The sequence below is a fragment of the Hydra viridissima genome, unplaced genomic scaffold (genome assembly GCF_058129835.1).
Source record: "Hydra viridissima isolate aposymbiotic clone 2 unplaced genomic scaffold, HvirCarnegie_v1 scaffold_10, whole genome shotgun sequence".
In the NCBI taxonomy this organism is placed as follows: domain Eukaryota; kingdom Metazoa; phylum Cnidaria; class Hydrozoa; order Anthoathecata; family Hydridae; genus Hydra; species Hydra viridissima.
This window is the reverse complement of record NW_028324309.1, coordinates 13,473,079-13,544,028: the sequence shown is the minus strand read 5'-3', so window position 1 is coordinate 13,544,028 and position 70,950 is coordinate 13,473,079. Positions and strand designations below refer to the sequence as shown.

The following is a 70,950-nucleotide window of genomic DNA, read 5'->3' as shown; positions in this document are numbered from 1 at the left end:
TGCTAAAAAAGTTTTTTTTTAACAGTTACCAATCATCACTTTCATACAATATCCATAGAGATTTTAAAAGTATAATAACTTCCTTCAGGGTCACATTTCTTTTTGTTGATAAAAGTTTGTAATAAAGATCTCCTTATATATTTGTTGAAAATAATTAAAAGATTTTCTAGATCTTAAATTACAATTTATTTATTAATGAAAAAGAAAAAGACCTCCAAACATGTCTTAAGTTACAGATTATGAATAGGAGTAGTTTTTAAAGTTTTAATTATAATCTTGTGTTTATATGCAATAATTTTTTAGATATATTTATTTTGTGTTCTATGATTTAGTTCAACATTGGTTTGATGTAGAAATGGTTCCTATCATTGAACAGCAAATTGTTTTCTTAAAGGGTAGAAAAACTTATGATGTAAATATTATTCATCTAAAAAATTTTTTGCAAGTAAAGTTTATTAAAAATCATAAAGAACATGTATGCATTTGTTGTGTTGTTTTGCTTTATTTTTATTTTTTGTAGTATTGTGTTTATTTTTAAAGGATACCTCTAGATTGAACACAATGAAATTTAACACCCCTTAATTGTTAATTGATCAAAAACTACTTAGTAAATTTTTGTAATTTTTTTTACGCAATGAAGCTAACTAAATTATTTCTTTCAACTGTTTTTAACATTTTTAATTTGGACGCTTAATTAGAAACCAAAAGTTTTTGTTGGTACTTGACATCATCTTCTGGATCTTGCTTTAATTTACTTTTTTTGGAGCTGCTATCTACTTTTTCTTAAAATCCTCGCTAGTTTCTTGCATTTCAATAGGATTCTTTTTATAATTAACTATAACTTTCAATAACTCACTGCTCAAGACAATTTGCTACCTTAGGCACTAATTTTAGGCCATTTTGTTTATACCATTCTATTTGAAGTAGTGGATTGTAGCCAAATTAGGCCAAACTATTGTGGGTACATCATGCTTTTTAAGGAATGGCTAAAGATATTTCTTCTATATACAAATCCAAGCTCAAAGTCTTATGAGCAATATATGGTGCACTCTTCAAACTACAGTAGCAGATTGCTTAGCATACAAGGAACTTGGGAGCAAGTTGCAACTGATATGGATTTGCCTTTTTTGAGCAAATAATTAATTTTTCTTTATGGTTATCTTTAAATCCTTTCTTTTTTCCATTTCCTATTTTTCTTTCAATATATATAAAGAGACTCAATCTCTTTATACCCCTGCAGATTGAACTACACCGGTCAATCTTGAAATGTCACTTTGTGATAATGAAGGATTTCCAAAACTTCTTCATTCAATACTTGTTTTCTCATTTTAATCTGATATCACTGATAACCAATGCTTAACACCAATACAATTAAACAACAACACATTAGCTCCCTTCTAAAGAAATTAGAAAAATCTGTGAAGAAGTTTTTAAGTAATTAACTATTAAAGGGTGCAAAATTTCATTGTGTTCAACTGATTGATTGAATCTTTATTTTTGCAGGCTACCTCGATTGAATATGTATTGCCTTTGGCATCAAGTTCACAAGTTAATTTAACAAGGTTAAGCTTTGGTTGATGGGTTTTTCAAAAAAAAAAAATTTTTTTTTTTTTTTTTTTTTTTTTTTTTTTTATTATGAGTGAAATTTTAATTCTATCTTTTATTAATTGCTGATAAATATTTTATTCAAGTTTTTTGCATGATAAGTAAAAATTGAGTGTAATATTTTTAGTTTGCATTCTTTAATTGATCTGGCAGTTCATCATGGATGTCCTAGTAAAAGGTGAAGTTTAAAGTAGTATCTTTAAAATTTATCTTCAAACTATTACACAGTGTGGAATCAGGTGGTCAAAAATCGAAAAAATCTATATTTTAAATTTCTGCATTTGCCTATGAAATTTCATTAAGAACATATTGGATAGGAAAAATCCAAAATGGAGATATTTAGTAAAGTGAAAAATTTTGAAAGAAATTGTAAATCATACTCTTAAAGACTTTTTTCTTAGAAAAACATTTGAATGGCAAAGAATAAAACTTTCCCCAGATATCGTTAGGATTCACAGTTAAACATAATTTTAAGTAAACATAAACCGTTAAACATAATTTTTGTCTCTTTGGCAAATCCCTTGTTGTATAGAAGTTTAAGAAAAAACATCTTAAATTTTATCTTTTTGTTGGACATTTAAAAATTTGTTTAGAATAGTTTAATTGAGAGACACAATCAAATCTATGACATTTTTAGTAACTCAAGCCAAAAAATCAGTTTCATATTTTTTCACTTTTCCAAGATATTCGGTTTTTAAGATAACTATTCAAATATGAAAAGTTGCGCTGTAACATTTTCATGGATAAATTATATATTTCTAATGTTAGGATCAAAAACATGATATGTTTTATAGAACAACTTATGGTCTCAATTTGGGTTTTTTTTGTACCAGGTACAAACATGCCATGTCATGTATATACCTAAAGAAATTGTATGATCTCAAGCTGGAGGTAGAAAAGTTTCCCTTTTTGAAAATTGTTTATAAAGTACAAAAATGACGTGCTCTCTCTCTCTGGTCCAAAGAAAGTAAGTGAAGTTTTAGATAGACCAGGAGACCTGATTGTTCAATTCAAAAATATATTGATTGTAATTAACTCCCAGCAAGAAATCAATGCTGAGAAACTGGATTCATATTGCAAAGAAACTATATATTGAACAAAGATAAGTAGGGAAGCAAATTTAAAGGACATTTTTGCATAACCCTCTCTATCAACTTAGAAACTCAGTTTAAACAGAAACTCAAGACTGCAATTAAATTTCCTGACATATTATAAGACTTTAACCTTCGATAATTCAGACACAGCAAATGAGTGTAAAATCACCCCCGAAAATATTGAACAAGAATCTTTAAGGACCTCAACAAAATTGACAAAAAATTTGAAGATGTTGAAAATTTGGTTGAAAATTCTGACTCAGTATAGATTTGATAATAAAACAATTGTTACTTTAACATTATAAACTGGGATATTAAATATTTATAATAGAGTTAATTCTTTGTAATTAATTTTGGTGTTTGTTTAATTTTCTCAAAATTTGACCAAATTTTCTCACAATCTATTTAAGCTGGAAGGATGAAACTTTCACAAAGGCTATGTTATAATAAAACTAAAAAAAAAAAAAATACTATAAACTTTTTACTTAACAAGGTTTTCGATTTTTGGCCACCACAAACTGAAGTTTTTTGGCCAGTACAATGTACTGAAGTTCTATACTGTGCATTATGCATTTTTAGATTGTTTAGATTGTACCGTTGTAGCTTTTCTACATTCTGTGTTTTTTTTTTTGTCTATATTTCTCTTGAGTTTTCATGCTTTCAGCTTGTTGGTAGCTTTTTTTGACAGCAACTCAACAGTTGTATACTACTATGTAACAGATGGCTTGGTATTACCACAAAAACCTTCTTCAAAAGAACTTATTAAGCAACAGATGATACCGGAATGGAATGAACAGCAACAGAAATGGAAGAATGTTAAAAAGATATGAAATGAGAATTGGATTACTGTGATGCTGGTGCAGACATGATATATGGAATACTCTATTTCAAAATTGAAAGAAAGTGTTTATTATAATTGATGATTGGTTATAAACAGTAGTAATAACAAGCTCGACAGTTTTTTCGATTATACTGAATTCTAGATAGTCAAAAAAAATTCATATTGTTATTTTAACTTTTGATTTCTACTTTGACTATGGGATCGTTTTATAAAATAACTAGTTTTTTGAATAGTAATAAATATTTTCTATGTGAAATGAAAATATTCTTCATGATGCTTATATTTCTCTTGAATACAGTAATTGGTATAACATGTTTTTTTATATTAATTGATATATGATATATATATATATATATATATATATATATATATATATATATATATATATATATATATATATATATATATATATATATATATATATATATATATATATATATTGTTATTTATATTTATAAGAAAGAATTGAATATTATTTATTTTTAATTTTTTTTAGTTTTATAAATAATGGATTATAGTTTGGCAAAGCTTATTCAGACAATTGGTGAGGTAGAGGAAAACAAGAATGAAGAAGACAATGACTACCTCCTTTCACAATCTCAGCATTTGATTGCTGACAATGAGACAGTCTATGTCTCAATGATGCTTAACAGAAACATACGAGCTATTGACGCAGTGAGTGGAAAATTGAAGTATGATATTGGTGAGATGGGGTTCTCTGATGAAAACTTTGTGATGGCCTCAGGAATGGCATTCTATGGTGAAGATCAAATTATTGTGACAGATCTTAATGGAAATAAAGTTCAACTTCATAAGAAGGACAGTGGAGAATATGTAACAAAAATCAAATATGAATTTGACTTACCAGCATGTGTTGCTGTTTCTAAAGATAAAAACATATATGTAGGTGAGGTTGGAAGTTCAAATAAAAAGATTCTCTGTTTTAACGCAGAGTTTCATAACGTTTTTTCAACTGCAGTGGCAGGGGATAAAGATTTTACAGGGGTAAATTATCTTGCTTTTGATAATATTAATGACAGGGTGATTGCCTCGGATACTGATGGTGGTTTTGTTCATGTTTTTTCTTCGAATTTACAGTATCAATTTAGCATTAGTGAAGATGACAGTGACTCTAGTCAGTTAAACAGTCCAACTGGTGTTACAGTGGACAAACATGGCAATATTCTAGTTTGTGACATGGGTAACAGTGTAGTTAAAGTGTATGACAATGCTGGTAAATATTTGTCTGAGTTAGGTGGCAATTTCATAAATCCTTACGATATATTTATTCGTGATAATGGTGATGTTCTTGTTGTTGATGGAGAGGTTCTCTCTGGATGGAGTAGAGTCCAAGTTTTTAGAATATAACTTGAAACTTCTTTTTTCTCTGAATAAAGTGAAGGCCAAATATTTAAAAAGTAATTTATGATTTAATTTTGTCACTTATGTAATTAAATAAAAAAAAACCTACGCACTTGTAACAATTGAAAATTTTGAAAATATAAACGAAACTTGAGTTATTTAAAAAACAACTCAGATTATTATTAGTGTTGCTATCGACTTCGATTAAAAGTCGGTTAGTCGAAAGTCGAAATTAGTCGGCTTTGAAGAATTAAGTAGTCAATTTAATCGACTACAGGCCTCCTAATAATCGACTAAAAATCGATTTAGTCGGGTAATAATCCTAACATCCTTATTTCTGTTTTTTCACTTGATTTAATTTTATCAATCTTAAACAGTTATGATGCTGACCAGTTAGTAAATAGATATATTTATAAGTAGTTTATCTTGTAAAGATAAATTATTTATAAAGATTGAGCCATGCGTAAGTATATCATTCATAGCGGTCAACCAAAATATGTGACCATTGAACCTAATTTGATGTATCACATAAACTTAATTCTAAGCTTACTGTATGTACCACCACTTCACTAATATGTTTCCTTTTTCTCATTATAGTAATCAGCCGATGCTTTTTAAAACAAAATATTAAGTAATGCGTTATAGTACTCAGTTAAGGATGCGAAAGAATTTTATAAATCTGCCACCTCAAAAAATGTTTACCCGCCCCATCTGCCCCCCACCTATTTACGCTTTTATTAATTTAATTTTTTGTTAATTTTTTGCTTTAATTGTTGTTAAAAATGATATAAAGTGCCTATCTGTGTTTTTTTTTCTTTACTTTTTAATTGTAATTTTCTTTGTTTATTCGATTTTAATTCATCTAATAGATAAAGTGAATTAAAAATGAACAAGCAAAAATGCTCTTGATATAACAACAGTATGTGATATTATAGCAGTTTTACATATCACCTAGTTTTTTGTTTACTCTCTTAAAGTTCTATTTGTTTAATAGCATCCTAAAGAATAAATTTTTAAGCAACATCAAAGTATATGATTACAATTTTTTATTCAAATATTTCGACTAAATCGACTTTTATTCGATTTTAAAAATTTTTAGATTCGTTGATTTTGGTCAACTTAAAAATACATTAATTTAGTCAACTGTCGAATAATTTTAAAGTCGTAACAACAAAATTTATTATAAATATTTTTTCTAAAAAAATTAAACTTAGCATGCTTTATACTTCAGAGAGTTAAATTATATATATATATATATGTATATATGTATATATATATATACATATATATATATATATATATATATATATATATATATATATATATATATATATATATATATATGAATATTCTTAGGAAGGTAGTATATAGTTATAGATCCGATAATTGCATACTACATTTTTAAAAATACTCATATTAAAGGATACGTTTTAAGGTATCGACAGAATCAAACAACTTGCAACAATTGCTTGCAGTTGGTTGTTATATTTTCATTTTCTGGATTGCGAATTTTAGTTTCCAGTAAACAAATTTAAGAGTTTTTTTAATAATGCAACACTTTTTTTTTTATGTTATTAAGTTAAATCATTAGTTTAAATAACTTTTTTGTGTGTATGTACATACTGGATGAATATATCTATACCGACATTTATCATAGATAAGATTTGTACCGCGCATAGTGAAAGCTATTAGGCCGGGTGAATAAAAATAAGCAATTGCTTTTATTCAGTAATTGGCCAGCTTTACGTGAATAAAAACTTCAGGAGTTTTCCTCTCATTTTTATTCACGTAAAGGTAAGCAATTTACTCTGTATTTGCTCAATTTTACGTTAATAAAAACTTAAGAAAAGTTTCAGTTTTTTTTCACGTAAAGCTGACCAATTACTGAGTAAAAGCAATAACTCATTTTTATTCACCCGGCCTAATGTATTGGGATAAATCATTTTATTATTATAGACAAAAACCATATTGACAGTCGTCTTAAGTTGAATTCAAACAAACGAGTTGATATTTAACAATACCCGTCTGTACAAGTTGGGTAAATCAATACTTGATTTAATTAGCGCGAGACTTCAGCTGATATGTTAAAAAAGACTCTTACGTAAAATAAATTTAATTGATTTATTGCATCTATGGAATGCTCAAATATAGGTTTTTAGAAGTTTGAAATGCAAAGGCAATGGTTCCCAATCTTTTTTGTGTCATGCTCCATATTTTTAGGTATTAAAAATTATTTAACAATTTTTTTTATACTCAAAAATTGAATTTTTTCTTTAAGAAATTCAAAAGGCCATTTTACGAATTGCCCCTATCAACAATCAAATTCTCCCGATGGGATGTGATTCCCACGTTGTTAAACACTGTGCAAAGGCAGGTTTAGTTTTTTGCATCAAACAAAACATATTACCAGGCTATTCAATAGGAGGAACATGGCCTTAGCCAACCTACTCTGATGGGCCTCTAGAGTCAAGGGGATGCTGCAAGAATTTCCACCCATCATGGAATTATTTTTGACGTAACACTTTATTTTCTGGTTTTTGCGTGTTGTTAAGGAAAAGTGTACAAAAACCTTTTCTCTTATCCCATTCCGCATCATCTCCTCTCCCTCCTCCCCCCTCTCCCCCTCTCCCCCTCTCCCCCTCCTGTCGACAGCCCTATATTATACCATGTATATAATATCTTTTTACTGTATGTACCCATAATCTTATCAACAATCTATCCGATTTTAAAATATCAATAATGAGTTTGTGTGCAATTTGTGTCTATCAGATGTAAGATACTAAGAGAGTTTACTTTCTCTTTTCTATACCTATCTTTTAGAGAATTTTCTTTCTCCTATACCTATCTTTAAAGTAGTTAATAGATAGCATGCTGTATAAAATCTAAAAGGTAAAATAAAATGGACAACAAATTTTATTTGTTGTTATCTACAATTTACGAAGTTGATTATTTTTCCATGAATGAATCGAGTTATTGCCATCATGTAATACTGTGTTCGGCTATAAAACTCATCAAACTATTCTAGACAAATAATATCACTGATATAGAAGAAAAGGTTTATATATATATATATATATATATATATATATATATATATATATATATATATATATATATATATATATATATATATATGTTGATTTTTTTCTTTCTTTATATGTTAATACTACCTATATTTATTATTTGTTAGAATGCTAAGCTATAAAGATTGTTCTCTCTAACTATTAATCAGCTATAAACTTATTTATGTATTTATGTGAGAAGTGATTTAACATCTTTTGCTTCTTTTCTAACAACCCAACAACTTTGTAAACAAAAATTTAATATATATTAATACTATTTCATGCCATCATTATGTTATAATTATTTTAACATAATACTTTTATCCAACATCACATACCTTCTCTAAGTTTGTTTCAACCGTTGAAAATATTGTACAATTATGTAAAATTGATAAACTCGTTCATTTTTCGTTCAAAAAATTGGTGTTTTGTGTTTTTTAAAAAAATTTCGGCCGCTAGAAGGGCCTGATCGTCAAAATCCTATGAACGTCGGATTTTGACGATCCGGCTCTTCTAGCGGCCGTGGAAGAGGAAAAAAACCTAACAACACAAAAGCTAACCCATGACTTCATTGTCAACAAACCTACGAAATGAGCAAACTCTATTACTGAAGAAACTCGCCGAGGGGGATGAAACGTGGCAACTCTTCAAAAACGTGAAAAGAAAGAAGGTTTACGTGTCGCACGAGCATAAGAAAAGATTTCCACTATAAGAAGGCTATGCATGGTGTGCATGGTGGGACAGAAGCGGAATCGTCCACTGGGAAATCATCTCAAGCGGCATTTGCAATTGGTTGAATGACAATAAACGTCAACAGCGGCAGGTTACGGACAAAAATGCCAAGTGGCAATTTACCTGGCTCAAATTGACAACTTTCACGCTGCAATAGAAGGAAAACAACCACGAAAAAGGAACCATATTGTTTTCGACCACGATAATTGTCGTCCTAATGTTAAACGTCGTGCTATCAAATCGATCGCTAATAACCGACTGAAGCTACTACAGACTATCACGTCAATCACTCGTTGAAAAACAGGCAAACGAACAAAACCTACGTTGATTTGGATGATTTAGTAATCGATGTCAAAGAATGGATTGCATCCAAGAACCGTGATTTCTTTGTCCATAGGATAGACCATTTCCTACGCAGATAGGAAGCAGTTCTTGAAGTGGATGATGATTACCCTCCGGAATCATAACTAAAATCTGTTTGTTAAATATTTTTATCGCTTTTGTTAAATAAAATTTGTTGAAAAAAACCGCAATAATTATGCATCATCCAACAATTGAGAAAAACTTTGGTTAGAAAACATCCCTCTCCTCCTTCAATATATGTATGTATGTATGTATGTATGTATGTATGTATGTATGTATGTATGTATGTATGTATGTATGTATGTATGTATGTATGTATGTATGTATGTATGTATGTATGTATGTATGTATGTATGTATGTATGTATGTATGTATGTATGTATGTATGTATGTATGTATGTATGTATGTATGTATGTATGTATGTATGTATGTATGTATGTATGTATGTATGTATGTATGTATGTATGTATGTATGTATGTATGTATGTATGTATGTATGTATGTATGTATGTATGTATGTATGTATGTATGTATGTATGTATGTATGTATGTATGTATGTATGTATGCATGTGTGTGTGTATGTATGTATGCATGTGTGTGTGTATGTATGTATGTATGTATGCATACATGCATGCATGTATATTCCGCAGAATTAAATTGTTTGAATTATATGTACGGAATTAAATATAACTATGGACTATTCAAGCTTATATTAGTTTGAGTAGTTAATAGTTACATTTAATTCCGCAGAATTAAATGTAACTATGGGCTACTCAAATTTATTTAAGCTATCCATAGTTAAGTTTAGAAGTTTAAAACGCCTATAAGTTAAAATATTTAAATATTTTATAAAACACAGCGTATTTTAATATGTATGCTTTATAAATTATGAATGTCAATTTTAAATTGGCGCGCGATTTGTGATTATCAGATAATGGGAGATAGTACGAGATTAGACATCACGCAATGACCCAGTTAGGTAGGTAGCTAATTGTAGTTACTATTTGTAGATTATTTTCTTTCTGTGTTTTTTTGTCCTCCTATACTTATCATACCAAGTAGATAAATCTAGTTATCAGATAATATACTGTATAAAATCTAAAAGGTTGGTGTACAAATAAACTACAGATTTTAGTTGTTGTCATCTACAGTTGTTCATCACTAAGTATTGTCATCATCCACGTAATATCATGTTTTGTTGGTCAACAAGCCTGATTAAAATATTGTTATAAATCTCATCAAATTATTTTTAGACAATAGGAAATTACTGATAAATGTCAGACAAAATAAAGAAGAAAAATAGAGATTTTTATGTATATGGATACTTGGTTGCATTGGGGTATATAGTTTGTTTTTTCTTTACAAGTTATTGTTATCTATATTTATAACTGTTACAATGCAAGTATCACAAAGACCTTTTGGCCTAATTAACATGATTTTAAGGTAGCTCATTTATGTGAGAAGAATCTGTTTTGAAATATATTAAATTTATTTGATTTTTAACAAGATATCAGAGAATTTTGTAGTCAAAAAGATGTTTAATATTTTCCTCCTTTGTGGATTTTATAATATGTTTAAATTATTTTTTAAGATAAAAGAATTACAAATCAAATCCAGTTTAGACACTATCAAAAATGCTGATAACATTAAAATGAGTTTAAATATGTTTACTTTTAATGAAATACTTTAAAGTCATATTTTTTATTATTATATTATAAAGATTTTATTTTTGCATAATTCAAAATTTGCTGAAACTTGCTGAAACTTTATAATTTTTAGATATAATGGAAAGCTGCCGTTCAAAGGAGATGAACGATTTCAACAAAAGTATTGTGTTTATAAAAGAAAAGAATCAAACGGAAGGAAGCCTTACAAAGAAATAAATGCATTAAGTGATCAAGCTAAAAAGGTATTTTTGATTTAAACATTTCAAGAAATTTTGGTAGGAAATAAAACCATATCACTTATAGCAAATCCATAAAAATGTCCTAGGGAGAATTTTTATGGACTTTGAGCTAACTCAGAATTTAATGAAACTGTTGCTAGTTAATTTCATCAGTAAGTTACAAATAATTTGGCAACAAAAGATATTTTTTGAGTTCCAATCCAAGAGTTAGGAAGCTTCAAAATATTTTATAAAGCTTTTTTAGCACCATGATTATTAGGCTGGAGTTTAACATTGTGTAATTTTGTCAACCCCTCTCCTAGATAACTAGATTTTTCTTAAAATAGCTTTATTGGTTGGCTTTCCAGGACTAAGCATATCAGGCTTTCATAATAAGTCCTTGCTTTTAGTTTTGTTACAGTTCTGAATATAATAATAATGTAAATCTAAATCTTTAGTTTTAAGTAACTTAAAAAAAACTTTAACAGCTTTTGAGTCTTGTTTTGCAAATCACAAATTTAAATTTTTAAAAATTACATTTGTTACATTAAAAATTACATTTGTAACATTAATTCATTACTGACACAAATATTAGTATACTAAATGTAAATCTTTTCATAACAAACTAGACCAACACATATAACATCACCAACCTCAACCTCAAACCCCCCCTCCAAACAAAAAAAAGACAAAAAAAAAGAAACTTTTAAAATATATAACTTGTTAATAAAATGTTATTATAAAAATATTTATTGTGCAGATCAAAGTAACTAAACTTTATCCAAGGTTTTTTGAAAATGCAAAAGTCACATTAATTTTTAAAATACTTTTTCAGAAGACCCTCTAGTGTTACGATGTATAAGGAAAAGGCTTAACCAAGTAATAATTGCTTTAAAAATATGAAGGAGCCATTGATGTACTCTTACAACTGCATTATCTTTTAGGCATTAGCTGAAAACTACACTGTAACTTTCTCAGGCGAAGAAGGGTTTAGTACAATACTGGAGTTTAAAAAAGATCATAAAACTGATTGTTTTCAAATAGGACGTTCAACAGAACCTATTATTGATTATATAGTTGTAGATACAATACCAGGTGAAAAAAATGATTTTAAAGAAGTCTTAAAGCAAAGTACAATATCAAGATATGCTTGCCGCTTGGTTATAGACCGCCATCCACCTCATAATGCACGATTATTTGCTGGAGGATTTGACTGTAAAAAAAGAATACTTTTAGGAGTAAGATTTTGTTCTCTTAAAGAGTTATTTATTCTATGAAAATTTTTTTTTTTTTTTTTTGATTTTTATTTTATGAAAATCAAAAGAAACTCTTAAAAAAAAGTGGCTATACTGAGAGTTTAGTTGTGTGCTGTGTCATCCTCTTAAAAGCTAAATAAGATTTTGTGTGTTTGAAAAACTGAAATTTAGGAAGGTACACCTCAGTGGGCTAATGGTAGCAAATTTTCTGATGGTTTGACAACAAATGGTATTCTTTTGATGAATCCAAAAAATGATTGGGGAGAGAGTATGATGCCTGGAAAGTGGAGAGAAGTGTCTGTATCTGGTGAAATGTTTGGACTTCGATGTTCACGATCAGCAAAGCAAAGAGGAAAAACAGTAAGTCCTGACATTGATTAATATAATTGAGTTTTTTGTCTTAAACAAATTCCTATTTGATAAAATTGGTATTATGTTCATATTTTGCAGTTTAAATTAAGTCTTCTTTAAAGGATTTATTAATTTTTTCAAATTAAGTTTAGTTGGAATAAAAAATACTTTACTAATTACTTAAATTAAAGTTTTTGAATTTTATTGAAGATAAGTCTTTTTTTTAAATAATTTTTTTTTTCTCTAGACAGATTTGTCAAATGTTCTGCAAGACGGCTCACTTATTGATTTATGTGGTGTAGTTCTAATTTGGAGGACTAGAGATGGAATGGCAAAAGCTCCAGTAGGTTGTTTGGTTTAAAGATATCTAAGATATCTTTTTTATGCTGTTATTAATTCTTCTTTATGTATTTAATGGGTTGTATGGGTTGCCCAGTAATCATCCTGGTTCGGGTTGTTTTCATTGTTATTATGGTTGTATAAATGTGTGTACTAATTTTATTTTGTTAATGTAAGATAAAAAAAACAGATTTATGCAGTCTTTTTTTTTTTTTACAGACAATAACTGACTTGGAAATGAAAGAAGAAGCATTGAATAATTTAAATGCACAATGTCCTGTTGGACTTGTTACGCTGCGTTTTAAAAAAAACAAAGTGGTAAAAATGTTTTAAATTTGTTATTTAGTAATTTTATTTCTCTTAGTTTTTAAATATTTGAAAAAGTTCCACATTTAATATAAAAATTTCTTGTTCAGCGGAATCAGCAAAAATTTCTTTTTCTATATAATATTTAAATTTTTTGTTCAGTGAAATGGTAATTTGTTTCATGTTGTTGCTATGCAATATGCCGTTGTTATCTGATGATATTGCTCATATAGAACATTGAGCAAGGCGATCCTTATGTATACACAACTTGCGGTCATGTGCATGGCTACCATATTTGGGGAGCAAGACCTTCTGTTACTACAATTACTGAAGATTGCGTTAACACTGACAAAAGAATCTGTCCTTTCTGCAAACAGGTAACTTTTTAAAACTAAGTTTAAAAGTTTGCTAATAGTTAAAGAATTCTTAAATTTAGTTAAAAAGTCATCTTTAAGAAATAATTAGCAGTCATCTTTAAGCGTCATTAAGTTTTTACAATTTATTCTATGAAATAAAACAGTATTTTTTTAGGCAGGTTGTTTTGTATCTTTAAAGTTTGCTATGGAGCCAGCATTTTATGTTGATAATGGTCCTGCTACTCATTGCTTTGTACCTTGTGGTCATGTCACTACAGAGGCTACTGTAAAGTAAGATATTTCACTATTTCTCAGATTGTTATCAATTATCATTGTGGTATAAGAGCACTTCTGTCAAATTGTTTTTTGTAAATCTTATGTTTTCTTTTTCTTTTTTGTTGTTGTTATTATTGTTGTTGTAGTTGTTGTTGTTGTTTTTGCTGTTGTTATTATTATTATTATTATTATTATTATCATTGTTATTATTGTTATTATTATTATTATTATTATTATTATTATTATTATTATTATTATTATTATTGTTATTATTGTTATTATTATTATTATTATTATTATTATTATTATTATTATTATTATTATTATTATTATTATCATTATTATTATTGTTATTTTTATTACTATTAACATTATCACTATTATTATTCTTATTATTGTTATTATTATTATTATTATTATTATTATTATTATTATTATTATTATTATTATTTTTATTATTATTATTATTATTTTTATTATTATTATTTTTATTATTATTATTATTATTATTATTATTATTATTATTATTATTATTATTATTATTATTATTATTATTATTATTATTATTATTATTATTATTACTACTACTACTACTACTATTATTATTTTTATTACTGTTATTGTTATTACTATTATTGCTATTACTATTATTGCTATTATTTTTTTTTACTACAAATATCCTACCTTAAAATCATGAATTGTACCAAAATTAAAAATCGTCTGTAAAAGTTTTATTTTGAAAATGAATTATCAAGTAGAAATGTATAACTATCTATTTATAGTCGTCATAAAAGTTTGTGTGAGAACAATTTTCAAATAAAAAAAACTTACACCTACTTTTATAAAAAAATTTACACCTACTTTTCTTAATAACAAGAATTTGAGTTTAGATATTGGTCGCAGGTGTTACTACCTCACGGTAAAGATCATTTTCGGTCTTTGTGTCCTTTCTGTGCAGTTCCACTTGATGGGGACTTGGGTTATATTCGCTTGATATTTCAAACCTTAGGCGAGCCCATTAGAGAAATCCTCTTGTAGGAGCATAGACCAAGAAAGTTCTCATTGAATGCGTACTCGCAATTTTTATTCTTAACATTTTCAAGTGAATAGTATTACAAGATTTCTTTAGTTTTTCTGATAATTTACATATTATGATCTGCAGTTTGTTAATATGATATATTTATTGCGATATTTTAAAGAGTTTTTCACTTTTTGTATTTTTTGAATATATATAATTTTTTGAAGTTTTTTTTTTTATTTATATGCAAAATTGTTATTTAAAAAAGTTTTTTGGGTATTTTTTTTATTGTAAATTAAATGCGCATAACTTGACGTGACAATTTAAGATCTTCTCTATCTCGTTGATGCGCATTACATGACATCAAAATTTGAAATTTTATGAAATTTGCAAGAAAGTCATTTCTTTTCGCTTGAAACAAAAATAAATAATTTTAAATCACTCGAAATCTTTATTTCAAAATTATTTAGACCTAAGTTTGGATTTATTTGTTGGAAAAGAGGTCGTAGTTTTCAAAAAACTGCGCGGTAACTTTAGCATATTCTCATGGTCTACTCTTCAGTGGTACTGCTAAAGGAGGAGAGAGATTTCCCCTAAATATTTGATAAATGAAGTTTTCTCAAAAAAAATTAAAATTTCTTGAATTTTTTATTTTTTTATCAAATGTGTTAAGCTTGTTAAAGAACGTTTTGGTGTTAAATAATTTATCTTTCTTAAGAAATGAACATCTTATTAAAAATCTTATTAAGACAATCTGTTTCCTTTTACCTTAGTAATGGAGGGACTAAATTTTTAATTTAGTTGTTAGGGCGTTTTCTCCCTAAAAAAAAAAATTTTTCAAGCCTTGCAAGCTTGACATCACTTCTATGTTTTCCGAAGTTAAACTCTGCTATAAGTCATTAGATGGTGTTGCAATTGTTGTTTGTGATGATAAATGTATTGATGTATGATCTTTACCAAACATTTCAATATTTTTAAAATGTAAAATCTAAAAAAGGAAACCTAGAGTATCTGTTGGTTAGTTGGTCGATCACCAGTGTGAAGTGAATCAAGAGGGTTCATTTGGTAGTATGGAATCTAAAGGAGCGTTCATTTGGTAGCATGGAATTTGAAGGAGCTGTTGGTATGTTTAAAAGGTCTTTGGAAAAAGTCAATCGACATATAAAGAATATCTTAGAGATGGAGGTAGATCTTTTAATGATGTCAATGCAGCAGACCCTGTAAAGTGTATACCTGTAAAGCTGGAATATTTCAGACATTCAAGTTTACAATTAGTTGAATTGTTATCAGAATGCTTACATGGAAGTACCTAAAATGCTAACGAGGCACTTAGGGTAGGGCGGGGCTAGTTGGGCAACTAAAATATCTCAAAAACTACGCATCAAATGACAAAATATCTAATGGATGAAAGATAGGCATATATAATGATAGTACAATGCGCATCAAATGGTTGTTGGACCGCGGTCAAGTGAGATGCACGCGCACTTTTTTGATTTTGGCCAAAAAAAAAAAAAAGTTTTTTTACTATTTTTTATTAGATTCTTAAGAAAACATTTATCTGGGATCACTTAAGTGTTGATATTTTACCCATTTATTTGACTTTCGATTATACTTAGCCATTTTTCCCTAAGTATTAATAGCTCGTTTTATAGCCTAACTTTTGTGTTACCTCCAGTCTAGTCGGAGTAAATTGAGCAGGTTTGAAAAAAATAAATTAAAAAAACGGCATTATCGGATACGGAGATACAAATTTCGCTGGGTTAACATTTTAAGGTCGATAAACACTTTTAGATTAATCATTAAATACTCTTAATTTAAAATAAAATCTGAAACCCTTTTTTTTTAAAAAAAGATATGTAAATGTGATTGAAAACTATAAAATTTGTGCTTCTTTTAAAAACATTTTTACTTAATTATTACTTAGTCGATTAAATAAGTCAAAAGTTCAGAAATAAAAATTTTTAACTTACTAACTCTACCTTTAACTTACCCCGCCCGGGGGGGGGGGGGGCAGGGCAGGTTGAGCAGCTCGGTAAGCTTTAGGGAATATTTTCTCAAAAAAATCTAAAAAAGCTTTTTCTTTCTTAACAGATAAAACTTTCATTCTAGTAGTGAAAAAACTATGTAATTCCGACGCACCGTTCAATTAGATTCAGTAGAAATTGTTCAACTAGCCCCGCTCTACCCTAATGAGTTTACTTGGGCTCGTGTACCAATAAGAGTTTTTGTTACCAAATCACCAATAGAAATGGGAACACATTCAGCAATTTTATCATATAATGATGGTGTAAATGGTGTTATGATGGTTTTGAAATATTTTTGTTTACACAGTGCTGCTTCAGAATAAAAAAAGGATTTGTTGAATGAGGCGCAAGTCATCAGAAAAGGAAAAAAAAAATAAAGAAGAAAAATCATTAGAAAAGGTTACCTAGATAAAGAGAAAGCCCAGAAGTTAAATGACAGTTATATTTCTGGGGGATTTAAAAATGTTTTGTCAATAGTAAATCTGTAAAATTTTTCAAAGCTGTTTTTCTCAGTTCAAATTTTATCGCATTTGCTAAAACTTCAAAACAGTTTCTCAAATTAGCTCAGTCCGTTTGATCTGGAAATTTCAGTAGTTGATTAAAGTACTTAATTAATTCGTTTAACATTTAATTTTTGGAGATGGTCTCTATAAAACGTATACGAAAGTGTTCAAATCTCTATAAAACGTTTAGAAAAAATTTGAAATTTAAGCAATCTTTGCATAGAACCTCATAAATCATCATTTAGTTTGATGTTAAAAAAATCTTTTAAATGGATAAAAAATAGTATTTAAAGAAAGTGTACAAAATTTCAACTCATTTGATAATGAATATACTAACCTTGACGCTAATTTGTTTTTAAATTTAGTAAACTCCAGATGTTACTCTAAAAATCAGTCTAAAAAAGTATTTTTTGGATAATTTTTACCCCGTTATGTATCTGAAGTTAATTTTAAAAAAATGTCGGTGTCGGAGTTTTTTTAGAGAACTTTTTATCTATTTGTATATCTTATAAAAATAATTGTGTTAGACATACGATTTATTTCAAAAGACTGATATTTGTATCTTATTCATCTTTATGTTGTTTTCGCATTTTGTCCATCGAAAATTCCACATATCCTTAAATTACCCATTTCCCACGTTCGCAATTTGTTACTTATGGTTGGGTAGAACATTACTTTTTATCAAATTATTTCCTACAGGTTTAAAAAAAAAAAAAAAAAAAAAAAAAAGTTGTTGGAAGCTTTAGAAAAGGTAAGAAAATTGCCTTTACAAGTTTCATAAAGTAAAACTCGACTGTATCGATTGATTGATTAGAGGACAAATGTATTACGTTCAAAAAACAAAATATGAAGAAAAACAATTTCAATTTTCAAAACCATACTAAAAGCAAGATATCACAATCGTGTTTTGTTATAACTAACGGACATCATTTGTGGACATATTACAACTGTCCTCTACAAGCTTAGGTTACTGCTTATAGGAATATAGTAAAACATCGATTTCACGAAAATGTAGACATACATTTGTCTCATTTGCTCAGTCGATGTGATAGTGTAAAAAACCAATTGCTATTCCAGTTTTCTTTTTTGTTGTAACAAATCAATACTTTTGATATTTTTTTGATATTCATCTAAGAAAACTTTTGGGACTTGATAATTTTAACAAGGTATGCACCTTTAAGATAACTATAGTTTAACTCAAAGCAAAATAGCTCATAGTAATTTTAACAATATAACTTCAAATTGCCATTGTGTGCTCAAAGTAATTCTCTTAGTAGGAGGAAAAGCTATCTTCGTAAATTGTAAGAAGCTAGTTAAAAGGTGAAAACTCACTGGGAGTTCGGATCTATTGATTCTACTTTTAAAGTACTGGTAAAAGCAATGATATATATTAACTAGATGCCTAACTTCACAAAAATTCCTTAAGAAAAAGTGAAGCAAGTTTTTAAAGTTTATAATGCCTGTAGCCGTACTATTTAACCTGACAACTCATTTTTGTTCTGCTTTGGTTTATTACTGCGTCATTTCAGGCTGGCTAAACAAACCTGACTTGCTAAAAATTTGCTTCACTGCAGAAGCACCAGTTAGATATCTAGGCATATATGATTGGGTAAAAGCATGAAAACTATGTTAGTTAATTTTATTACCCTAAAAACTTCTCGGCTCAAAATTATCTACACGACATTTACATGTCCTTTATAATAAACACTTTAAAACGAAATCCTCATTCCAACAACAGCAAAAAAAATGCCCCTGCCTTTCTGATTCGAAGCGATTTCGAAGTAATACTCAATATCTTTTACACACATAAATCTGACTTAAAAACGCAAATCAAGAGCAAGCTCGACAATGTGTCGAATCAAAATTATTTAGGACATAATTGAAGAATCGAAGCGCCATAAAAATAAAAACCCAGAAGATTTTTTTTTTTTTTCAAACCAATAGATTTGGAAGTGTTTTAAATAGTACGCACTTCAAGAATTTCCAAAATAAAACAAGAAATCCGAGGCCAAAGAAAGCGAGAACAGGGTGTAAAACTTGTTTTCGTCGTAACAGACTGCATATTATTTACATATCGAAATTTGCTACAAGATCATTTGAAAACAGTGATAAAACCCACGTTTTTGGATACATATCGAAACTATCAGAAACTTATAATGTTGCCTCAAAGTCTCCCATGATGTCGCTCTGCAAAGTCATATCAATGGCGCCGGCCATCTACAAGGGAATTAAAAAGGAGTAAAGAAATTTAGAAACTAAGAGTAACTCTAGCTCTAAGTAAATCTCCCTCTATTTACTATAATTAAGGAAAAAAATGAAGAAATTCATACTGCTCGTCTCTTCCTTTGTTCTTGTTCTTTCATTCTTTCTAACTCTCTCTTTTTTTGGTCATTCTCCTCTTGCTGTTTTCTGGCACGTTCTAAAGCTTCCTCTTCTTCTTTCTCTCTCTTTTTTTCATCTATTAAACGTAGCCTATCCATTTCTTCGCGTTCTTTTTGACGTTTCAATTGTTCTTCGGCCATTTTAGCAGCTCTTTCCTAAAAATGATTTAATCAATGAATTCCAGACAAAGACGACAAATTCGAGAACATCTTTATTTTCCCATTTGAATCAATCTCACCTTATCTTCTTTGTCTTTCGCTAGCTTCTGAAACTGCTCGAAACTAGCAGCTTTATTGGTTTGATCGACCTTTGTAGTACTCTTAAGAGAATTAGAAGGCGTACCCCATGAACTAACATGTTTTAGAGTGCCACAATTTTTTTGGTTTTCGGAAGGAGACTTGATTATTTCTTAAAAAATTTAAAACATTTTTACGCAATTAAAAGTAAATAAACAGATACTCTATAATCTATATATGGGCAGATAAGATCAATTTCCTTACCAGTCTTAGGTTTCAGCATGCTTTTTGCAAGCAGACTGTCATCAACAATTCCAAAAGATATTTTTGAAGAATCATTTGAACCAACGGGAGCAGTAAGAACAGAGTTGGTAGGAGTAGAAACAGTAGTTTTAGTCGTTAATTTAGATATATCAGGAAATTGATTTTTTAAAGATCCACTTAGCGAAAGATTAGTGGTAGGACTTTTCGGTTCTAGAGGTGTACTAGCGACAGGTTTTGCTAAAGGTTTCACTGCACTTGTAGGTTTGGGAATGCTTTGAGACAATGCTTGTTGAAGAGCAGGTCTTGGTACTGCATTAACAAATGAATTACTGGTGGCAACAGCACTTGTCTTAGGCACCGATGTAACAGCTAATAAATAAAATATGAAAATGATAGTGATTCAGGCATTTTAAGTTTAAATGGATAAATCGATACTTGTGTTTTGAATACTTTCTTACTAAGCGCTTTAAGGTGCTGCATTACTTATCAAGCGCTCAAGAACTTTTAAATTTAATGACATTTTGCAAGATTTATTGTAAATTTACTCTTAGAATAAAAATTAGTTTTATAATTACACAACAGCAGAGCGTAGCATTTTATTGAAAATTGTAGTAGTTTACAGCGATTTAAAAAAAATTAGGATTTTTGTTTAACGTTCATTTAAAGTACATAAAGATAAAACCTAAAGAAGATATTAACCGAATTTATCATTTAAGAAAGATTTTATAAACCTTTCATTAAATCTCTAAACTAAAAAAAAAAAAAAATATTTTAAAATGTTATAGAACGCAATAATAAAACAAATCAATAATAATAATAAAAAAAAATTATCACTGCAACAACACACAGTAAAACTAGTATTTCCACCACGTACTTTTTTGCAAGGTTTGCATTTCTTTTGCATCAATTTATCAAAATTGTTACAAATTACAGCTGAAGCTCTTCTCCAAATGGTATTCAGTTTTTGAATTAGATTAATAATGGATTTTAATTGGATCTTGTCCAATTTTCAATCCATCCAAGCCCAAATAAGTTCAATTAAAATTGCCAACTTGCAACCTTGGTAGGACCTAATTTCATTTTTTTTTTCAAGAAAAATTCTTTTTAAGAGAAGTATCTTTTTAGCTTTACCTTGCTAGGACAAAGCAATCTCTATACTATTTCTTAAATTATTTACCAGTTTATTACTTTGCTTACTGCTTTTTGATTCATTTTCCCAAAATAGTATGCTTTCATCAAATAAGGCCACTTTTTTGTTTTGAAAAAAGGAATAAACAGTATTAACGTGACTATTTTTTAAGATAGTATGTGCATATCAAACGTTTGTAAAACCTTACCAGCTGGCTTTTCAGCAACTTTAAGGTCTTCCATCACGTTACCAATACTTTTATGCTTTAGCTAAAGAATAGAAATAACAAATATTCCCAAGCAAAAATACAACATAACGTAAAATCTATCATAAAACACTTGAATAATATTTTTAAAAAATCATACTTCTTGAGGTTTTTTTAGATGTGACTTTTTCAACTTCTCTCCATCTTAAAACCAAAAAACAGTTTAGCTAACCATACTATTAAAAAGTTTCTACTCCACATAAAAACCAAAATGACATAATGAAGACAATTAAACATTGCTTACCATCTTTTTCAGAATCAGAGCTTGTGTCAGAGCTAGAACCACTGCTAGAACCTGAACTTGAGCTGCTTGAACTTCCACTCGATGTACTGCTCTCTGACAAACGTGATGTTTTAGGCTCAGTAGAGGCTATATCTAAGTTTAATTTTAAAAGAAATATACATGATAAGTGTATGTAACAAATAAAGCAAAATCATAACATTCAACCAACATTAAATGCTCACCTTTAGATTTAGATTTATTCTTTGGAGCAACAGCTTGAAGCTTGCCGCTAACATCCTGAAAGGTTGTTTGCTGACTTAATTTTTTAAAATCTAAAACTGTTACTTAGAAAAACAGAAATTTTTTTATTGATTCTATTAAAAAGTGATTATCTATCTACATACTTGTAATCGTTTTTCTAACTCTTCTTTTTTTTTAGCTTGCAATGCTCCTCTGTCTTCTGCAGATTTAGGTTTTTTGATAGGAGTGGTTTTCTTTTTTTTAACACAAGAATTCACATATTTCTCAAGTTCACGCAGAGTTGCTGGTTTAAGTGTTTCAAAATCTATTTCAATCTCGTCAGGGTTATTTCCTTTCAAACTAGGTTCTTTTGATTGAATAATATGTACAACTTTACCAAGTTTATCTCCTACAAACAGAATTATGTCATTTAACTTATAAAGTATATAGGTAATATAAAGTAATCAGGGAATTTATGCAGTGCAAATCCTAAAAAATGCACATAACTTGGATGCTTTTATAATTAACATTAGTTTCATGTAAATTTAAACATTCTGATTCAAATAACAATTATATTGACCTTATATAATAATAATAATGAACTTGTCTAAAATAAATTTACACATAAAACATAAGGCGGAACTACACTTTCTCTTACAGGTTATTGTCATAAGATAAACATATTTGCCAACTGTTTATTTAACAGGAGCTTTACATTAGCAAAATTCTTTGTGTAATGGTTTACATAATTGTACATCTAATTACAATCATATCTAATATACAATTTCATAGTATTCATATTGTTTTTTTCATTTAAAAATACCAGTTCTAATCAAATTTTTAGTGAACCTAAAACAGAACAAAAGAGCAGACAAAGCACAAGTTGCTCTAAAAAACTAGAGTATAATAAAACTGCACAAATGGGAACAAATAGAACAGCAGAAAACATCAAAACTGCACAAATGGGAACAAATAGAACAGCAGAAAACATCAAAAGAGTATTTTGTATAAGACTATGCTAAGATTGAACAATTACGAGTCCAACAAAATCTGTTTACAACTTTTGGAAAAGTCAGGGATAAAGTGAAGAAAATTTTTGAGGTTGAGGTGACTAATAGAATGATTAGAAAGAGGATACATGAGGTAAATTTGAGTTTATGTTTTTCTCAATGCAAATCAACAGTTTCTGAAAAAATATTAGAGCAAGAATGTATTTTTCTAGTAAATATTGGGCGAAGGAATTAACATTCTGTTGGAATATTCTTGAAGCAATTAATTTAAATTTAACTTAGATTCATCACTCATATGGAGAAAATCACATGCCATTGAATTCAAGATATAAAGTGAAAATGTAAAACATGGTGAAAGAAATATTATGGTAGGGCTGCAGTGCTGTTAAGATTTAATTGAAAGATTACTTTGCCTTTTGGAATCTACATTAAGGCAGAAAAGCTGTCCAATTAAAAAATAGTAACTAAGATGATTAATATGTATATTGAGTATTTCAGTTTATGTTTATTTGGTCATAAGTCTATACAACATTTAGCATAAACTCATTAACAAATAATAACATTATATTCAACAATTTGTAATTCTAATTTTAATGCAACCAATTATTTTTTGCTGTTTCCCTCTTGGAACAGAGTGTAAAATTAATTCTGTGACCAACACTGTAACTGATATTTAAGTAATACAGTATCAATATCTGTAGTATAATGATGTCATGAAATAATATTAGTAAATACTTTAATATATTTACCTGGCAGTTTATTGATATCAAGGCTTAGTTGACGCTTCTCATCATAAGTCATAGTTCGGATTTCTTCATCTTCACTGTCTTCAGGAAGCTCGCCTTTCTTTGCTGCAATTCTGCATTCATGTTTAATAAAGTTGATATGTAATGTTGGCTTTATTATAAAATTGTTTGAAAAAGACATCAACTCAAATAACAAAATGAGAACTGATGAAATTAAAAGGAGAAAAATATTACAACATACTTGCTCTTTTTTGACCTTTCTGATGCGGATTTCTTCTTTGGTGCGGAAGTTTTTGTTTTTGGGTCTTTTTTTTTCTCAATTTTATTCGATGTTTTTAAAGGTGAATCCTGTGAGGAAGAGTCTGTAACTAAAGACTTTTTGTCAAGTTTTTTTTCTTTCTTTTTGTTTTTAATGCCATCAATTAATTTCATTTCACTTTTATCTTTTTTATCCTTAGTTTTTTCTTTTAATGGCTTTCGTTCTTTTGATTTATCCTTGCGTTTTTTTGTGGAAGTTTTCTCAGTCTTACGCTCTTTTTCATCTTTAGTAAGCTTAGATAATTGTTCATGAACAGATATTAGCTGAGCTTCTAATAAAGAAAGTTTATGTTTACGTTCAGCTTCACTGTCCTCTGAATCATTACTTGATTCCTTTTCATCTGATTCTTCTTCAGAATCAGACTTGGATTTGGATGATCGAGGTTTATTAATGTTTGTTGTTGAAGACGCAGAAAGCGCTACTGGTGAACTTGGTTCATCTGGCATTTTTGCATATTTATACTCGAATATATCTTGGAGCTTACGAGCCATTTTAACAACATCATGGTCTGGAGGATTATATTTATAACAGTTTGTAAATATTAGCCTGACATCTGAAGCAAATTCATTGGGCGAAGAATATTCTCTAGAATCCATTTTACACTATCAAGAGAGTAAATTTTATTACTTGAAATTTAACAATGAAGCTCAACAAATCCATTGAGATGTAAAACATTTAGTGTGCTCATATTACTTAAAAACAAAAAAAAACATAGAAAATTCTTAAATTCAAAGCAGTATTAAAATTTTTGGCCTACCTTGACAGTTCCAAGGTCCATAGGTTTTTTTATAATATCAAAATAATCATGAAGTCCTAGTGCCTCTGCCTGTACTGGTTTATAAAAAGGCCAAGCATAAGATTCATGCTTTTTTGAGTGCATTTCCTTGATTAACATGTTACAATACTTAAGCTGTTCAGTAAGTTTGAATTTCTTTTTACCAAGAGGAGGCTAAAAGAATTTTATAAAGATATTAGTGTAATAACAAAAAATTAAATATTTGAATAAAAGCAAGCAAAAAAGAATTATTTTAACTGTTCTAATTGCATGCACATTAAAGTTGAATTATTCATAAAGAAAACATTAAAAGTTATTATCTTTTTAAACTTCAATTAAATATACTACACAGATGCACTTACTACAGCCAATTGATCTTGCGGATTTCGTTTGCCAACCTATATGGAGTTAATCAATTTTCTACTTCTCTGAAAATCTTCTTTTTTTTTTTTTTTTTTTTTTAAATATTTAAAGTCTAGTTTATAAAATATTTTTTTACATTTTTTATATTACAGTAAATGTTAAAATGTATAACATAAACTATCATGAACATTTCAGGCAAAAAAAAAATTCTTATGTAAGTAAAATAACAATTTGTAATAAATAAGTAAATAAGTAAAATAACAAAATAAAAGCTTTTTTTTTTTGTTATTTAATTTTAAAGCTCTTCAGCTTTGGTAACAGTATGATAATATTAACAGCTCAATTTAAAACAACAGAAAGTCCATTCTATATAAATCTTGGCTAGTCTTGACACCTATCATCTAAGATTTTGAATTTATATTTGTTACTTACATTAGGAATTAAAAAAATGCCAAGTTTTACTTCATTGATATATACCATCACCAAGTTATGACTAACTAAGCGTTTGGCTTAATTTCCCAAAAGTTTGCTGCTGGTAGCCATTTTAAACTTCATAAAAACTATTTTCTCAAAAGCAACATTCAAATTTCTTAAAAAATGCTACCTGTTCATTATAAAGGATGAACTAAAATTTGAAGAGAAATTTAGGTATTAGTAATTTTATTACAACCATTCATGAATTTCAAAGTTAGAGGAGATGAATTCTTAGTTAAATTCATTAATACAGAATCAGTCTTATTACAGAAGGTGCATAAATATCAGCAACTTTCAATACTGAAAAAAGATTGTACCAAAAAAGTCTCTCCAAAACTTCAAGAATTATACCTGCCACAATACATTCTTGATGTTTTTTATAGTAAGTTACAAATTATTTCAACCTGATACCAGAATGAATATGGAACATTTGATGTTATTATTTTTAACGTGAATGAAAATATTTGCTTACATCATAAGAATACTATCCTGAAACAATATTATTTGCATCATAGGGCATGTTGTAATCTTTTCTTAAGAGTTGTCTGCTGAACTCATAAGAAAAATCAGTTACATAATTAAATTTGTACTTAGTTCTTACAAGAATAAAAATGAAAATTTTCTTGGAAAACCAGTTTTTATGAACAAAAATAGTAACAAGTTTAGTATAGCAACAAATTTTAATCAGTTTTTACCAGCTTCTAAGTCATTGATCAAGACTGAATGTGCATCAATGAAGAGTTGGATAAAAAGTTTAGCTAAATTGTTAATCAGAATACATAATCCTGAAAACACTAAAATCAATGTCCCAAGGTTTATGGTGTGCATGTATGATGTTCACTATTGGATAGGTATGGCTAATGAGGCAGATTCAGCAACTGTCATATTTAATATAAAACCTATTCACTTGTCATATCCTAAAAGATCATATAAGCAAATACACTTCCTGAGCAATCTATAAAATTTTTGCAACTACTACTGATACTGCTCATTTATTAACTGTCACTTGTAGGTAGTACGATATCTCTGAAAGAAGTATTGAAAACATTAATAGTATAATAAATAGAATATAAAAATTTGCTGCATGCTTTGCATATTTTAAAAACAATCTTTGAAAAGTTTCACCAAGTTTACTGTTCTATGACTAATAAAATCACAAGTTACATTTTCTCTTTAGATTATGATTCTGCAACCCTAAATTAGACCACTTTTTAAGAAATTTGAATGTTGTTAACAATACATATCAATGCTTGTATAAAATACCAAGGTAATTTGAAAGTCTTAGGTTTTCAGGAGAGCAAAAATATATCCTAATTATTAAGATACTTTTAAAGGATCAAGTATAACTATTTTAATGCCAATAAATGAAAATTGATGAAAAAAGGTGTTAGATTTTTTTTATCCTTCTTTTAACCAGAAGTAAAAAATCACAAACAGTCATTTAAAGAGAAATCATACAACAAAAAGCATTTAATGTTAACTTTATTTTTTTTTTCATTATTTTGATTAAGAATTTATTTAGTAAATTGGAATGACAGTTTTAACGTTCAGTCTGTATTAAGTGCAGTCTGTCAGGGTAGCATGAAAAAGAAACCTCTTCAAAAAAAATTTAAAACCTTTAAGACCCTAGAGTTTACTTACAATATTTTCTTGTTCACCAGGAAGTTCACGGATTGGTTTTTTAATGGTTCTATTAGATGACTCTCTCCTAGCAGGAATTTTTGCTGCCATTAGAGGTGTTGAGTCCAATGAAAACATTGTTGTACCAGGAGTGGTTGTATCTGCCTTTTTTCTCTTTACACCTGATTTGACCTAAGTAAAATAAACAGATTAAAAATTCTTTTTAAAAAAAGATTTTTTAGTTACCAATTTAAAAACAAGTGATAATGTTGAACCAAAATCATACAAAATTTATAGGAAAATTTTTCCACTTACAGATATGTGACCCTTGGGGGATAACAAAACTGGTGTAGATGGTACTGTGGATGTGACATTTGACAGGGGACTAGTAATTTCAGTTTTAATTAATGAAGGTGAAGTAAGAAGAGAAAGAGTTGCTGCAGGTAATACAGATGGTAGAGGTGACATTAAAGATGGCTGTGTTGTATCTAAAAAATTCACATTTCAAGTATTTATTGAAATACAAGTCTGAGAAACTAAAAAACAAAATTTAAATTTCAAGTAAATATAAAACGGACAGATAATTACCAGCTGCTATAGAGCGAGGTTTAATAATCTTAGATTTTTTTGCAATTGGTTCTCCAGATTCACTTGTGGATGTTGCAGCTTTCACAACAGTTTTTGACCCTTTAACTATTTCATATTCCTCAGGCGGCATCATAGAAAGTTTTTCATCAAAAAACTTTTCAAGAACTTCTGCCATTATAACAATATCCTAAAAACACAACAAAGTTCTAATAACTTCAGAAAAAAAAAAGACAATAGCAAAACAGTTTTTGTTTAAACAAAAACAAAGGTGTATATATTCAGAGACTCAACTATGATTATTCATTTAATTATTAAACACTTTTAATTTCAAACAGGTTTACATAAAGTTTTATTCAAGAACAACATACTTGATTCTTTCAAAGCAAGACTAACCTCTCCAGGTTTATTATAGCCATAGCAGTTACTAAAGACAAGTTTAAATTCTTCAATACATTCTTTAGCACAAGTATAGTCATTATGCTCTAATTTCTTTTTAATAGTTCCAAAATCCATGGGTCTCTTTGTGATTTCATAATAATCCTAAAAACGATGATTAAAAAAAAATGTGTAAAAAATCAAAACATCTGTTGTAAAATGTTAAAAAAAAAAATCATAACTTCGACTGAAATACAACTTGACCATAACTTATATTGTGATAGTTATTAAAGCAACTATGACATTAACTTGCACTACAGTTTTAATCAAATTTTTAAAGTCATAACAACTCATAATCATAACATTTATATACTACTGAATTAACCCAAGTTATTGAGAATAAGTATATCAGAGAGTGTTTCATGAAATATTGCAAAGTGATTAGAAATATTTTTTGACAAGCACTTTATGAGGATTGCCTCTATTTTTTACGCCTTTTAAAATTTTAACTTGATATAATAATTAACATTCATAATAGAAGAAAAAAGGTAAAATTCTACATTTTTTTGCTAAGTTATATACCGTGGTGTGAGCATAAGACTTTGTTAGGTCACACCACGGTATATAACTTAGCTCACACCACGCTAATCATAGAAGCATGTTGCATATGACATAATACCTTTATTTTTTTAAAAAATTGGTTTAAAAAAGAAGTTTTTTCCTTAAAGTCAAAGTCATCTAGAAGGTTACCAATTCAAATTTATTTTAGACAGCAGAACCAGCATTTACTGCCTTCACTTAGAAAATATCCTCCGCTTTGATTGCAACATATTTTTACTTTTGAAGCAAAGCTTGCTAATGGATTACTAGAAACAAAACCAAACCTACTGTAGCTTCTTGTTGTATTTAAAATGTTAAGTTAAATATATACATTTAAATTTGTGTGTAAAATTTAAAATAACATTTTGAATATTTGGTTTTAATGCCACACTACAAATCTCTCAAATGTATATTAAGTTTTTATAAGGCATTGAATTTTAAACCGTTAGGTTTTAATCATGAAATAACCAATAAATCTGACATAAATTTTCTAAATTGAAAAAAATAATTTTTAATTCTAGCCATTGTTGCAGTGCTAAAAAATGTGATGCTCAGGTTTGGCTGGTGCACCAGAAAATAACTGTAATGTCTAATGTTAGGTTATTAATGTTTTACTAAGTGTAGGAATTGCAACCTTACATTTTAGTAAAGTCCACAGACATATACACTTAAAATTAATCAAAGCTATATATATAAGGTGCATCATATATATTAACCCAGGGTGTTATTTGCTAATTATTTACCTTTAGCAAATAACTTTATATATAGTATAACTTATTCTATGTGAAATTTTTTGCTAAATGTAAATAATTAGCAAACAATTATACACAGATTACATTTTTCATTACTTTACAAATCTTCTTGTTTTTAAGTGCTTTAATGATGCATTTTCAATAAGATCAAATCTTTGTTTTGATATTTAAAATCTAACTAAATGTCTACTGAAACAAAATGCACTGATTTTGTTGTCTTAAAAATGTCTGGCTTAAATATTAAGGGTGTTAGGAAACAGGTCTGCAGAAAAGCAATTTTCAAGGTATCCAATTCCTGGAAGAAATTGTTCAGTTTTATACGTTAAAAGTATGTTTTATAATAAACTAATATGTATATAGTGCACCCAGTATGTATGTATATGTGTTTATGTTTGTAAGTGAAGCATCAGAACTCAAATCTTTGATTCTAATTTGTAAGGCTAGGCACTGTGGCAATGTATTAAGTCATTTTGGATAAATTCCCCCTTTTAATACATTTGCATTTTATACATATATTTTTTTAATACATTTTAACATTACCAGCATTAAGAATTTCTAAGAAATGGGTTCATTAAAAATCAGACTAACAAGTTGAAATATTACCAATATTTTTTTAAAACACTGTGAAGTATAGATCAGGACTAGAAAAAAAGCATTGATTATTAGTCCAACCAAATTAGAAGTTTATCTGGCTAAAAAAATTCCATCTGATTATATCTAATATATTTCTTATAATCTTTTTAAAAACAAAAAAAAACCTTCACCCAGACTCAATTTTCTAGTTATTATAATAAACTTCCTTTGTTAATAAACAACCTAATTTTTTGTGATGATAATGATTATTTTGATATTATAAAAAAACCTATTTTTTTAAAATTACAATCCTTCCTAAAGGGTTGCTAAAATAAACAGATTCCTGAGGGTTACCAGTAACATTAATGATATTTAAGCTTCACTTTACATTGCAATTGTTGAAAACCAATGTGCCCTATAAAAATCTAGAAATGCCTGTATAAAGTATGTTTTTTAACAAGAGCTACTTTCAAAACTTAAGATATTAAAGGGTCTAGGATAAAAGGCTTTGTTTAAAGGGGTTCTTTGAAAAAAACATTTTTATAACTGGTTTTGAGCGTGTAGAACAATTTCTAATAAAAATTTATTTTCAATAACTTCATACTTAAAAAAAAAAAGACTAAGTAATTACCTAAGTAATTAACACTAGACTAATTAATTAGATAAAATAAAGTAACATTAGACAAGGTAACTAACGCTAAACTAAGTAATTAACATTAAATAATCAACATTAAGTTTTTTTTTACTATTTCAGAGTTTTCTAAACTTAGTATGGAGACTATTTTAATGTATACTACACTCTATTAAGATCGTTCAACAGTATGTATCAAAAGTTAATCTTGGTTAAAGATATCTTTGGAATATATTAAATATTATACAACATTTACCAACTACATTTACAAACACTGTTAATTTATTAACTTTTATAGTGTTAGAGTCTATATTCATTCTATAAAAAAGTAACTTGTAATATAGCTGTATATTGTTTAAATTAATGAGTTTGCCTGTAAACTACATAACAATATTTACCTCTAAGAATACCCATGGGAGTTTAAGAATTATTAAATTTTTGAAATTAAAACAATTCTTACCGGAATTTTAAGTTTTACAGCATCCACTGGCTTTGCAAAAGGCCAAGCAAATTGATGTCTTTGTATCTGTCTCATTACAGTCTTTAATAAAAATTGGAGCTGATTGGTAGTCCGACCTTTCTTCTGGGCCCTTTTTGGCGGCATACTCGTTTTTAAACAACTCAATTAACATAACACAATCCTTATTGGCAACTGGTTTTATTATTTTCTGACTATAAGGGAGAAAAGAAATTCCTTTTGTAAAAATAAAATATTTAAATAAATTCAAAGCGCCATTCTCAAATCTTTGAATAAAACATCGTAGAAATTAGATATCCAGACCCGAATATACCAGCATATGTAATTTTACTGACTCGCTAAAACACTGTTCTCAGCAGAACATTAAAGATTAAAATTTAGGAAGTAATAAAAAACTAACTGGTCTTAATATTTTACATAACTAAACGAGCTTGTTGTGTTCATAGGAGTGGTAGCAAAAACTAACAGAGTCCGTACATTTTAAAATAGAACAGAAAATCTACAACAATATCATTTTTTAAAGTTTTACATACATATCTATACATACACATGTATGTATATATGCGTTTACTCTTTATTTATAGTAGCACATTTTTTGACGGTTTTTTTAGCAACAATTATCTTATATGAAATGCAAACAAAAACTGGAAAAGGCGCCTTTCTTCCATTTATTTTGTCAAGTATAAACAAGTTTATAAATCACATACAGCTTCAGTTAACCTTGCAATTAATTCTAAAATAAGTTAGTGATTGATATAAGAAATTTTAGTCATTAAATTTAGTCTTTCTTTTCAATGACACGAAGATTACCATTTAAAAGAATCAAAAAAAAAACTTCTGCCAACATTTAAAAAAATGGCCGTTTAAGTCTACCTATTTTATTTATGAATTGGGTAAATATCAGAAATTTGTATGGCGAGAAATAACACAAAAATACCATTCTAGCAGAGCAGTTGCATCCGCCGCAAACGTCTTTCGACTGGACATTAATCCAATGCGACGGATTGCAATAGATATTAAAGCGTTATTTATCATTTCTTCGTCGCCCTCCATTTTGAGGATCAAGCGAAGTAAGTTGTTTATATGAATACGAATACGAAACCCCCGCAAAGGGAAAAAAACTCGTGATGTAATGAGATCATCAAATCTACAAACGTGTAATTGAATGAATGAGCTAACGCTCTAAAAGTAAAAAAAAAACTCCTCCGTCAATATAAACGAAAAAAATATATCAAAACGAGTTTTATTTCGCAAAAGAGGTTAATGAGCCTAAAAAGACAAGCTGAACGGCGTATAACCCGGAATAAATGCGTATTATCAACGTACAAGATGTAAACTACAATAAGTTAACTTTAACCAGTTTATTTAAAGGAATTATTATAAATACAAGAGTTTGTATATAAAAGAGTTGGTTTATGCGAAAGGCTAAACTTTTATAGCAATGAAACTCACTGGAAAATTATAATACTTGAGCCAATTATTGAACTTGATTTTATATTGCTTTAATTTGTCAACTTAAACTTGAAAGCATTAATTCATCACTATCTGTTGTGTTTTTCTTTGTTACTCATAAAATAGTTACAAATGATTCTATTTTGAAGCTTTTGGTATATTTTTGAATTATTAGTGGTAAGTATACGAAGGAATATAAAATGGTCTGTATAAAATACCCTACATATACTTTACAGTAAGGAATAATTCTACTGGCTTGATAAAGATAACAAATGGTTAAAAATATTTTTTAATAACTATGAATATGTATAGATTTTTTTTGTTTTTCACAATTTATACAGTTAATTATTTCAGTTGATGTATATTATAACACTGTGAAAAACTTTAATTTGTAAATTTTAAAGAAATATAATGATATTATATAAAGTATTAAGCAAATTTATAAATGTATTTTTTGATTATTTGCTCCTTGTTTAATGATAACGAGTCTGAGCAAAGTGTACAGATTTTTTTTTGTTAAAAGAAATAAAGTTACTAGGGTTGGTCTCCACATATCATTAGCTAATTTTTTGCAAGTAAATTTGTTAAGGGTATTGTAGGTATGCAACAAGAAACTTTAATAAAGTTTTTTTCGCAGAAGAGGTTGATAAAAAAAAAAAAAAAAATTCTGTAAGTTATAATTATAATTTTGTGCTCTTATTGTGAAGCAAGTTAGCAAATAAATTGGAAACTTATTATCTAACTTAATGTAATTCCTAGTTGCATCTCTAGCATTTTGAAATGCTTAGTTACTATTACTTTTTTTTATTTTCAAGTGCTGAAATGAGACTTTCAAGTATGAAATTAAAATGTATTGTAAATTATAGATGCAAATCTGATATAATTCATCATTTAAAAATTGTTTTCTGATTTATATAATTCATGGAAAGCCTACTCCTGTTAATTAGTAAATGAACCTTCCATAATATTAGTTAAGCGAATTCAAAACCCAGGGAAGACACACAGAAAAGTTATCAATCAGTAATCCCTATTTCCAAAATTGTCAAAGTTTTAGAACTCCATGAAATATTCAGTTCCTTTGGATTCCATTCCAAAGTTATCTAGGCTTTGTTGATAGATTGTGTTAAAAAGGAAGCTAGAAGAAAAAGTTGGGGAGATCAGTCAGTAGAACTTGAGTTTTAAAGTTCTGTTAGGTTTTGGAGTGTTATATTTTAGTAATAAAATTATCAGATTTTCTAGAAAGTATTCTTTTATTTTGCCATTTCCCATATATTTAAGTCGTAATAATATTTTTCAATCCACTTTATTCATCTGATGCTTCTTTTTTCTTATTTCAAATCTGGGAAACAACAGTATTTAGATCAAAGAGACAATTCAGAGGTGTTAATTATGTAAATTATGTTGTAAATTATGTAAATAATGAACAACATAGGCTTTTTTTTTTAAAAAAAATATTTTTTTGTGAAAGCTGTTTTAAATGTAGTAATAAGTATATTTGTTTAATTTTTAAATCAAAATTTAATTTTTTTTTTTTTTTTTTGGGGGGTAAATTGGCCGTTTAGTACCCCCTTCCATACAACTGTATAGCATTTTTGTTTTGTTTTTTTTGGAACCTAACTTTCTGCTACTCATCTACACTGATTGTAATGATAAACGCTTTTTATAATGGAAATTTGTTAAAAATTTCTCCACTTTCTATTTATCTATATATGGGTGTTTTATGTACATCCAAAGGTTTTGAAATTTGACACTTGTCACTTCAAGTGCCAACATTCAAAAGGTATGGAAGAGCGGAAGCGTTACAAAAAAAAAAATTAAAAAAGCTGTTTTGTTTGTATGAAAATGTAAATTATTTTCTATTAATTGCTATATCGTAGTTACCGTAGTTACCCTCTTTAGTAACAAAAATCGAATTTTGTCTGGCCTAAACGGCAATAAATTTAAAATATGCTTTTGATAATCTAAAGAATCTTTCTATTTTTTGTGAAAACTCGATTTTTCTGGAAAGTTTAAATCCCTACTCCCACTTAATCCGATTTCTCTTCATTCAAAAATCTCATCAAGTCTTTAAAAAAAAAAAAAACTGAAAATTTTTTTTGAGCAAGATACAAAAAATGGCCTTAGAAAAACAAAAAATTATATTTTTTTGTATAATTGGACTTAGAGAATAGTTTCTTGAAAATCAGATTTTTTGTCTGCTTTAAAAAAAGATTTATAATCATAATGACTTTGCCTTAGTTGTTACTATTGAAATTAAGTAAATTTACATTAAATTCCTGAGGCAATAAACTCATAAATTTCTCTTAAAAAGTTTTAAAAAATAAGCATCAAATTGTTGGGTAGAGTAAATCATTTCCTTCTGTTTAACAAAATATTAAGATTTATGGTATCAAAAGCACTTCCGAGCAAACTGTGCTATTTATTTACGAAACTATAAATGACTCAAACTACACACAATTATACAATTCCAAAAAATTCTAAAAATAAAAAATATATTAACGTCATATATACCAACTTCCAGCGCAAACTTTAAAATCATTAAAAGTTCGCAAATTATCAGACAAATTTAACAAAACAAGTGCCAAGTAAACTTGTGTTTATAAGTTCATTCTAAAAACGCTTCTTATTGCAAGTGTAAAAAATCTCGTTGACGAACGTCTTCTGAGAGCATATTGCCAGCGAAAAGGATATTCAGAAACTTAAAAGGATAACAAAATGTCTAAACGATTAATTTTTTCTTCTATGGTCATTTTGAACATTATGTCGCCGTAATATCCGATGAAAAAGCCTTTATGGAAATAAAAAGCATGAACTTAATAAGGGCTAATTACGTCATACCAAGCGCTCTTTTAGTCGATTCATATACCACATAACTAACGCTTACAGCAGGAGCAACCTTTAAGAAATTAGGAAAAATACCGCGATACAACCCAGTCACCCCGTTTTCTCTGACGATTAATCTAATCATATCCATTGTACCTTTTGCACGATGGCCTTCAAAATTCGGGTCGTTAGCTAAAAAATAAAACTTTTATATTAATATAAACAACAAAATTATGTTCTTTTGTTCAATAATAGCATTTTAAGTTAACTGTAGCATGCAACATCTTCATTATGCGGCATCTTTATGTAATATCATCATTACTACGCACCAAACTCATTGATTGTATAAACTTCATTTACAATACAATCAAACAAGCTTTAAACAAATTATAATGCAGGTAAAATTAAAAAACAACACATTATATTATTAAATGCCAAAAAAGAATTAAGAAATGCTAAACTAACCTAGCAAATGCCTAATTAAGTTAAGGAATACTAAATTAGAATTGAAGACCTTAGAATTAGAAGTCCTTATGTATTTCTTTGTGTTATTTATTCACTAGAGAAAAACCGAGTATGGTCACCGGTATTTAAACCAACTTTTGTAGTTTCAACTGACAACTTTTCTCGTATTAAACTTAGATCTACACCAATGATGACGTAGTCGTTTTATTGCAAACATTTCTTTCGATCTAATCTATTTTTAACTGACACGAAGATTATTTAGCAATTGGTTGAAACTTGCATTAGTTAATGTTGTCGGTTGTATTTAAAATTTGATGGAGTGCAAAAAAATAAAATTTTAATAAAATATTAAAAATGACTTAAGTACTTTTAATGCTGAGGTCTTTTATTTTCTTTTCAGAACGCGTGAGTATAAAAATTTTTTAACAAAACTCACATTGAGCTTGTAGCTTTGTACGGACAAGGGACAATGGATAGCTTGCACACATGCCACAAGTGCACGAAATAGCTCCACAAAGAAGCATAACACCAACACCTGGGTTTGTTTCGTTTTTATGTTTGTTGGACCAGTTAACCTTTAAGGTCTAAAAAAAAAACAGATAGAATGAGGTGAACTTTTAACATTTCAAACAACTATCTTGTTGTTGCTGTAGATAATGCAACGATTTTCATTTTATGAATTTAAGTCTGATTTAGATTTATACAGTTTTTTTTTCTTGATGTTTAGACTGCTATTTATAAATATCAACGAGGTAGTCATTCCATCAATCAATTTAAACCTTTTATTTAATCAAATTCTTATTTTAACCAATACTTACTTCATAAACGCATAAGTCAATGCCAGCGTAAGGTACAACTCCTATTAAGCCTGGTACAAGTCCTTTGTAAAAACCTCTGAAACCGTTTTGACGAAAGATTTGTCTGGCGCAATCAAATAAACCATGGTATTGTCCAGTTTTAGCGATCGCTAATCTAGTTTTCATTACCTGTGAAGTAATAAAATAAATTTCAAATAGAAAAATCAAACTTAAAAAAAAATCCTTTTCATCATAACTCAAAAATGTCTTTTCTGATTGCATTTAAGAATAAAAAAAGTTTAATAAATGATTTATAAAGCTTTTACAATTTAATTTTTTACCTCCATTGGGTAAACTGAGAACTGCGAGCATATACCAGCCAATGAACCAGCCATAAATCTCTCTTGAACACCGAGCTGATTTTTATCGGTTTTAAAGAACTTTTTAATCTAAAATTATTTTTCAGGAATTTAAATACTATATAAGAATTTTTTTTTTAACTAATGAATAACTAACTTTAAGTGTTTGAGAATAATTTCTTACACGCTCATAAGCAAAAAACTTGATGGAAGATTCTGGAGCAATTTTCACGCAATTCACAAAATTACCACGCCACAATGACTTCATTCCTCCTTCTGTGTACATTTTAGAAAAACCCCGTGTAATGGACCACTTTTTATTTCCAGATTGAATCTAAAAAAATTTTAAAGATTTAATTAAACACTTGATAAACAATCATATCAATGAGTCAAAGTAATAAGTGCTCTTCTCATAAAAAATGTGTTATCATCAACAAAATAAAGGTTACTATAAGTCCTACTACCATAGAAAACACATACCTGTAACAAAACCTTTAGCCTGTCTAGAGGAGCTGTGAAAGTTCGTGAAACTAAAGTAGTAGAAATTTCATAGAATACAACTATATTCTTGGTGAGGATTCATCTTCTTATATTTAATGCCAATGCTACTCTAAATCTTTACATTCTTTACCCCTCTGCCCCAATAAACTCTGAAAATTCAATAAGCAAGATCAGAGGTGATCTTTAACTGTCAGGTCTTTTTATTTAAATAACAGTTTAAAAATGCCTTACCAACCCCAGCAACACCTCCAGCAAATAACTGCTTCCACCATATTCCTGCTCGCTTCTCCTCCTCAGTAAAATCAACAGGAACAAGCATATCATCACCCATATCAATGAACTAAAAAAAGTATCAACTATGAAAGGAGAGGATGAAAAAAAAGAACAAAAGAAATCTTACCTGTTCATAAACATTGTCATTAGTGATGTATTTTATAAAGTTACGGTAGAAAAAAAATGTAACAACAATCACAATATTTCATCAATTATCTTTCTCTTTCTTTGCTTGTCCATAGAAAATTAAGAACAATTTAAACAATGACGATAGAATGCTGATAGTTCTTATTATACATAACACTGACTGTAACCTCATCTACTTAACTGCTAAAGTGATGAAAACAAGCTGAACAAAACCAACAGTTAACAAACTTTTTAAACAAGAACAATTAAACAACTGAACAAAAAACTTTCCTGATTTTAAACTCACAAAACAAATAACTCATAATAATAATAATTCATACATAGTGTAATCACTTGTATACAACTACTTACAACATCAGTCCTTTTCAACTTGGAAGTTCTTGAAATTAGACATCTTTACATCTATAATCTTTTCTACCACACTGTACTAACATAAAGCTAAGTAACAACTATCAACATTTTATTAAATTGCTAAAAATTTTGTATCAATTTGGAATTTAGAAGAAATTTGTTTTTATAATAGTACCTATAAAAACAACAGTATATTATTTTACTTTTATGACTAAACACTAAAAATGATAAATGAAACTTGTCAATCATAAAATTAAGATTTTTACAGAGCAAAATATCAACATCAAACCAGTTGTTAATTATAATAATATTAGAGAACTTAAAAAAACCTTTATGCATATAGAAATTGGTCATACTTTTATTGGGCCTTTACTCATTTTTTTTTAAATCTAAAAGGAGAGCTAAACTAACTCTTTTAACAAGTTTCTTTCTCAAAGGAGAATTAGTGAAATTCCTACCAAAGATATTATTCTTAGCAAAGAAAATTTTTATGGTAAGAAGAATGTTAGCTGCACCAACACACAATTGTAGATTATGCATAAGAACCCATGAAAGATCCTTTAATTCAAAGCTAAAAAAATTGCAATCAGAGGATAGCCCAAATTTTATGACTGAGATTTGTAATATTAACCGTATTTAGTTTAAATAAAAGATGACTGAGATTTGTTCTATTAATTGTATTTATTTCAAATAAAAGATGACCAAGATTTGTTCTATTAATTGTATTTATTTCAAATAAAAGATGACCAAGATTTGTACTATTAATTGTATTTATTTCAAATAAAAGATGACCAAGATTTGTTCTATTAATTGTATTTATTTCAAATAAAAGATGACCAAGATTTGTTCTATTAATTGTATTTATTTCAAATAAAAGATGACTTAGATATGTACTACTAACTGTATTTAATACTAAGTGTAAACTATTTAGTCTTGGGATTAAAAACAACAGATTTTGCATTGCACACATCTGAATAAAACTAGTAAGCAACAAAAAAAAAAAAAACAACTATGCAGAGTAACTACTTCTGACAAAATTTGTGGAATGCAAGTTAACAACACTTTGAAGTATTCAAAAAGTTAAACACTAAAATAAAAAAATTGGTCTTTTTTCTTTCTAATATCAAATGTTAACAGTAAAAACTCTAAGTACAAACTTAAACTCTGTTAATAAAAGACTAAGGAAAGCATATCATGCTCACTTCACTAAAAAAAATTTTGAATTCTACAAATGGTAATAAGTAGTTGTTAAAATCCTTTTTTAAATTCATATTTAGAGTTCTAATTTAAGTATGAAATTAACAAAGTGTCACATAACTTCTCATTTCTGGTTTTCTTGAGAGAATTTTACATACTATACTAGTTATATGCATAATTCTTAAGCATTTCAATTTCATGGAACTTACACCGGAGTGCCTCCAGAACTTGACCATATCTTTTATGTCTTTTGCATTTGGATTTAACAAATGAAATTTCTTCCATTCGTTCCAATCAATTTGCAAAGAACCATTAGTATCCATTCTAAAAACAAAAATAAAGTAAAGCTAATTGCAAACAATCTTCAAATTTGAACATTTGCAAATACTTGATTACAATTCAACTTCATAAACATACATTATATATATTTAACTTCATAATTCACAATTAGCATCTTTTATTAAACTAATCGTGAAAGAAACATCATAGTAGCACTAATCAGAACATCATAGTAGTACTAATCAAATGTTGAGTTCATAGACTCAGGATTCAAACAACAATTACACAGGGTATTCTATTTTAAATTTTGCGTTGTTTAGACACTTAAAATCAGAAGTTTTATACATTTATTGGTTTGAAAATTTATTGGAACTAAAGACTTCTTCATTTTGTTTTTAGAGGTTTGATTTGCTATCTTAAACCCTGATATACATTTGCTTAAAAGCGTTTTTAAAGTTTAATAATGTAAACGAAGAGAAAGTGAAGAATAATTTTTTCTTGAAGAGACTATTTTGCATTTTACTTACTTGTTAAAGAGTATATTTACTTGTTCAGTTTGTACATTTAAACCTAGATTACGAAGAGTGCTTTCCAGCTCATCACGTGAAACAGTACCTTTATGAAAGAGAAATATAACTCATAACATTATTTAACAATGAAAAATCACTAAATTTGTCAACTGATAGAAACAGAAAAAAAAACTTTATAAAGCCAGAATATCATAGACATAATTTTTTAAATAACAAACTTGCACAGAGAATTTATTTATTTTAGTTTTTAACATATTTTCAACTTAAAATTAAACTAAACTAATATAAATCGTTATTTCTCTAAGAATACAAAATAAAAAAGATTATTATCAGTAAGAATAAAAACTCAATAACTTCAATATCTCTCTAAGAATACAAACCAAAATCAGCTTCATAATCTCAATAAGAATACGAGCTAAAACAATTTTTTTATCTAGTAAAGAATACAAAAGAAAATAAACATGTTTGATTATTATATGCTTGAAAAAAAACATCCACAATTACTGCAATACAGTTTCTTTACAGTAAAAAAAATATTTGAGTTCAATTTAAATTTAAAAAGTAACTTATAAATGCTAGTAGAAATTTCATTTGTTTGATGAAGGGGTTCTAATTTACAACTTGAATTTTCGAATAGTTTATGCAATTTAACATCATATTTTATAATCTCAAATCTTATTACCATGTGGGAAGCTACTAGAACCTTTTCAATAGTTTATAATGATGTGATCCTTACAATAATCAGTACCCCATTTATAATAACTGCAAAGATTAGCTGCAGAGATATTGTAGTAATTGTAATGATTATAGCAGTGCAACAATTTAATACACTTAATAACAGTGTTTACTATTACTACTAACGCGATTATTATAAATTGTAGCCATAGTAAACTCTCCCTCAGTGATTGTTGTAATTACTGTATTTACTGAAAATTTTCTATAAACTTAAAGCAAAAAAAGAACATCAGCTGTAAATGGTCAAACTTAGAACAACTTTTTTTACCAGAATTATTGGTATCAATGCTTTTGAAGATCAACCACAATTTATGCTCATGCTCTTCATAGTAATTCAAGAACTCTTCAAGTGACAACTGATTATCTTTTGAAACATCACCACTGTCAATTATTTTCTAAATATGCAATAATTAATAAATATAACATACATATAAAGCATACAGATAACACAGGTCAATACAATTTTTGCTTTCTTTTATTTGAGAGTTGTTTTAGGTAATTATATGGGTTGCAACCTTTTTTACCTATCACATCAAACATTTATTCTGCAGTATACCCCTATTTATGATATGAAGTTTAAACACATTGCATAGTCAAGATAATTTAACCATAGTCCTCAAAGCTAATTACAAACAAATCTGAAACTAGGAAGTATAACATAATAAAGTTTAAAAAAAAAAGAGTAACAATTAACAAATAACTAGCAGGAATATATGTATTTTATGTTGGGAATACCTTTTTGAATACCCAACAGTTATCTGCAAGCATATGTATGTCCTATTGGCCTTTATACCTCTCCTCTATAACCTTAATGTCTTGATAAAAGCATTCACATCATTCATCACTCACATCACAAAAATTAGCAGGGAATTCATCAAAGTGACTGTTAAAGAATGGAACCTTTTTGCTTGTGCTGCAACTTTATTGGTGATAACTCTTAAGCAAGGATTCTACAACATATTTGCAATTTTCTTATTTTTAATTCTCCAAAACATTTTTCACAACATCCATAAAATATTTTTATGCTCTTCTTTCTATGTCAGACATTGAGTTTGTGATTTGTGAGTTATTCATAAACTTTCTCATTTTTGGTACATCAAAAACACCTTTTTTTTTTGTTATAATTCAAACCAAGAAATACAGAACTAATATACTTGAAACAATCACTCTTCATGTTAAAAGCTTAAAGAAATTGCTTCATTAAGCCTAACTTGGTATGAATGGGAAGAAAAATGATTTTTTTCTCCCTTTACTGATTATTGCTCTACTCTTCTTTTTCTTTTTTTTTTTTAATTAAAAAAAATAAATAAATAAACCAGCCTTACACTGACTGGCCAAACTTCCTGTTCCAAATATTTATCCTTAGCTTAGCTATCCTATAAACACAGGAGGCATATATTTTGTATATCCTCTAATCAAGTAAAAAGTTAATCATTTTAAGATCCATACAAATGACCCCTTACATTTATCATATCTGAGTAAAAATAGCATTCTTTTTGTGTTCATATTTCTCTTTGTGTTGCACAGAATGACCAGTAGAAATTGCAACAAATTAATTTTCATTATGGAATTAAAAACACTTTAGGCTCTTCATTGAACTATCTTTAAACAGCTGCCATTCATTATGATCATTGTTAATAATATTACATGGGAATGACTCCACATTCATTTATGATTACTTACACGTACTTAAATTGAAACTAACTCTTTTTTATTTTCACAATAGAGAATAATAGTTAACTGTATTAAATAGATTTCACAATGAAAATCAGATAATGTTTTTATTTAGATTTTGCAAAATTATATCTGGAGTAGACCCATCTATAGAACCAAAATTTTGTGAAATAGGCAAAAACTGACGCCATTTCTGAAATCAGCAACCCCAAACTTAAAACAGCTACAAAAAGGTCTCTAAAAAACCACCAAAAATATTTCATATCATTTTGTGTGATTCTGAACTAATTAATATTATTTGATGTTTTAAGAAAGGATTTAAAATAAAATTCTTTAAAACATAAAAAATTATTGATTTTTAAAACTCAAGTCTCTTAGTAAAACTCTACCGTTCACTTTTTAAAATCAAAAGAAATTTTAAAATAAAAAAAAAAACTTTATATCAGTTGAATTATATAGTATAACTATTTGAAATAGTAAGCAATAGTGCCTCAAATATTTATACAAATATTTTACAAAAACACAACTGTTGACATAAATTCTTAAATATAAATATGTTCTTAAATTTTAATCAAATGAAAAATAAAAAATTTCTTTTAGAAAGAAGTAATTCATAATGATGCTGATGATCATTTTCAAAAATTTTGATTTGTTTAAAGGTGTTTTAACATGTTTATTTTAAAATTAGACCTTGTGAAAAGATTTCTCAGGCATAAAATACAAGATGCCAACATGCTAAAAGTTTTAAGTATCCTTAGATACTTTATCATAGGGAGGACAGAGGATGAGGAGGTATTGGGTTACAATGAAATACAATGCTTTGACTTTTAAATTTTCTCACCATCAATAGACATTCTTTCAAATTGGTAAATTTAAAAGAAATCAAAAAAGTAATGCTGTTGATAAATAGACATCCACAATAGATAATCAAAAAAAGTTTAGATTTATAATCACTCACAGTTTTTAAAATAGAAAACAAATTTCACCTAAAATTTTTTTTGATCTACAGCATTATCATAGATATTTTATACAATAAATTATGCAAATTTCTCCGTTCTTGGTGTTAGCCAAAATTAAACTCAAGATTGCTGAAAGATATTATCAAAATTCGCTTTGAACTTTTTTAACATTGAAATGTTTTGATAGGAGAAATAATCTTTCTAGATTGAAAAGCAATCTTTCTAGATTAGAAAAATTTGATTCCCACCTTTGGATAAGATTTTCTATAATTTTCTTTGGATAAGAAAACTTTGTAGGTAAAAAGCAATCTTTTGTTTTATTTTATATAACATAACATTTTTGTATTAGGATATTTTTATCACCTAGAAGTTCAAGCCTATAGCCTTTTTTAATTTATTAATAAAATATGCAGTCATTCTAACTTTAAGCATGGGAAATTTGTTTGGTTAACATAAAAATTTACAATACAACATCAAAAACAAATGAATCACATAGTTTAAAAAAAACTTAAAGTTCATAACTTTTAAAGAAGTTCACATAAACTAGACTTTTAAAAGAGTGGCATTTACCAAGCAAAAGTTAAATAAATTAGGGTAAAGAGAAAAAATTGAAGAAAGAACATCAGAATAAAGTTTACTATAGCAATTAAGGTAAAAATTAAAAAGTAACTTTAGAAAAAGACTATTTGAATTAAGTATAAAACCTATTTTTATAGAGTTTGGGAGGGCGTCCAAAAAAGGATACACTGGTATATAATGGAACTAATTCTATGTTTTAGTATAATATTTAAGCTGTTATAAGTAAATGGTTGTAATGCTAACACTTTGTCCTATTATTAGAGTAGTAGAAAAAGAGTTGGGGAGAGATCATGATGTTGGCTCTAGACAAGTAAACAAAAATAAACTAATTAATAAAAGTTTTTGAAGAAAAATGTTAAGGCTTGTTATCAAAAGCTTTTTGAAACCTTGGATTTAAGTTTCTCTTTTCTTCTTTTTTTCTATATCAAAAGCTTCTTTTATATTTTCTGTAATATCAATTAGAGTGTAAAGTATAGAATGGTTTTACAAAGTTTTAAATAAGCTTACTGTTACTCTTGTATGCATTTTATGTTCTTATTATTTTTAAAGGTACTTAAAACTTTTTGCTAAAAAAAAAAAAAAAAAAAAAATTTAAGAGTTTTTAGCTTTAGAATATTGAAAAAATGCTACAGTATAGTTAAAATGCTAGTTTTTGAAGTAGGTTTCAATTTTGACTTTTTGTTGTTAAGTTATAGTATTTGATTAATAAACGAGGCTTAAAAAGTATATTTTGATCATGCACAAAATGCATAGCCATATGTATTTTTTTTTTATGCAGGTTTAATTGTCAACTTAAACTTGCCTAAAAAGATTCTCAAATAAACAAACAGCAAGATTTATACGAAAAATAATTTCTATTATCTCTTTTTCTGTTGTTGATTTTTATAGTAGCTACCTAAACAAGTTACATGCGTTTTAATTTCTAAATACCTGAGCTTGGTCTGGAAGATGAAGAACACCAAGTTTTTTCAGACCTTTAGATAGCTCATGAACATCAATACAGCCATCTCCATTTACATCAAGTGTACGGAATAGTTCAGAAACTTCTTTTTTATCTATATTATAAATTTCGTTTATTTTTTCTGCAAATTTATCTACAGAGACTGCCATTTTGCTATTGATACACCAGTACAATTTGTCTTAAATCAGCGGACTTTTGAAATGGTTTTAAGCGTCAATTGCTTTTCCTTTTTCTAATTTTATCTGCTCTCAAATAAATATTTTAAAATGTTACTAATTTATAGGTAATGACCATAGCACTAAAAATGGGAAATTTTTGTAGATTCTTTAATAAAAGTAATTATCAACGTTTTTCTTTCTTTAATAGCAAGTGTTTTTTTTTAAGATGTGGGTATAGATGTTCCTGGAGTTGTTGGTGTGAATAGCGGAGGAGGAAGGGAAGGGAAGGGAAAGGAAAGGGGGGAGGGGAACAAGATTATGCATCTTATTGAATAGAATGCACTTTAACATTGTCTTAAAATGCATGTAAAACCATTGAAGTTCGTTTCATATAATATAATTGACTTTCAATGCAGTTTTATGAAGAAACTAATTTTAAAAATTATTACACTTCATATTATTATAAAACAATTTAATTTAAAAGTTGTTATGATTTTTTTCTATATTTTTATAAGTTAGTGTCATAAAACTAAAGCTTAAGCAATCAAAAGAATCAGTAGAAAAAGCTATCAAATGAATCATTTAAAAAGTGTCAAATTATAACTCCAAGAACTTTAAATAGGTGAATCATCGCTAAACGAAAATTGACATCAGCTTTAAAGATAGTTAATTATACTTATGACGATTTGGGATTCTAAGAAGTATTCTCCTAATCAACCCCCCCCCCCCTTTCTCTTTGGGATAGTATACCCTTTGTTTAAAAAAAAGTTACTCTAACTCTTAAGCTATCCTGATAACCTAATCCTACCCTATCTTTAAACCTAGCCTAAACCTCATATCTAAATTTAAACACAACAGGAGAATTTTTAAAAAAATTCAAAGTATTGATTTTACCCTGAGGACAAGAAATAGCTATAAAAAATTATACTGCTTAATGTCAGTGATTGATTAGCTTCCATAGATTTTCCAGAGATTTTGTGACAACGAAACTTTTTTATTATTTACTATTTTTATAACTGCTCTGCTTTTTTTTTTGTTGTTTACAAACATTTAATACTCCGAAATTTTTTTTTTAAATTAAACACGAATACTGGACACACTTTCTTTTATTTCAATAGTGCTATAATCATTTGTGTTAGTCTAACACGCTGTGAGATTTTTTGTACAAATGCGTAAACAGAGTAGATAAGGTACTTTAACATTGTCAAAAGAATATCCGATATCACAGTATCATAAGAGAACTATTCAAATAGTAAATAACTTAAGCAATCATTTACACACAAACTTCCTTTTCACAAACACTCACACAAGTATATATTGAAATTGTATGATTTATTTCATACTATTACATTTTTATAAATATTATTTGAATAATCTATTTAATCAAAAAAACTTTTCCTACACCACGTTGTACAATCCTAACAAAATTTTCTGCTTTTTTATCTGCTAAGTGCTACAATAGCACTTACAAACATGTTGTTTCTGCGAACCGTTGAGGAGGCAAAGGTTTCCGTATCACAACGCATAGCTAAACCCATTCCATGATCTTTTAATTCTCCGACAAATACCTGTACTATAACTCGATAAAGGCTTTCTTCAACATTAAAATAGTTTTTTATGTGATGCTCGAGTTCTTGACTAATTTTTCTAGATCTGGTAATTGATAGACTTGCATCATACGTCATGTTTTCAGTATTCTGTTCTATGACTTTTGAAATGAGGTTTCCAAAAAAGGTATAATCAACTGTAATACTTTCCTTATCCTGGTTTTCAATCCGAACAATATTTAAAAAAGAATCGATTTCTTCGTCTTGTTTTGAAAGCTTTTCTGACGCATTAAGTTTAGGGGAATGAGATCTGTTGTTGGCGTCTTCAGTGAGAATCGGAACATCCTGTATTAAGCTGTGCTTGCAGTTATTTAATGTAAGTTCATTGTTACCATAATTTTCTTTACGATGTGTTAAGTAGGTAGAATTCTCTGAGAAAGCTCTAAGTCTTCCAAAAGTTTTATTGTTTGTAGGTAGCGACAACAAAGAGCAATCCTGCTCTACTCTGGGTTCACCACTGTAAGCTGTTGGTTTCAACTGAGGTGGGGTCAAAAAGATAGATTTTGACATTTCTAATGAAATTTCCTTTCTTTCTTTCAATAAATCAGGGCTGAGTAACTCTATTGCAACGTTGCGCAGTAATTGGGAAGATTTACATAATGCATTGGTCGTCCGGTGGTTTTCTACAGGTTCATTTTGACTCCCGTTTGATGATTCATTGTTTGAAAAACAGTTGCTTAATCTTTTTTCAATCACTGATCTTGATTTCTTGATTTTCGGCACAAATTTATTAACAGTTGATGTAATGCTGTTCCACGACTTCGGTCTTGAACTAACATCTAGTTTATGATCAGATTTAGGTGCTACTGACAACATATAATGGCTTTTTCAAACTACCGTACGATAAACTACGAAAGTGTTGAAAATAATTGAATAACTTGTTTTAAAACACATTGAAACGTTTCAGCAAACAGTAAAATAAGTCTTTAGAGATTTATTATATATAGGCTAATTACCTCTCAGTGTTTACCATTTAATGCATATCCGTTTTTGTTTTGCAGTAATATTTTCGGGAAGAGCAAACGCATTATTTAATATGGAGAACGTTACGCCTTCGCAGTGTATTAATAAAATCAAAAAATTAGAAAAAATTTTGACGTAAAAAAATTTAACGTTCAATTCAATTTTAGACCGTTAGAGCTCGAATGCTATTGAAGTAAGAAAAACAAGAATGAGTAAAAAGAACTTGTAGTAATAATACGTTAGTTTGAAGCTTGGAGTTAAGTCGAATATAATCTCTTACTGTATGTAAAGTGTGGTGTGGGTTTGTTTAAAGTGCTTCTTAAGCACGAAATTACTAATAGTTTCACATGGATTTATTAGTAGTAATTTCGATGATGTAAAAATTTTATTATTACTTATATAAATTTTTAACTGCAAATAAAGTTTTTCAAATTCTTTTAATTTTTCCGGTTAATCTTGTTATAACGCGTGAATCCCTCAAAAGAAAGTAGTTGTTAAGTAACATATAAATGGTCAAGTTACACGTAACTCGTTAGGTGTTTATTGTCTTAAGGTTTCCTAGGGGACAGAGTTAATTGCAAGATTGGTGATAACAATAGTTAAAGCGTAGTGATTTAAATAAATAGATTTCGACATTTTTTATATCTCCTCTGCTGTACATTTAGCTGCTTTAACAATAGCACAAACAAACATGTCGTCAGTATTAACGATCGAAGATGCAAATAAATCGCCAAGCGGTTCGAAAGAACACTGAGTAGCGAAGCAAAAACCATTATCTTTGAGTGCACCAAGGAATACTTGTGCCACCACCTTGTATACAATCGTATCGTGCGATAAATTTTCTTTGACAGTATTCACTAACTCTTCGCTAATATGCTGTGATCTACTTATCGATAAGACTGGATCATAAGACATAAGCTTTGTCGTTTCTTTTAACGTTTCTAAGATAATATTCTCGAGTCTTAAATTGTCAAAATCAACATCCGTACATCGAACCTCTTTTTTCCAAGCGGATATACTCTGAAATTTAGATTCTTCCGGAAAGTTATTCTCACAATCTTCCTTGCTGCTTGAACTATTAACATAGCTACCATACCCAATTTTACAAGTTCCGAAAACTAATTGACTTACCGATACAGGAGGCAATTTTGGCTTTGAAACTATTTCTAAACTACTAGATCTATTTTCAACACAATTAGCTTCTTCGTTGTGAGGGATTATTGGCAATATACCAGCAGAATAACGTCTTTTTTTATCATGTTTTTCACAGTCTTTGGTAGCTTTTGACTCTCCAATAATTCTAATCATTGGATTTTTTCCTGAACGGAATGACGAAGACTTATAAGCTGAAAACGATTGGTTTTCAGAAGTTTCTTCATTTGTTTGGGTGTAACATAATTCAGCTGTTACATTATTTAACAAATTGCTTGACTTCCAAAGAGCTTCTTTGGTAGACTTCCAAATTTCCTCATTACTTTTGACAGTTGCTAATGCTGATTTGCGTTGATTTGATGGCTTTGATAGAAATTGGCTCACTGATGAAGGTACCCGTTTCAACGTACTCTCAAAATTCGACCATGATCCACGCCTATTTATTTTATCAAAGTAATCTTCTTTCTTTACTCGTAGCTTTACAGCAGTATCTTGACTCATAACTCCAGCTGCTAATAAAAATCACTCTGCACGCGTCTCATTTGGTTTGTTCTGCGTTGTTTAATTAAACTAATCTACATCATCAGCAAAAATTTATCTGATAAAATCAACAATGATCACAGGAAACGCTTGAAAAAATATTAGATTCTCTAATAACAGGTTTTCTAAATTGCAAACAATTCAAACGTAAAATTTTAAACTTGTATACTCAATCACTGACTTGAAAAAGCATCTAAGCTTAAGGCTTTCGTGTCATGTAAGAGAAATTTTTTTTGAACTCTGTTTTATGCCGGCGTTTCACTTTTAACAGTATTAACAGATCAAAAATAAGTAAAATCTTTGTAAAATACAATCTGATAACAGTTTTCATTGTATTAATTTAGGAGTTGATAATCGCATCTGCAACTTTTTTTCATGATTATTTTGAGCTTTTCTTATATCTTTCATTTACATAGAAAAGAACAGAGTAGAGCCACAACGTTTATTCTGCAAAGTAGAAGTTTGGATAAAAAGGACTAAGATTGTAGTCAGCTTTTCTGATTAAAAAAAAAAAACTATCAAATCTGCACTCAGATAACAAACCTGTTTGTGTATTTACTAGTTAGTTATTACTGAATTTCCATGTTCCGCTGATTTAAAGCGTTCAAAAAAGGCCCCGTTCCCGTTCTTTATCGCTGATTTAAAGCGTTCAAAAAAGGCCCTAATCACTGCAAGATTTTATATAAAGATATATGCTGCATACTTTATAAATTTCTTAACGACTATGGTAATTTGAGAATTAGACATGGAAATTTATTAATAACTCGATAATGATCAACTCATAATTAGATTAAAATAGCACGAACTTTGATTTGCTTATATTACTTTTCATTTCCTCATATGCAGCGCCAAAAATTATCCGATATTAATAGTAGACACCACAAAAAGAGTTTCTAAATAGTTAAAAAAACATTTAAAATCAAGATCAACAGTAAACGCTTCAAAGCGTTTGCCATAATTGTTGGTACAATACATGAAACCGTTATCTCACCAACAGACAAGCAATTACTAAAATTCGAGTGAAATCTAAACTTTCTGACGATGCAAATGAGCCAGAAAGGTCTTTGTTAAGTTCATTCGACTTTTTCGCAGTTATCAGAGGAAAGGCCTCTTTGACATTTTATAAGTTTTTGAGTACTTTAAATGCTTGTTTTTTTTTTTGTTTTTTTCTTTAAAAATAAATTGTTATCTAATATATCATCTGTGCTTCCAAAACTAGGCCTACTTTAGACAGATTAAATGTATCCATTATGGACTTAATATTATTGCAAATTTGTTAAGGATCTTTTTTCTCAAAAGAAAATTTTTTTTAATCTAATTTATTTAAATTAGGTATTTAATCATCACGCGCTTTTTTTTTTTTTTTTTTTGCAGGTGTTGGTAAGTAACACATTGGTTGCCAACAAACATGATAAAAATCAAACAGCCGTATTTTTAATAGAGCAGCTAAAATTTATAAACAATTTAAAAAGACTCGAGAGTCATAAGTCATACAAAAATTTAACAGTAACTAAAGATAAATATGAATTATAAAAATAAAGCTAACTAAATAATCTTATTTATATTCTAATTTAGTTCACCATTTAGACTTTCTCTGCACGACGATTTTTGTTAACGGATGTAAGTTTAGAACGTTTCGATGGGTGTCCCTTCTCCGGAGATGCCTTTCGTTTACTGCTGTATAAAACATCACTACTCGAAACGCACTCCGGACTGATAATAGCACTCCGACTTAAGCCTTGCCGGAATTTTTTAGAAACAATATTTTTCTGTCTATGTTGAAGTTCGAAGTAATCTAAAATGACAAGAATTTCGTGGTTTTAAACTTATAACAAAGGAAATACATTCAAACTACAATGTTTTTATTACTATTACAATTTATTCTTTAAACCTTAGGAATTAGTTAGGAAATGATAAATTTAATATAACTTACTCTTGGATAAGGCATTTTTTGCAGCTTCTTTCTCTGCCTCTTTACAACTGTTTAAGAAAATAAATTTTCTCCGATTGAAGTTTGGAAATGAGAAAAAATGTTTTTTTTCCCGTTTTCAAACTTAAATCTCTGTATAGCTCAAGACAACAAACCATTACATCTCATAAAAATAACAGCAAATAAACGCATCGAACATGTTGGCACATAACAGTAAAAAATCTTAGTGCAGTTAGTGTGAAAGATGAATGCCGATTTCTTTTAAAGCACCCTTAATGCTTAGAGTTAAGTTAGAGAGTTCAATGTAAAATCTCGGAGCAGTTTTAAAATGAATGATTACCTTCTTTAAAGCGAAGTCGCCGTCAATTGAATATTAATCATAGGTGTTTTTTACCTTTAATGAAATATCTTAATCCCATTTTTTTCATAGAATTTTTTATAATCATTTTATCATATAGAATTTATTATATGGAATTTATTACAATTGAACAATATATCGATGGTGTAACTGCCTATTTTATTTATCTTAATTAACATTTTATTTATCTTAATTAACATTTTTTTTATCTTAGTTAACATTTTTTTTTTATCTTAGTTAACTTTTTTTTTTACCTTAATTAACATTTTATTTATCTTAATTAATATTTTAGGAAGAAAAAAAGGAGAAAAAAAAACGCTTTTTTTTTTTTAAACAGTAAAAACCGTTTTGGATTTTAGTGATTTTAATTTCGTAATCAAAACTTGTAATCTGTTATTTGTAAATTTGTTTTTTGATTTGTAAATTTGTAATTAAAGGGTAATAGATACGCTCATCTTCATTTATGTTGGACAAAATGTTTTTGCCAGTACAATAAAAAACGCTAGCTTGTAGGTTTCGAAAAATGTCTTTAACTGAAATAATCCAAAAATGTTGCTTACGAAAGTTAGTGTGTCGATATACTAAAAGGTTACGTTTAACAAAGTTTTTAAAACAAGTCTTTTTTAGGTTTTAAAAAACGAGTGTAACTAAAAAAATAATTTTATTTAAAATACATACATACATACATACATACATACATACATACATACATACATACACACACGACTAGAAAATATTCTTACATCCTATACCCACTCCTAGTAGTTAAAGTAGGCCTTTAAGGTACATTGAGAGGAACTCAAAGGTTTTACCGTTGCTCACCAGTTCCTCAATTTCTCGCAAAGATCGAGCATAGTCTATGGCATTTTTCTTACGCATATTTGCGTAAAAAAAAAAAAATGCCATAGGTTTAAAAAAAGCATATCTTATAATCTAATTATTGTGATCAATAAGGAATTTCTAAAGAACTTTTTCGACTTACAACACCATTCAATATAAAACGTGAGACATACATATTATAGCCACCCATACAAGGTGAGACATACATATTATAGCCATCCAAGTACATCATCACGCCATTTGAATTTGTAATTTTTTTACTAATTAAGTAATTTCCTCATTTATGAGAAGCTTTGAAAAAATAGAAAAAATAGAATGAACAACTTTAGCTGGAAACCTTTGGAAGAAAAAAAAAAAAAAAAAAAAAATCATACCTCCTTCCCTGCCCTGTTCCTAAACGTTGACCCTTAAAATATACGCCAACTAAGAAAAAAATCAATTAAAAGGTTTCTAAGAATGATCTGAACTTTCATGAACGTTTCATTCATCATAAAGGTCTCTATGGTATGCCTAAATAGCACCTTAATGATTGTTGACATAGAACCCTGTTTGCCAAGATTAAGTAAAAACTGACGAGATCTCATAACCTGATTTTTTACGTAAATGTAATATTGCTTTAAGTTCAAACCGAAACAAATTGAAACCTTAGCTTGCTTTTTTGTAAACAGTTCCTAAGTGAAACCCAAAAAAAACTTAAATGTAGCTTATACTAAAAAACACTAAACTAGTTAAAGAAAAACGAATTAAGTTTTTCAAAGCCACAAATGTTTTCTATCATTTGTTACCTTTTTTTTTAAATCAAAATTAACTCTTTGAAAATCAAAAGAATTTTTAGAGCAACTTGATGACTTAAAAAAAAAAACTATCTAGTAACTATTAACTTTAAAATTACACATCAAGCATAGAAACATTAACTACCTTTAAAAGATTGAATGCCATTGATGGTGGTTGTTTTTATTTTTCTAAAAGAATAAAATTTTTGTTCTCAGACAATTATATATATATATATATATATATATATATATATATATATATATATATATATATATATATATATATATATATATATATATATATATATATATATATAAGTGAATGGTAAAAGCAATCATTAAACAACTATATTTTATCATGCAATATTTAAAAAATAATGTATGAAAGCTTTCAATAATCTAATTTAAGGACTGTTTCAAAATAGCTTAAACGAATGTTAGGTTAACAATGCAGCAAATCATTATGGTATTTGACTTTTACAAAACACTATTATAAAACAAGGCTTACTTATACACAGGATGTTCTCCTTTAACAGTTTTCAGGCCGTTATAATAACTGTTACAGCATTGTTGAAGCTGAGATTTCGGTTCTAACCAATCTTGACTAATAATGAATTCCTGATAAATAAAGGTATGCAACAAATATAATTAAATGTAGACTGCAAAAATCCGTACAAAAGTTATGCAAGTATGGAATAGTAATCCCAAGAGTATGAAAAATGATTTTTTTTTTCTTCAAAATAACAATCTTCAGAACCCCTTTTCTTCAAAATAATGTCATCAATAAATTTCCTTTATTGCCATGGTGAATAATTTGTTTTGAGACTGTTAAAAATATATTGAACAAGTCTAATATATTTGTTGGTCTACTACATGGCAAGCATATTATATTAAAGGCTTAGAGGTTATTTATTTAATATATGAACTTTACACTTTTTTTATTTTCAACTTGAATGGCAAAAATAAATAAGAAAAATTGACAAAACTTTATTTTAGCTGAATAACATATAAAAGATGAAATTTTCTTAATACCTTAAGCCTTGATAAAATACAGACTTCAATGAGCTTTTGACAATGCAATAGCCCTCTATCTAAGTGTATTGCAGCTAAAAATGCTAAAGAAAAATTATTTATTGAGTGTCAACAGAACTTACCTAATAAAAAAAACACTTAAAGATTTAATTAAAGATCTTCACCTTCAAAAACATCAGATACCACCTTTTCATTGGTAATACTCATGTCCTAAGATTTTTCAGAAGAAAGATTTCAGTAAACCATTTTAAGGGTATAAGTTAAATTAAAAATATTTAAATCTATGAGTGAAAATTTTAATTACTCAAATATCCCTATGATAAACTAATTTTTAATTTTTAACAAGAAAAATAAATCAAATAATTTACAAAAAAGTTAGAAAAATAAACCTACATGATTAGGATGATAGATTATATATTTATTTAATTCTAACTCTTCAGCAGCTTTTGCTAGACACTTTAAATTGATTAAGGAGATTCGCAACAGCTAAAGCATTAAAACACTTTTTTAGAAAAGCTAAAAAAACGAACAATCTAAAAAGATTTTTTTAATAAATCATGAAGTAAGTAAATTATATAAAATTCATAAAGAAAAAAAAAAAAAAAAAAATACCGTTAGATGACCTTCTTGATGGTTAGGGAAGTGTTTGTATAAGTAATCACTGCATATATACTTCAAAATTGCATCTCCCAAAAATTCCAGCTGTTCATAATTTCCCCTTTAAAAAAATATTGCTTGATAAATGAAGACATGAAATATGTCAACAAAAAAAAAAGCAAATATTAAAATAAAATAATGAAAAAAAGGGCAATAACTTTACCGTGTAATAGTTTCATCATCAAGACCTTTTACAGAATGTGTAAAAGCTTTTACTAATAGACTTAAATGTGTGAATTGTATACCAATTTTTTCTTCAAGCTTAACAAACTTCTAAGGAACAAAAATATAAACAACAAAGAGAAACTAGCAGATAGAAAGAGATAATATCATATCAAGAGATAATATCGAAGAACTATTACTTGCAGTATTAAAGAATCTTTTATAAGATGTCGATCTCCATTTTCATACTCAATCTAAAGGTAAGTTACTTTACTTATAGAAGTAAATAAATATATTTTTATCTTTTTAACTATGTAATATAATTTTTTTACTACACTGCTATATAAAAAAAAAAAAAAAAAAAAAAAAAAAAAAAAATGAAAATAACAGTTTTTTAAAAATTTCAGAGATTCTTACTTGCAATGGGTCTCTATTGTAAGTTTTCCAAATTAATAAAAGCTCCTGAAAAAATATAAATAGATAATAAGAGCTCCTGTAAAAAATTAAATAAATAAATAATGGCAACTTAAACAACTTGAAGTAAAACAACATAAAAAAAAAGGGAAAGAAAGTATTTTTACCTTGTCATCATCAAAGAGTAGATTACTTATGAGAGAATCAACTTCTTCTAGTCCTCCATCTAAATACACAGCACCTAATTAAAAAAAAAAATTAATAAAAATTGGAAAAACATTTGTTTCTGGCTAAAGTCATTTAAAAAAATCATTCATTATGTTAAAAACATTTTGTTAAGAAAATCCATTTCTATAATCATATCATTATCATTTATTAGGAAACATCATGTATTTCTTTAAATGCCTTATTTTTTTACTAACAAACACAATGGATTTCTGGAACTTTTTTAATTAGGAAACATTATACACACGTAGCTTCATTACTCTTTACTAAGTTATGTTAACAATTTTTATAATTGCAACTTTCATTAATAAAATGTCATGCAATTACATAACTGCATCATTCCTTAAGAAGAAATATAGTTGTACCATTCATGAATGAATCATGAATTATTAAACAATAAAATAATAAAAATAATAAAAATAAAACTATAAACAAAAAAATAACAAGAATAATCCAATTTTCTGATTAACATAAATTAAGGTATTCAAATATTTTCCATTTCTAAGAATCATAATTTTTTTACAAGTAGCTTTACTAAAGCTGAATTTTTTAAATTTCATTTTATTTGCTACATTTAAATAAAAAGATTAAAGACTTCTTACCAATAATAGCTTCAACAGCATTGCCGATAAACAAATCTAGGTGTTGTAGTAATTGTGGTCTAGTCAAATGAAAGCAAAAAATTTAATAAAAGGTAGATAAATATCATAATGGCAAGTAATGTGGATTTCAATAACTAAGAAAAACTAAATTTGGATTAAAAAAAAAAAAAAGAGTTTATAAACTGAACAACACATCAATAAAATAACTTTTTTAAATAGTATAACACATAATATACCTCTTCTATTAGTAATAAAGTCTGATTTACCTGTGCTTAATAAGTATAAAATCAACAAGATTTAATCTCTGAAAAAAAAAGAAGGAAACTTAAACTAAAATTTTAACTTAACGTAGATCAGATTAAAGTCATGACCAGATCATGGTATATATATGTATATATATATATATATATATATATATATATATATATACATATATATATATATATATATATATATGATATAAACATATATATATATATATATATATATATACATATATATATATATATATATATCATATATATATGTATATATATATATGATATATATGTAATCATTCAAGATTCCCATTAAAAAATCAAGAAAAAAAAAAAAAAAAGCTTTACATTAGCAATAGCAGTAAGATTATCTCCCTGTACAAGACCAGAACGGAATATGCTCAACTTTCCTGGACCTTTCTCGGGAAACATCAGAAAAAGGTGAATGCTAAAAAAAAAAAACTATACCTTTGTATGCGATGTTTTAGTCAGATGTAACTATTTTAATTAAAAATTTATTTATATGACATTTCAGACAACTTTCAAACAATTAAAAAAAATATAAAGTAACAGAAAGAAAAAAAAAAGAAAAAACCCACCTAGAAAGATAGTCTAAAACAGCATCACCCAGAAATTCTAATCTTTCATTATGTAAACAGCTGTCAAAATAAATCAATAGAGAAGTCAATAAACAATCTACAACTACTGACAAAAAAAAACTTAACATCTTTCTAATAATAAAAGTCTCATTGACTCTGGTATTCTTTTATATAGATACTTTTTAAAGTTTATAAATACTTTTTAGTTTTTAGAAAAATATTTCAAAATGAAAAATAAAATTTCATGAACTATTTTAAGCCTTTTATTCTTATTTCAAACAGTGGCAAACTTCATTGCCAAAACTCTTTTAATTTTTAAGGTTGAGTAAATTGAACTAAATGAATTAAAGTAAAGAATAAAGCAAACAACTAAAAAAGGTACCATCATCAAATATTACTTTCAGCTACATACATACCTTGACTTCTTTTCTTGTTTACAAAAGAGGAATGCCATTATATTTGTGAAATTTACAATACCTAAAACAGAAGAACTTTATGAGATGAAGAAATTTGTTTTTATACTAATAAAACTGCTTGCCAGCTATGAATAAATATTTAATTAACATTTAATTAAATTAAATACCCTTTTTCTTGAAGCCTAAATTCAGTGGTCTAGAAGACTTCTCTACATATGGCATCTTTTTTCCCAAATTTTGTAAAGTATTACACAAAGTGGTGGACATGGATGACTGATCCAAATATGAAGAATGAGTAAGAGCTACCTATAATAGTATTACAATTATTTACAATAAAGTGATAATTATAAGTTTATTTGAATTAAAGTAAAAAAACTTTTCTTCATAATGAAGCTTTATCAACTTTTAGTACATAACTTCAAGAAGGAAAAAAAATGTAACATACCAGTTGTAAGATGTAAAAGAAAGATGAACAAGTTTTAAAACCTTTAATAGTGATTTATCCTTGAATGAATATTTAATTTGTTTCTCAAGTTCAGGTAACGAAGCCATAAACAACAAATAATTCCATACAAGTGGTAAGTAAGCAGCATGCTACCAAAAGTATAAATAACATGTGTAAATTCTAATTAGGAGTTTTATTTTTCATAAAACTAACTGTTTTTAAGTGAAATAATAAAAGCAATACGTAAGACCAACAGAGTATTTACTATTATTGTTCTTTAGAAGTTTGTTAAGCTTAAATGCAAAAATCTCATTTACTCACTTGGCAAATATCCCACTTTAATCCAGTTTTATAGTACCCTTCACTGTCAACATGAACATCAACCCATTTTAATTCTCTATTTAGAATATATATTTATAAACTATGTTGATCTCTCAAAGGTGTAAGGAAAGCTTCAAGTAATTTTAACATTTTAAGATCATTTCAGTGGTTAATTTAAAAAGAACAAATTATGCAGGATCAACATACATAAAAGATAAAATTAAATATTTTTAATAAAAACATCCTGAAGGACAAAGCAGTCTTAACACCTTGAAACACTGAGTTTTTCAATCTCATTTTCAATTTCTAGCATTAACTCTTGGTCTTCCTTTAATGGGACTGTTCTAAAAAAAAGGATTACAATAATAAGATAATAAAAAATTACATCAACTGTAATTTTATGAATAACTTTTAATTACATGAACAGTCTTCATAAACAACTGTTTTGAATCTGAATATTGTATTTGATTGGTAAACAGATGTTATTTCAAGCACTTGCACTATAATAATGACAAAATACAATTTTTTAATGCTTTGAACAGTTGCACATTCTTCACTGACTTAAATGAACTAAACACATTACAGAAAACATGTTTAACGGTAAATAATTCCTTGAACACATTGACTTTTTAGTTTAAATAGCATGGGTTTTCTTATTTGTTATAAATTATAAATACATTTAATTCCATAAATTCTGTTGGAAAATTATGACACAAATAACAGGGAAAGAACAATATCGTTCTGTTAAGATTCAAATAAATTTTAAAATTTTCTTATGTGTAAATATTATCGCTTGATATTTCTATTTACTTTATAACAGAATTCTAAACATGACTGATAATAGATTTTTCTATAACTTTCTATTTTAAATAAGAGATAAAAAAATAAAAACTATTACCTGTTCTTAATAGCATTTTTTACTTTTCTCAGTTGATCATGTAATTCATATAGTCTAAACCAAAAAGTACACTTAAAAAATATACATTTTACTAAAAAAAATATACATTTTATTAAACGCTTTCTGACTATAGACGCTGTTCAATCCTTAAGTAATCTACTTTTTTTTTAAAAAAAAAAAATTATGAAAGAGAAAAGTTCAGCAAAATAATCTTTTTTTACAGTATCAGATTTGTCAATTAAAAACCTTAATAAAAAAGAAAATTATTAACTCTTTCCCAGATTCTTTCAAAACAGATTTCATCAATGTCGCATGAACAATAGTTGGTTGGCCCTGCAAACATATTTGTTTCTGTCATTACAATTATTTATGATTTTCTTCTTACTGAAATATTGAGAAAATCAAAAAGCAAAAATATTTAAGATTAAGTTTAAGCAAATGTTTTATTTCTTAAGGAACCTGATTAGTATTTGAAATGAAAAAAGGTTAGGTAGCAGGATTAGGTGAACAAAATGTTAAATAAAAAAAAAGCAAGTAAACTGTTTTAGGATATTAAATTTGAAGTTAGTTTAAGCAAAGGCTTTTTGCTTTCCTAATTAAAGCGTTTAAAATTTCATGTGAAAAGATAAAGCTAAAAAAAAATCTTACCTACCTTATCCTTAATGTCATGCAAATTAATTATTTACTTAAATCAATTAAAACATGATTCTATTGATATAATTTAGTCTCTTATAATGGTGTATTGCTTATTAAAGTTTCTCATAATAGTGAATTGCTTATTAAAATTTCTCATACTGATGTATTGCTTATTGACTCAAGGGTTTATGCAATAAACTTTAAGAACAGTATTGAGTGCATAGAGTTGAAGGTAGAGATATAGGATTGGTTACATTGGGTTAGACTGATTTACATAGTTAATTATAATTAACATAGTTTAGAGTGGATTCCCAGTGGATACTTATAACAGAAATCTTCAAAATATAAAAAAGTAAAGAAAATAATTCTAATTGCCTCAAAGGTAGTAATCAACCTTACATTTCATTACAAAGTCTCATCCCTCAAAGTTTAAATTTTCAAGTTCTAATTGAAAGTTTTGCTTCACCGTTTGAGTAAACAATATCATACTTGAAATTTTTCCAAATGAAAAAATAAATTAATATAAAAAAACCTTAGAAAACTTACATAAAATAAATAAATATCTTATATAAACTAAAACTACTGATATGTTTGGATTTGCTTGTTTGCTTTAGTTTTAGTGTTATTGAAATTTGATGAATTACATCAGAATTTTTCTAAAGTCATTGGTAACTATCATAAATACTTTTTTAAAAATATGTTTTAATTATATTTACTTATTACATAACATGTTTTAATAAAGGGAAGATGGGGAAGTGAAAGGTTATTAGACTTTTATATTTTACGTTTGTAACAAACACTTAGATTAAAATTTTTTGTGTTCTTAATTTTAGTAAATTAAAAATAGACCCATTATGATTTTTTGACTTTCTTCTTTTCAAAGCATAACAAAAAAGTTTTCTATTGTTAACACTATCATAATTAATATAAAAATATTGTAAAATAATATTACAAATATATAATAATATAAATGTATAATACAGATGTATAATACTATGCTACAAATATTTTAACAATATAATTACTATATATATATATATATATATATATATATATATATATATATATATATATATATATATATATATATATATATATAAGAATCATTGCGTTTTAGTGAATATCTGTTTTGTTATATTTTCATAAATACAAAACAGATTGGTTGACTGATTGACAATCTTGAACACAATCTGTAGATTTGAGTTTAAAACAAAAGAAAAAACAAAACTATGCACTAAGGAGCCTTGTTTCCATTAATGAGTGGATCTTCCATAGCTAGTATTTTAATAAAACTTCAAATTTAAAAAGATTTTAACAGGGTTTAAATAAAAGAAGTTTTTTTAATATGTAAAATTCAGAAAAAAGTTAAGAAAAAAAAAAAAGGTATACCGTTAAACCATATTTTTCTGTTGGACTGATCACCCCATCAACTCTTATGGCTCGTGGTTTCTGAATTAGAAGCAACTTTAGTTGTAAGGATTAAGAATCTCTTCATATATACAAAATCTATTAAGGTAATCTTTTTAAAATACCATAAGACAATTTCACAAAAAAAAAAAGAAAACATTTTTAAAACCTAAAAAAAATAAGATATAGTAATAACAAGAGAAAAAAAATATTTACCTGTTTTGGATTAATGATTAAAGAACCAAAATTCTCTGAACTAAATTCTTTCCACTGATCTGGTGTATATTGACTCATTGTCTCAGGCTTATAAAAAATAAGTTTAAAACTAAAAAACACAAAAACTAAAGACTAATTTTTTTAAATTTTACAAACTCTATACTTACTTTCACAAATGGTTTATTTGCTTTAATCAAATGCTTGATTACTGCAGACATGGAAAGGATTTGAAACACATTTTTTGGTTCTTTTGCTGATAAGTCTAAAAGTGAAACCTTTATAAACTACAGGAAAGAGTATGATCTTCACTATACTTTAAATAACTTTCTTATGCTTGTATAATTATGTTTTCTTATGCTCATATAATTATGTTTTTTTATACTCATATAATTATGTTTTCTTATGCGCGTATAATTATGTTTTCTTATGCTTGTATAATTAAGTACAAATCTCTTTTGCATAATATTATACCTTTAACTTTACGGATGAATCTTGGCATAAAATGGAACGGTCTACAACTAGTTGATGAACCTAATCAGGTAATAAAATTTTTACTAAAGTTCAGTAACTCATAATAAAGAATAAAGTAATTAGCTTAACTAAGTTTGGAAAAAGAATTTAAAAGCGTGGATTCAAGTTTCCAAGATTCAAGATTTAAGGAAAACCTTTAAATGATACTTGTAGTAAATTAGTTTATTACATTTATTACAAATCTTAATTTACGACCGCAACCATGATAAAGAAATACTACTTTAATGAGTGTAAGAAATGGAAAAATAAGACATTTACCTTTGAAGTTCCAATCATATAGCTCAAAAATATCATGAAAAAAATAATCACAAATTAAGTCCACATCTTTGATGCAAAAACCCTATAAAAAAAACAAGATAAGATTAAAGAAAACTTAAATCTTTTTATAACAAATGCATATTCAATAGACTTTTGTTTAAGATAAAATGCTCTAAAAAAATAAATTAATGTCTAGCATTTAAGCTTTAGATGAAACCAATTACATCTATATTATATTATAGTTATAAGTACTTATAACTACTACATATCATAACTTATTACAGCTATAAGTACAAATAACTACTCTCTTTATTATATGCTTTAAATTTGTCAGTGGTTTAAAAAAAAAATGCAACATTACCTCTGGAAAATACTCTTCTTTAACAAATCTCACAGTGTAATGTATATTGTTGTGTAAGAATGTGTACTCTGGTGTCTGAAGAATAAGAGATTGTAATTTAACAGATTAATTTTAAAGATTTTTAAAAGATTTATTAGTCAAATAAGTAAAAACAAAACAACAACAACAACAAAAAAACAAATAAGTTTTATTGGATAATATTTTTCATAGGCTAAATGAAAGCAGATCAATTAGCACCATCATCAACAGCATATATTTATTTGAAAATTCTTGGAGAACTCTTGGAAGTCAAAAAATATTTAAGCATCGTTCAAACATGCATTAAAAAATGTTCATACTTGATCAATAGATTCATGTGCAAAGAGAGAAAAACCTTCAAAGTAAAACTTTTTTTTATTGTGGTTTATAATGGTGGGCTCTTTAGTCTAGAAAATAAAGATAAAATTCTAAAAAAAAAAAATTAACAAAAAGCAAATGTTATAACATAATCATGTTAGAGAATTAAAGAATGAACTTTAAAAATTACTAACCCGGAAATTGATATCAGGGGAGATCACTAAATGATAGTGAAACAAGGACTTTTTATTATTTGAATATGGCTCACATAAAGGTATATCCTAAAACAAATATACTTTATTTATACATTTTATCAACTAAATAACAACAACAAAAAAAATGACACTATAATTTTAAAAATGTATTTAAAAAATGTTTTTCTTTATAGTAAAATAAAAAAGAGCCAGCATTTTCAAGATAAAACAAAACAGCAAAAATTAGGCTCAAATTCAATTAAATAAGTGCCAACATGGAAAATAAAAAAACAAATGTGTTTGGTCAATTTCACTGACTGATACCGAAACTAGATGGCCAATTTTTTTTTAGATGGTTAAATAAAAAACTTTTTTGCTGTGTTAATTCTCAACTAATAATTAAACTTTGTAAATAAAAAGACTGTATTCCATAAATATAACTAACTTACATTACTTAAATGTTATCAATAAGAAAAACTTTTATACCTTTTTTAAACAAAGACTCTCAAATTAAATAACTAACATTTTAATCTAAAAAATCCCCCAAATGTACAAAGAATACTAGTTAGTTTTGAAATGAAATAGATCTCATGCACAGAGTTTTTAATTGAATTTTAAAAAAATTTTAAACATTTATTATACTATTATATATACAAGATTTTATTATTCTATTAAGTCATTTAACTTTACCTGCTGACTTAGTGAATATATTGATTTTAGAAAAAGACTGCTTTTAGAAAAACAAATAAGTAAATATAGTGGAAAAATAAATGTCCCAATGAAGCAAACTAAACTAGCATTTTGCAACCTACAAGAAAATTTTAGACACTTTTTAATATTTGAAAATAGCAATTTTCGTCATTCCGGACAGTTGTTGACGATTGACTGCCTATTATTTTCCATTCTGAGGAGCTCTACCAGTGGTCTTCTTAAACTTTTAAAATGCTTCATAAATATAATTTAATCCTGAAGATGGTGAACAAGAACTAAAAAATCCCCCAAATAAACCAAAGCAAATAAAACTAATAAATTCAATTGAACAGGGTCAGAAAAAACAACACAGCCATGAGGGTTTTTTAGGGATTTTTTTGAACTACAGAATTATCATCCCTAGTTTTAGCCTCACAGATGAGCCTAAAAATGATGTTTTTATGTTTTTATTCTTAGATTTTAGATTAGGATATAATTTAAACCTTTAGAGACTTACTGTTGTTTTCAGAAATTAAAATCTTCTAAAACTTTAAGCATAATTAAAGAAAAGAATGTCATTTGGAAGTTTGAGAAAAAGAGGATGTAAGCAGAAACACTTTTCCAAGGTTGATAAGAACAAAGTTAAATGTGATGGTTATGAAGAGAAAATCAGTAATAAAGTAGAGCATTTTTTGCACATCTAGAGAGAAATGCAAGACAATTATGCTTAATGACCAGTAGTGTTGTTTCTAATGCTTCAGATCTGCCAAATCATTCCCAACTCAAGCAAGTAAGCTGAAACCTAGTATGAACAGAATATTTTGTCAGAATATCTACCAGTCAGAAAGATTCTTTAGATAACTCAGTTGAGGGGCTAGAGTTTCAAAAGTCTTGCTCACATCTACAGCTTGGATATGTTCCCCAAATAACAAAAAATGATTTCTCTATTGAGATTTGCAAAGAACTTGATAAAAAAAACCACACTGGTTATCTGCCAACACTTTTTTTCTGGAGCAGAGAAGAAAATGGCAGATTTTTGCATAAATCTAAATGAAGAAATTCTAAAGTAAAAAGTAAAAGCAGAGTATAGCAAATATGTGTTTGCTACTGCTAAGATAATGAAGCCAAAACAGTGAAGATGAGGAAAGTGGCTCTGAAAGAGTATCCAACTCTACTGACATAAATGCAGTGCTTATTAAGCTTCATGGAAAAAGATATCAGCAACACTGCTATTTTGAAGTAGATTATAGAAATTTAGAAATACTTCAGTAATATTCATCTTGCCCATGGAAAGTAATAAATAATCCTAAAGAAACCTTATTTTTATAATACTATTGTTTTAACCTGTAAAAAGACACTTTTTAAGGTTTGAAGGTGTGAAAAATTTTTATGGTAAAATATTCTAGCTAGGTTTTGTTGGATGGTTTTTTGAGTTGTACTAAAATACATATATAATAAGTTAGTTATTTAGCTAGCTAGCATAAAAAAAGACTGAAAAAGAGTTCAGTAGGCAAACAACTGAAAATAATCAACCTATATCCTCTGTATTTTTATTTGTTTAAAAGAAAAAAAAGTTACTTTTTTATATATGAGAAATTTACATTTTTTGACTGATATATTTTAAATGTTAAGTATTTACTGTAAAAAATAAACAACTTTTAAATAATTTTATTTTTTTTTGAAAGAGTAGATAAAATCAATTTCTTAAAATAACATTACTTTTTTCCCCTGGTATATATCATGATGAATTCCTTTTTTCTTCTGGTTGTCTTGGCATGAACAACCTGTTTCTTTCTAAAGACATTTAATTTAAAAAAATTTTTTTAGAAAGTTATGAATAATATTTGAAAGACGTGTTTGAAACATCTATTACAACAAGTTGTATAAGAAACATTTAAAGATAATTAATATCAAAAGGTGACAGCCATCACTTTTTAGGACATAAATATCTTACTGGATTCAAACTGTTATATAAAATACAGTCATTCACCAAGCCTAAAAAAAACAAATAAAAAAAATTATAGTTTAACTATCATAACTTTTTTACATGAAGAGGTCAATAAAGTGTATAAATAATCTTAAGATTGCTTCGGATTTTTAAAAAATTTCTTAGTGAAAATCTAAACTTATTATTTTACCATTAGGCATATACTCTTCAGAATCATCCATCAATGAGATTGTTACTGTTAGAAATTTGAGGTGAAGTTCAAGAAGCCTTTGAGTCACTTCAATACAACCATTAGCTTTCTAGTAAAAGTAATGAATGTAAATATTTAGTTTTTGTGTTACAGAAGTAGAAAAAAGCAGTCTGTCAACTTGACAGGTTGCTTTTATCTATTTCTACTATAATACTTTTATTACAACACTTATTAGATATAGGATTAACATAATATAAAAACATTTTATATAAAAACTGTTGCTCCTGCAATGGTAACACTGCAATGCTTTTTCTCTTAAAGTCATAGTACTGATCATATAAAATAAACACAAAATGATATGATTATTAACACACTTTGGTTTTAATAAATCTTTTCTTTCTTTCTTTCTTTTTTTTTTTTTTTTTGAGAGAGAGAGAGTGAGAGAAATATCTAACAAATTAAAGATATTAAGAAGAGTCTGTCTAACTTATCATAACAACCAAAGATATCAAGAAAATGAGTCTGCATCTCATTATTCTAACATAATTATCTTCATATTAAAAACTTGATAGTCTCAAACTTCTCACTTTTTTATACCATCTTTTTGTTCCAAATGACGCAAAATTTCTTTTTACTCCATCAAGAACATGTCTATCAAAAGCATGTCTATGAAATGATTTGGCACTAAAATAAAATATCAATCTAATTGAAAATAAGACAAACTTTTAACCCAAATAATACATTTTAAAAAACTTTTTTGCTAATCTTTGTACCTTTTTCCATTGAACCCTGCCATTTAATTTGTTTTCAAAAGTTTTTTATCCGGTATTTTTTCCTGAGAAAGCAATAAGAATGTCTGAATTAATCACTGAACTAAATTATTATTCCGTATTTAGTATTTTTACAACTAGTTTATCTGGTAATTAAACATGTTATGCTAATTTAAATAGTTATACTAAATATATTGATATACAAGACAAATTTTGATTCCTGTCTTCAAATTTTGTCAACTAGATCGTTCATAACTTATGATAAAAGACTTTAAAATAAAAAATTTTTCGGTTTAAATATAATTTAACTTCTCAAGTAGGGGTTGTTTTTAAAAACAGCCGCATGTAATATAGGTTGCATTAGGTCCGTTTTTTTCAGGATCGTGTTCCAAGATTTTTGCCATAAATGAATAAACATTTATCTTCAGTTAAATGTGACCCTTTTAAAAAGCATTTAACAGGTAAACGTTACGATTAGCTTTTAAATTTATTTCAAGTTTTATGAACACGACTGTTGAAATTGAGTTAGTTTAAACTTTATTATTTTTATTTTGTTAGTGATAAGGTGAGAGCTTATTATGTATTATCTATAAATAGAAATATCTCAGAACTGTAAAGTTTCTTTGTCGAAATAACTCAAAACGGAAAATTGTACCATCATTGTGATAAGAAAATTGTACAATCATTATGATAAGAAAATAGATGTCATAACAGAGAAATGTTAAAGGGAAATTATATCACAATAGAAACTGTACTTTCAGTGTAGCGAAATGAACGAAAAGATGTTTTTATTTATTGACGAGACAAGGATATTTAACATAAACTATACTCGCCTCATTAATTTAAAAAATTGAAGACTACACGAGAAAATTCGCAGTGTTCAAATTCACAAACCTTTAGATTTGCGTCCTTTTCATCATTTTTCCTCCCCCCCCCCTCCCGCCACTCTGTTGTGAAACTGGTTACTAAATTAAACTTACTATCGAAGAAGCAACTAAGGAACAGTATGACCGTTAAACTTGTTTAGAAAGAGATATAAAACATCAAATCCATTAACTGTAGAATAAATTCCATAGAGAAGTGAAACATGTTGTAGTCACACGTGCCACAATATTTTAAAAAACCAAGATAGATTTTGTTCACGCTGTAAACTTGGTGTTAGCTTACATGAATCTCATTACCACTGTAGCAGAAAAATGACTTAGAATATGTCCAATTAGTGCTAAACCAAAACAAAAAAAGAAAAAAAAGCGTTCTATGTGAGTAAAACACTAGTTTGTTGAGTGAAATCATGAAGGCGACTCGATGTCAAAAAAAAAAGTTTTTGATGACATAAAAATAAAAACTATTTCCAAAAAATTTAACTGTCAAGTACAAATGTCGCTTTGGTTGACAAGTGTCAAAACACAAATTTAAGTAGTAATATTTTGGGTAAAAAAACATTTAACTATTATAAGAAACTTAACATCTACATTTATTTTATTTGAAAAAATTTGTCATTCTTTTAAAAAAAATATTTTGGAGGAGTTGGATATGGTGATACAAAATCATGTCGACGAACAAAATTAAAATTCAATTTTTATTTTTAGAATATTAGTGTAATGTTCACAGCAGTGAGAGCATTAATTGTCCAGAGTGGATAGTTTTTCTCTGGGTACAAATTCAGCATAAATTGTTGTACGAATGATTCAAAGGTATCGTCAATTATGTTTTGACGCACTGCAGCCATCAAATCCATCTAAAAGTTCAAAGAAAAATATTTATTATGTACAAATTTGTAAACATCTCTTAAAAAAGTTTTTTAATGAATCCATCAAATTTTGAGTATGATCCAAGTCACTGGCAATTGTTCATAGACTCCTCAAAAACTGAAAAGGTCTGAAAGCAGTGTTGCTGCATAACGGAAACAAACTTCCTTCAGTGCCGGTTGCTCATGGTTCTTATATGAAAGAGACATACGAAAACATGAGATTTCTTCTTGAGAAAATTAAATACAGTGAACACACTTGAAATTTTGTGGCAATTTTAAAGTCATTGCACTTTTACTTGGATTACAGCTTGGTTATACAAAATTTTGCTATTTCATTTGCGAATGGCACAGTAGAGACAGAAAAAGTCACTATATAAAGAAAGTGTGGCCCAAGCGTGAATCACTTACTCCAGGCCATAAAAATGTTAAAAATGATCCTTTAGTGAACCCTGATGATATACTTTTACCACCGTTACACTTAAAGCTGGGCTTGATAAAAAAAATTTGTAAAAGCTATGCCTAAAATGAAAGTGGGTTTTTTATATCTGAAAAAGAAATTTCCTAAATTCAGCGAGGCAAAAAGTAAAAAGAGAATATTTGTAGGTTCACAAATACGGGAACTGATAAAGGATAAAAGCTTTGAAGAAAAACTGAATGATTAGGAAAACTCACCTGGAAATTTTTATAAATGTTGTCTAAGGTTTTCTAGGAAACCATAAAGCGGAAAATTACAAAGACCTAATAAATGAACGTATAATGTCATATAAAGCTTTAGGGCGTAATATGTCCTTATTAAAATACACATGCTGGACTTTGACCTAAATTTCTTTCTGAAAAATTTGGGTGCTGTGAGTGTTAAGCAAGATGAGAGGTTCCAACAGAACATTTCCTTAATGGAAAGCACTACCAAGGGAAATAGAGTCCAGGATTGCTGGCAGAATATTGTTGGAGACGTAGAAAGGACCTATCAGAAGCAAAATATTCACGAAAATTATAAGTATTTATTGTAAATTAAACTAAAATTTCTCTAAATGAAGCTATTTTTGTACTTTTTACGAAAATATGTTTGATGTTTTCTTTTGATTGTTTTAGTGGCGCTAATAAAAATTCAAAATTTGACATTTGTTTTCATGTGACGAAAAAAAGTTGCAACTTTTGTTAACCAGTGTAATTTTATGCGAAAAGAAGACAATCTGTATATTACTAAAACTTACTTGATATTTAATATTGTGTATTGTTAACAAATGGCAAGCAACTGCCTCTTTTCCAATCAAGCTATGAATAAATGCACGAGTATACATCTGACAAGTAGAACAAGAGCATTTTTCATCTATTGGTGTAAAGTCTGTTGCATATTCCTTAGCTTTTAGATGAAGCTGACCAGTTCTATGCAGTGCTGTTCCAAATCTCTGCATCAAAAATTTATTTACTACTAAATGTTACAAGTATGTTACAACTACTATTAATTAAATATAATCACAAAATGTAAAAAAAAAATTCGAAAAAACTCGAACTACTTTTTTTTCTCATACCGCTGTTCTTGTTGGGTAGACACAATCAAACATGTCAGCACCCAATGCACTGCAAACAACAAGATCTACTGCATAACTAAAATGTAAATTGGAACTTTTTAAGGTTTACATAAATAAAAAGGCTTTAAATAAAATAATACTTATCAGGCAAAGATTTTAACAAACATCAATCTATTTTCTATATTTTTTTATAAACAAACATATTTTGTTCATAAAATATTTGTAGACTTAACAAACTTTTCATACTAATGATCTTTACTCAGAAATTGACAAAATTGACAA

At 27.6% G+C, this 70,950-nt stretch overlaps 7 protein-coding genes across 17 annotated transcripts in view; 3 read left to right on the top strand and 4 right to left on the bottom strand.

The window, feature by feature from the left end:
- Positions 1-3,850, top strand: part of LOC145181526 (tRNA-splicing endonuclease subunit Sen15-like) — a 6,594-nt gene extending 2,744 nt beyond the window's left edge. For 2 of the 5 annotated variants that reach the window (XM_090099923.1, XM_090099922.1), the window contains exons 4-7: positions 333-412; positions 1,504-1,562; positions 1,733-1,783; positions 3,364-3,850. In XM_090099923.1, the coding sequence (XP_089956049.1) occupies positions 333-412; positions 1,504-1,562; positions 1,733-1,783; positions 3,364-3,529 (356 nt within the window). In that variant the 3' untranslated portion in view covers positions 3,530-3,850. Of the gene's footprint in view, positions 1-332; positions 413-1,503; positions 1,563-1,732; positions 3,089-3,363 lie in introns of those variants that run through there. The other 3 variants (XM_090099924.1, XM_090099925.1, XR_016456268.1) reach the window with 2 other exon arrangements.
- Positions 3,851-3,994: 144 nt separating this feature from the next.
- Positions 3,995-5,081, top strand: LOC145181743 (uncharacterized). The gene has a single exon (XM_080056899.2). The coding sequence runs from the start codon at positions 4,048-4,050 to the stop codon at positions 4,906-4,908; it is 861 nt and encodes a 286-aa protein (XP_079913025.2). The 5' UTR covers positions 3,995-4,047; the 3' UTR covers positions 4,909-5,081.
- A 4,672-nt stretch (positions 5,082-9,753) lies between these two features.
- Positions 9,754-15,289, top strand: LOC145181126 (E3 ubiquitin-protein ligase pellino homolog 1-like). 3 transcript variants are annotated; one of them, XM_090065398.1, is made up of 10 exons: positions 9,754-10,040; positions 10,315-10,400; positions 10,841-10,970; positions 11,891-12,184; positions 12,374-12,562; positions 12,801-12,896; positions 13,112-13,210; positions 13,432-13,575; positions 13,730-13,845; positions 14,721-15,289. In XM_090065398.1, exons 2-10 carry the CDS (start codon positions 10,336-10,338, stop codon positions 14,866-14,868), a joined length of 1,281 nt encoding a protein of 426 aa, XP_089921524.1. In that variant the 5' UTR covers positions 9,754-10,040; positions 10,315-10,335; the 3' UTR covers positions 14,869-15,289. The 3 variants fall into 3 exon arrangements, 2 of the variants coding, with proteins under 2 accessions (XP_089921524.1, XP_089921525.1); XR_016444541.1 differs by having other exon boundaries at positions 9,917-10,040; positions 13,361-13,575; XM_090065399.1 differs by having other exon boundaries at positions 9,917-10,040; positions 13,754-13,845; positions 14,721-15,175.
- A 3,719-nt stretch (positions 15,290-19,008) lies between these two features.
- On the bottom strand, positions 19,009-32,492 carry LOC145181974 (bromodomain-containing protein 3-like). 2 transcript variants are annotated; one of them, XM_080057189.2, is made up of 18 exons: positions 31,401-32,492; positions 28,403-28,549; positions 28,010-28,196; positions 27,737-27,909; positions 27,443-27,613; positions 25,327-25,362; positions 24,947-25,138; positions 24,112-24,791; positions 23,874-23,983; positions 22,279-22,523; positions 22,117-22,171; positions 21,896-22,027; positions 21,752-21,795; positions 21,595-21,655; positions 20,258-20,626; positions 19,996-20,165; positions 19,706-19,912; positions 19,009-19,592 (listed from the first exon to the last, which is right to left on the bottom strand). In XM_080057189.2, exons 1-18 carry the CDS (start codon positions 31,542-31,544, stop codon positions 19,527-19,529), a joined length of 3,189 nt encoding a protein of 1,062 aa, XP_079913315.2. In that variant the 5' UTR covers positions 31,545-32,492; the 3' UTR covers positions 19,009-19,526. The 2 variants fall into 2 exon arrangements, with proteins under 2 accessions (XP_079913315.2, XP_079913316.2); XM_080057190.2 differs by lacking the exon at positions 25,327-25,362.
- A 2,758-nt stretch (positions 32,493-35,250) lies between these two features.
- Positions 35,251-45,916, bottom strand: LOC145181459 (mitochondrial adenyl nucleotide antiporter SLC25A24-B-like). 2 transcript variants are annotated; one of them, XM_090100309.1, is made up of 11 exons: positions 45,470-45,916; positions 41,596-41,722; positions 40,590-40,677; positions 39,993-40,107; positions 38,047-38,155; positions 37,795-37,844; positions 37,499-37,648; positions 37,297-37,404; positions 36,977-37,144; positions 36,595-36,742; positions 35,251-35,885 (listed from the first exon to the last, which is right to left on the bottom strand). In XM_090100309.1, the coding sequence occupies exons 1-11, from the start codon at positions 45,647-45,649 to the stop codon at positions 35,698-35,700; spliced, it is 1,431 nt and encodes a 476-aa protein (XP_089956435.1). In that variant the 5' UTR covers positions 45,650-45,916; the 3' UTR covers positions 35,251-35,697. The 2 variants fall into 2 exon arrangements, with proteins under 2 accessions (XP_089956435.1, XP_089956436.1); XM_090100310.1 differs by lacking the exons at positions 39,993-40,107; positions 40,590-40,677; positions 41,596-41,722; positions 45,470-45,916 and adding an exon at positions 38,587-38,708.
- Positions 45,917-51,351: 5,435 nt separating this feature from the next.
- LOC145181701 (ribonuclease 3-like) lies at positions 51,352-67,699 on the bottom strand. Of its 3 annotated transcripts, XR_016456210.1 has the most exons (39): positions 67,590-67,699; positions 67,390-67,451; positions 67,204-67,300; positions 66,617-66,725; positions 66,433-66,473; positions 66,198-66,272; positions 63,789-63,875; positions 63,597-63,683; positions 63,259-63,333; positions 62,898-62,979; positions 62,580-62,639; positions 62,276-62,370; positions 62,109-62,195; positions 61,875-61,934; positions 60,121-60,182; positions 59,850-59,903; positions 59,221-59,295; positions 58,952-59,027; positions 58,672-58,779; positions 58,353-58,491; positions 58,186-58,246; positions 57,770-57,829; positions 57,519-57,618; positions 57,180-57,217; positions 56,914-56,972; positions 56,254-56,327; positions 56,090-56,134; positions 55,873-55,926; positions 55,674-55,783; positions 55,466-55,571; positions 55,247-55,339; positions 55,018-55,063; positions 54,854-54,936; positions 54,330-54,439; positions 53,967-54,010; positions 53,423-53,471; positions 53,222-53,339; positions 51,854-51,900; positions 51,352-51,715 (listed from the first exon to the last, which is right to left on the bottom strand). XR_016456210.1 is itself a non-coding variant. In XM_090099742.1 (38 exons), exons 2-38 carry the CDS (start codon positions 67,410-67,412, stop codon positions 51,504-51,506), a joined length of 2,883 nt encoding a protein of 960 aa, XP_089955868.1. In that variant the 5' UTR covers positions 67,413-67,451; positions 67,590-67,699; the 3' UTR covers positions 51,352-51,503. The 3 variants fall into 3 exon arrangements, 2 of the variants coding, with proteins under 2 accessions (XP_089955868.1, XP_089955869.1); XM_090099742.1 differs by lacking the exon at positions 53,222-53,339; XM_090099743.1 differs by lacking the exons at positions 51,352-51,715; positions 51,854-51,900 and having other exon boundaries at positions 53,178-53,339.
- A 1,252-nt stretch (positions 67,700-68,951) lies between these two features.
- The window catches only part of LOC145181874 (queuine tRNA-ribosyltransferase catalytic subunit 1-like), a 7,809-nt gene continuing 5,810 nt past the window's right edge, over positions 68,952-70,950 (bottom strand). Inside the window, exons 6-8 of the mRNA XM_090099741.1 lie at positions 70,669-70,744; positions 70,351-70,545; positions 68,952-69,124 (exon numbers count right to left, since the gene is read on the bottom strand). Coding sequence (XP_089955867.1) covers positions 68,972-69,124; positions 70,351-70,545; positions 70,669-70,744 — 424 coding nt within the window. The 3' untranslated portion in view covers positions 68,952-68,971. The remainder of the gene's footprint in view (positions 69,125-70,350; positions 70,546-70,668; positions 70,745-70,950) is intronic.

Excerpts from the sequence above, each read along its gene's own strand:
- LOC145181743 (XM_080056899.2), top strand. The coding sequence starts at position 4,048 with ATGGATTATAGTTTGGCAAAGCTTATTCAGACAATTGGTGAGGTAGAG.
- LOC145181974 (XM_080057189.2), bottom strand. The coding sequence starts at position 31,544 with ATGCCGCCAAAAAGGGCCCAGAAGAAAGGTCGGACTACCAATCAGCTC. Across the intron at positions 24,792-24,946 it reads TGGACCTTGGAACTGTCAAG|TGTAAAATGGATTCTAGAGA; the intron begins GTAGGCCAAAAA and ends CTCTCTTGATAG. Across the intron at positions 23,984-24,111 it reads GAAAGGTCAAAAAAGAGCAA|AATTGCAGCAAAGAAAGGCG; the intron begins GTATGTTGTAAT and ends ACATGAATGCAG.
- LOC145181701 (XM_090099742.1), bottom strand. The coding sequence starts at position 67,412 with ATGGCAGGGTTCAATGGAAAAAG. Across the intron at positions 59,028-59,220 it reads GAAAAACTCAGTGTTTCAAG|AGAATTAAAATGGGTTGATG; the intron begins GTGTTAAGACTG and ends TATTCTAAATAG. Across the intron at positions 55,572-55,673 it reads GATGATGAAACTATTACACG|GGGAAATTATGAACAGCTGG; the intron begins GTAAAGTTATTG and ends ATTTTTTTAAAG.
- LOC145181459 (XM_090100309.1), bottom strand. The coding sequence starts at position 45,649 with ATGGCAGTCTCTGTAGATAAATTTGCAGAAAAAATAAACGAAATTTAT. Across the intron at positions 37,845-38,046 it reads TGGAGGTGTTGCTGGGGTTG|TTTCACGAACTTTCACAGCT; the intron begins GTAAGGCATTTT and ends CTACTACTTTAG. Across the intron at positions 37,405-37,498 it reads AGTTTTTTGCTTATGAGCGT|ATTAAAAAGTTCTTTAAAAC; the intron begins GTAAGAAATTAT and ends AAATAATTTTAG.
- LOC145181126 (XM_090065398.1), top strand. The coding sequence starts at position 10,336 with ATGTCAGACAAAATAAAGAAGAAAAATAGAGATTTTTATGTATATGGA. Across the intron at positions 12,897-13,111 it reads ATGGAATGGCAAAAGCTCCA|ACAATAACTGACTTGGAAAT; the intron begins GTAGGTTGTTTG and ends TTTTTTTTACAG. Across the intron at positions 13,846-14,720 it reads ACTACAGAGGCTACTGTAAA|ATATTGGTCGCAGGTGTTAC; the intron begins GTAAGATATTTC and ends ATTTGAGTTTAG.